Consider the following 71358-nt stretch of genomic DNA (forward strand, 5'->3'; position numbering starts at 1 on the left):
TATAGCTGAGAGTTTTAGAATGGATTAAATGGGTGAATTGGTAAGAAAACAGAAATAAAATTTCTGTGGCACATGGTAGGCTGCAAGGTGAATTAGAAAAGAATAGTCAATATTTGCCTGAAGTGCCATAAAACCACAATTTAAAATAGCACGAGCTGCAGCCCCTGGGGAGCTCCTGAGCTCCCTGCGCACCCCGCTGGCAGGCAGAGGGCCCCCAGCGGGCAGAGGGTCCCCAGGGCCCCCATAAAGATCTGCTACCTACAGCAACGCCCCGTTGTGCAGGTGGAGAGGGCCAGGGAAGGGCTGTGACACCTCTGTTTCTCCCTCCTTGGCTCTGTGCATAGTCTGCCTCCCGACTGCCACTGCTTTGCTTTTGTTACATGCTCCAGGTGGAAATAAAATATCTTGGTGTGAGCTAGAGAGACATTTCCTTTGATCAAACTTTGTCTCTGCCTCGTCTCACCCTTCCTCCCTGCCTGCTTTTCTTCATAGCATGTGTTAAGGAGAAAAAACAAAACCAAGGAACCTAATTTTGGTTTGACCCACACTGCTTGGCACTTTTTTTTTTTTTTTTTTTGCATGTGTACATATCAAAGGATAAAGAAAACAGGTTTTATCCAGGGCCTCTGAGGACACAAGCATCAGTGCCTGGAATCCGGGGGGAATTGCTGTTCCTGGCTCCCCACGAGCTCCCCAAGCCACGGTACCTGTGCCAGGGGAGCAGCAGCTGCCCGTGCCGCCCGCTCTGCAGGCTCGTACAGGGCAGCAGGTCCCAGCTGGCTCGCAGGGGCTGGGCAAGGTGTGCCCAGGCCACCTGTGGGATCATCATCCCCACTGGCTGCGTTTAGAGACAGCTTTCCTCCACGGCCTGGGGAGCCTCCCTTGAGGTACAGTGGGCTGCAGCCGCACCCCTGCCCTCTCACACTCATTTTGCACACACACGTGCCCTTTTTATAAAAGCAAAGCAAAACACGGAAGAGCAGTGACTTTGCTGTAGATTATCTGGTGAATTATATTTACACGGAGAGCTCAAGGACTGTGGGCAAAAGGCAATGTCTGGAGCACAGGGGTTCTGTGATGAAATTGGCAGATGGAAGAATTGTTATGCTGGGTTTATTTCTCAATCCTTTTAGTCAAAATATTAAGATAAAATTGCAATTATGATGTAAAAATGAAACTAAAACTTGTTTTAGAGTTGCTTAAGTTTAATTAAAAACAAGAGTTTAAAAGCCCTGGTTTTAAACATTTTCTTCCAGGAGGAATGTCAAGTGATAAATTTTTATTTTGTTTGGGTGGAACTTAAAGGAAGAAAGAAGGAAAAGGAAAATCCCATTTGAGATGTTTCAGTTCAGCATACGAACAAAGCCATTTTTTCCCTTTTCTGTTAATGTAGGCTCTCTTTACGGAGACACAGAACCTCAGAGGACGCTGGGCAAGACGCAGCCTGCCTCCAGCACAGCCCCAGCCCAGCCGGACCCACCGCAATCCTCCTGCTGCCAGCGACAGCCTCAAGGGCAGGACCAAGCCCAGGAAGCTCTGAACAGTTTACATGCAATTTGAACTTTAAAAAGTAAAGTAAAATGAAATAAAATATTACCTAAAAACTGAGCAGGGCAAGGAGAAGACCTCTCCCTGCCCTGGTCAGCTCCAGCAAGGTGAGACAGGAGGGGAGGAAACCTTTGACTGAACCAGGATGCGGGAATTTTCTTCCCTGCTATTGACAAAGGGACCTCCAAATTTTGTTCCTCTTTGTCCTTTATCTCCTCTGATGACTTAGCAGCAAATGCTGAAGATAAATTTCCATATTTTGTCTTTAAGTAAACATGGTTGAAAAAAAAAAAAAACAAAACAAACTAAACAACAACAAAACTACCATGTCCCAGAGTTTAACAAAGATTTCAGAATCCACATTAAACTTATGAAGAGGTGCTGCAAGCCTGCCAAACGTGGTATTTTCAACCAGCTTTGACTCTAGATGCTCCTTTCCAGTCCTCTCCTTGTGAGTGGGTCACCGATTAAGACAATCACATACTTCTCAAAAGCAGTCTAACGTGAGGCTCTTAAGATTTACTCCACAAAACATTTTCCAAAAATAATGGCCTAGAACTTTTTTGAATTGTGGAAGAAAAATGATTTGAACTTCTGTATGAAAGTAATAAAAAAAAATGTTTATAACAAATAATTGCTACTAATCCCACCTGAGTGACCGATGTCCAAGATTTTTCTGTAGTAAATAACTGATTTTTACCTGGACATAACATGAAATAATGCCTCAAAATTTGACTCAAAATGAATCAGACTGGAGCTTGGAACTCTGAGAAAGCTTCAGAGACCCAAGCTTGCACTTTTGTTACTTGAAATGGATGAGTCACATTAATATGAGTTAAGCACCCATGAAATTATGTTCTTGTTCACAACCCTGAGCTGGTGAACCAAAGCTAAGTTTAATGAAAAGTCACTGATAAACTAAAGTTGCCTTTTTTAAAATAGCATCCAGGCTTTTGCACGTTATCACCTACTGTTCCCTAAGTGCTCATGTGGGGAAGTGGTCTGTTGCCTATTTGCCATCTGTTTTCCTACTTGTAAGGAGTAGATTTATATCAGACAAGCATATATCTAGGTCCTTTGTGCAAAATAGTAATTATTGCTGTTAACGAGACAGAACATTTTGGGCATATAGTGCAGAACATAGTGGGCAAAAAAATCTTTATAGGAAAACAAGTTTTTCTTTTGTACCATTTGACTTCTCTTTTCCTAGAGCTCACACTCTATCTAAACTCTATACGAAGCTCATGTGTGTCCATACCCATATAAAAGAATTGTTTTTCAGTATGGCATTACTTAAACCAGCCACAGCAATCCGAAACGGACAAGCCATACCCAACACCAAACTCCTTTGCACATTCTCCAAGCATTCAAACCACGTTCACAAGAAGGTCAAGGGGCAAGATCTCCCCCGGCACCCTGGCAGTTGTGCCTCAGGGCTACCTCTACACCTCAGTGCCTAGCAGCGGGTCCCAGTCTACGTTTTCAAATACCCAGTGGCTTTGCTCAGAATTAATTCTTTAATTACTCCTGTGTCCCACAGGTGGGTGCTGTGCTCGGTGCAGCCAGTTGCGAGCTACAACACCCAAGGGCTGGCTGGAGGCAGGAGCAAAGTGTCTCACAGTTTTTATTAGCAGCTGAATTACCTGCTTTCATTTGGTGCTGGTATACAGTCATGCCATCAAACTGTTCCAGAGATACAGCTGTTGTTCTAAGAAATCCTTGCATTTCTTACTCCTTATCTTTCACTCGTGATTTGGAGATCTGCATGTACATCTGTCTCTGTGCCGACATCCCTTCCCAGGAGGTACATCTACTCCCGAGCTGACTAACACTACTTGATGTCACACTTTGTTGATTGACATGGAAATACAAGCAGAAGGAAAAATATTCATGTCTGCAGTGTCAAATGCAGCTGCTGAGTGACTTATTTTTAAGTGACAGTAATATTTTTAGCAGAAGCACCTATTTTTCTTTAGTTTCATGTTTGTTCACCTCCCCCCAAGTTAATCAGCAACATTTTTCCCCCTCACATACCTGTTACTGCCCTCACAGTAAAACACACCCAAACACTTCTGACAGCATCAGAGTAGAGGGATGGAAAGCAGAGTTACCGTGGTCAGAAGGACAACTAATTTAGTTCTGCTACAGATGCCCACCCCTTGACAGTAAAAATAAACAGGCCAATGCCAGCGAACAAACACCCTGCCTGTTGGAAGCCATTTCAGGTTTTCCATCAGCATTCAGTGCTGCTGAAAGCTGCTCCTGCTGAGCATCTCAGCCTTCCAGCTTCAGCTGGTGAAAGGAACTGTTTGCATCTTTTTCTTCCCCGTGAACTCTGCACAAACAGAAAACGCCCAGCTGACATCAGTTCTGATCTAGAGAAGGGAGTGCACCATGGGCTGCCAAGATCATTTCACCCCCACTCGTGATGCTCCTCCTAAGAGCCTGCTAGAGACACTGCACAGCAACGCCAAGCCCTACTACAAGGCCCCTGTACCAAAGCCTGCCTCATTTCCTGCCGTACACACCTCTCTAGTGCTGTAGATGGTGGCAATGGAGTGGAAACACAAAAGAGTAGCTCCTGTAGTTTCCTCCTCCCCAGCAAAATCCAGACTTCCCAACCAGACCACGGAGTCCCAGCTCTCCTGAGCTGCCAGCAGCACTGACTCTGCCCCAGGAGGGCAGGAGCCCAGCACCAGCTGCTCACACCAGGCACTCGTTGGGACGCCCTTACCACACTCACACCTTGCAGGACGGCTCCAATGCATCCCCAGCACTCCTCTCCTTCCCATCCTGCACACCTGTGATACTTCCCATTTGCTGGGCTCTTTGCTTCCTCACTACATTTTTACTTAATGAGTGATTACCGCGTCTCATCAGGGGCACCTGTGAGCAGCCAGCCTTTGGCTGCTGCTGAGCTTGAACGCATCCTAAGGAGAGTTAGGTGTAATGAGATTTCCAGTGCAAGCCTGGGAGCCAGCAAAGTGCAGAAATTTGGCAGCAGTGGTCTTGTCCTTCTTGTAGCTTCCTCTGACTTTGCTCTGGATGCAAACAATATGGAAGCAAACTTCCTATCCAACATAAAAAGCATTCCCAAGAAATAGTTGGGATAATTTGGCCTTACCTAGCATGCAAGAAGGAGTCGTGGTATTAGAAAATAATGAAATGGTGCATTGTGATTAACCAGTTTATTTTGCCAACAAAATCTCCATAAATCACCAAGGATATTTACTGCTATGGACCAAACACTCAGTGCTTGTCAGCTCCTGTCTCTGAACCAGTTCACAACCCAGGTATCACACCATGGCATGCATATCACTGCAATTCTCCAAAGTGACAAAGGCTGTGACTAAAAACTACTGTCCCTCTCATTGCACACCGTAACTCTACCAGCTACGTTTAGGGATTTTTTTCCTGTGTCCATGAAAATCTGAAATTTTGCCTTTGAGGCAAAGAAAAATCTGTGCTTTCATGGTTATACTGGATCTCTAGTATGCTTTCAAGATGCTCATGAGCTTCCTTCGCTGAAATTTATTTTCAGATAGAGTAAGAAAATGTCACATGCAAGAATGAACCCTGTATCTATAAAAAGCCAACATTATGGAAGCGACTGTTCCATTTTTAGAAGAAATGCTAGAGAAGACATCTTTAAGCCATAAAAATAAAAAATGGGTCAATTTAGTGCTCTGGTTTATGTAGGCTCATATATAAAAACTTGTAAGCCGTTAATATTCAAGCTTTATTTTCTATGACAGAATGGGACAAAAGGATTGCTTAATTAATTGCTGTGATGTACTGAAAGATGTCTTAATTTTAAAATATTTCACTTGTGTTAATGTTCGTAAGTTGCAGGATTAGCAGTAGTTTATAACTTCATTATTTTATGTGTCATGTACATGGTTACAAATTGTTGCCTTCAAATCAGAGAAAACAAAACTGAATATATCAGGCTTTACATAATTTTCCTCATTTCTAGAACTCAGATCCTTTTGTCTTGTTGTTCCTTAAGGAAAACGTTAACTTCACATTTTCTCTTCTCAATAGTTTCGGGTTTTTCCTGCAAAACAACAGCACAGCTCCTCTGCATGATGGGTGCCGCGTGCTGGAGGGACCCACACTTCTGTTACCTGCCCTGACACAGCCCTCGTTAGGAAAGCCAATTCAGGTTGGTGTTGTTGTTCCTTTCCCCGTCTCTTTGAGGGTGGGCTCTCTGTCTGTGGAGCCACCTGCACGGTGCAAGGCAGAGCACCATGCAAGTTACCACAGCATCAAACACGGGAAAACTTGAGCACAACACCACTGGGACGAGTGGTGCCCATGCCTGACCATGACCAAAGCAAATCCAGGCAGCTCTGCCACAACAGGGCTTTGCCATACCATAAAATCATGCCCTGAGTGTCCTGTGCCAGCCAGAAGCCCAGGAGGGGCTCTGGGCCAGGCTGTGGCAGGGCACAGGCAGGAGCCGTCTACCAGGCTGGTGTGGGGCTCAGGCAGGTTCAGCCTCTGCTTGGGCACAGGGGCTGCCCGCTTCTGTACCTTTGTGGGATCAATTTTATATCCCTTGCAACACCGATATAATGTGAAGCAAACAGAATGAGGCACAGGGTTACACCGAACAAACATTGCACAGCATCGGGGGGCTCGGAGTGGCAGCGCCCACCCCAGGAATTGGGGCCCGAGGCCATCGGTGCCCTTTCGGCAGCACCTGGCACAAACCCACAGGCCTGGCGCTACGGCTGCAGGAGTTTGCAGCCTTGCACGTATCTGTCAAGCTCCCTAAAGCTGGAGCCTATGTGACTTATTGAAATCAATCATTTCTAATGGAGGAAATATTACATTTACAGTTCCCCGTATAATCATGAATCTGCTTCTTATGAAATTACCTCATGATCTGATTTTGTTAAATTCACTTTGCCCTGCCTAAGCGGCACAAGCCCATTTGGAAAATGTTCAGTTATTCTGACGTGGTATCATAAACTTCCAGAGGTACATACACAGAAGAAGGAAAAAAATAGATTTTTATTATTTTTTTTTCCCATTTAGCATCTTGAAAAGCCCTTCCAAAGGGGGGAAAAAATAATCACATTGTTGTAAAGCTGCTCAGTAATGTTCAGAACAGCACATTAAATGTTCTCCACATGGTATTTAAGATACAACATTAATGACTTTGACTCCTTCGGTCAGTTCTGTGGTGCTGCAGCCATACGTTGCGGTGAACGTTGCTCTCTTTGATTGGGATGGAAATTCCTATTTGCATATTAATTACATTTACATTGGTTTCTCTGCTATCTGTCATTAAAATCTGAGAAGTCTGGAAACCTCTGTCTTGCTCAGGATTAGATGGAAATGGACACATGACCTTTAAATATCAGTATTCTTATATATAGGAAAAAAAAAATAATGTGTGCTGTGGGTGCCTGTGCTCCCAGTGAGCAGAGATCTCAGTCATGCATTGCACAACCTTGGACTCTGAGTCCCTTAAACAAAGCCTTTTTGTTCATATATATTTACATTAGGATCGCAGCCTCCATTACATGTTCAAACTTTCTGTTCCTATAGAGGCCGACTTCAACTCTAGCAGCAATAATAAAATAAATGCAGAGATTCTCTGACTGGAAATGTCCTACCCAAACATCTGATGTACTTTGGGGTCCCCTTCACATTAGGAAGATCCTAGGAAAGCCTTCCACACTACCTGCAGTTCATTATCGTGAACTGGAAAGATGCTGTTCCTCATTACCTTACCCAGTCATCATTAGAGATGCTCAAGCACAATGCCTGTGTAATCCCACAAAATAATACGTCACTTTTCTGAGGTATAATTCGAGCTGTTGTCCTTCTGAGAAGTTACTGACCGAGTGGCAGCTGGTGCTTCTTGCAGACAGCCTTGGCTCTGTCTGCACCACCGGGCAGTGTAATGTGTGCTGAAGGAAAAGGGTTGGTGCTGAAGGTCTGGCATTTGCGCTATCCGAGTTCTGGGGGAGCTTCAAACTGTAATGTTATGCTGCTGTGAGCACCAGTTAGGGGTTGGAGAACACCTTCAGATTTAGTTTTACCCAAAGAGGATCCAGACTGTGGATGCTGACACCGTACACAATGCAAAACGAAGTGCAAGTGGGTACCATCAGGAGGTTTGCCTTAGAAGAGTTGGTGTCATCCTAACTGGACACAGCTTTATCATAAACCATGGCTAGAGTTCATTTGCTATGGAGGCAACCAGACAATGAATCCGGTATGGAATGAACCAAACAATAGCTTTAATGTAAAATTACTTAAAACATGAAACCTAACAAAAGATTTCAAGTAAAGCTGTGGGTATTTTAGTGACAGAGTCCTATTAAAAGTGCAAATCTTAAACCTTCAGACAGCTCAGATGCTTTGCACAGTTCTCCCTCTGGGCATGTCCTGAGTCCCTGGAAGTCAGCTGGATTTCTGACACTGACTCAGTGCCATCAGAACCAGGCCTTCCGTGTGCAGTTTCTTTTTAATTAAGCACCATTAATGCAGAACTTGTTTCAGATTTACATCCCAGTAAAATACAGGAGGTGCCCTCCGGAGTTCCCTCGTGCTGTCCGCTGCCAGGGGACACACCTGTCATGCACCTAAGGGACACGCAAGACAAAACCGAGCAGTCAGCAAAAAGAGGAGAAGCCTTTTTGATATCAAAAGCCCATGTTGAATCAATGACAGCTGTACCAACGATTTGAAGTAGAGGAGCCAGGACTGCCACAGATGATGTCTGGTCTGAGCAGTGCTCGCTCCGCAGCAGCCTTGCACAGCCAACAGTTGCTCTGCAGCTAATGCCGGGTCCTGAGCCCAAAGAAGAATAAGGGCCCCATTTGCACGTGACCTTGTCAAGGTTAAATGACCTCAGCACGGGCAGAAGAGCTCAAAAAAGCAGCACAAGGTGTCCCTTTGGCCTAGAGAAGCCAACATGCCATGCCCGCAGCTCGCAGTGTGCTTCAGGAGATGAGTTGTGTCCTGCAGACATTTCCTCAAGCCCCCCTGTGCGGTGTCTCGCCGACACCAGGGTCCTGCCTCTTCGCCCAGGGTCACCACGGGCCTGCAGATCCCTCCTCATGTGCTCCTGGACACAACGAGCCGCAGATTTGTACAGAACTGACGAGTTTTTGAAAAGTGACAAGGATGGCATTCTCCCTGAGAATAACTTCTGCAGAACTGTATTAAATTCCTGAGATCTTGCAGATCTCAGGGTCTATTTGACTACAGAGGACCTGCCTGTAAGAGACAAAGGAAAACCAGGGAATTTTCTTTCCAGTTGAGACCCCGATAGAATTTGTGTAGAGTTTTACCACCAACAATAGCCAACGCTTGCTGCTCTAGGGACAAGTGAGCTCTCCTTTTCCCTTAGCATGAAGATCAGTGCTATTGGCTGGTTGTGAAGAGACAAAGACAGGATTAAAAGAATGAGTTAATTTCAAAGTCTGAAGTATCAGCTAATATTCAGCTGTGTTTACTATAACCTATGTAATTAGAAACGCTGTTACCTGTCTGAAGGCTGCCCAGCCCTGTCAGAGCCTCTCAGCCAGGGCAGCCAGGTGCAATCGCTGTGCTCAAATCCTACATCCCAGCCAAGTGATTTATGAAGAGTTTTTAGAACCTGTTTTTGCTTTATTGTTCCCTTTCAGCTGAACCTCTGATGCTGATTATACATGAAGAGCTGCACTGGGTAAGGTAAAAAGCTTAGAAGACAGTTTAAAAGAAAGCGTTATAAAAATGATCATTACTTAGAGGCCTTCACTTGCCAGCGTTCATTTTCTGACAGGGTTTTGAATTTGAGTCATCTGCAATAAAAAGTAATATTTCAGAGATGCATTTGGAAGAAAAGTGAAGCAGTTTTATTCTCCGTATAAATTGACAGCACAGTTGGAAACTGCTTGAAGCCTCACAAAGTAGGAGGTGTTGACAACCATCACTTGCAGGGCATATCAGAAGGAAAGGCTTTATAGGCACACACTTCCACAAATACAACCAAGACTAATGTTTTTCGAGGTAATCCATAGGCCTTAGGCACATTCTCGACAGTCACCTTAATTGGGTGCTATACTTTTTACCAGGACCCCATGACAAATGCACCTTCCTCTAGTCAAGGCGCTCGTACCCCTTGACCCGTTTAATTTGCCTCCTCCCCCAGCGCTGCAGAATCCAGACCTTCCACCCGTCTGATATTTCCAGGTGAAGAACAAGCCATTACCAGTCAGAAAGCTGACAAGAGCAGGCACAAAATAAACTCAAAGTCCACTGCAAAAGTACAGTATCAAGAAAGCTCCTATACCAAACATTTAATTTCTGAGCATACTTTAAATTTCAATTTAAACATTCAATTTCTGAGCATACTGAGCATACTGTGCACTTACATCTACAGAGAAGAGGGAATGCAGAACAGGCAGTTGGTTAAAAATACTGCACATCAGCTGAGGGCCGAGAGCCTAGACTGAAAGCAAGGAACAGCTCCTGCCAGCAAATTATTATTTTGTGGTGCACACTTCTCTGAAAGTATCACGGTGTGAGAAATAATGGGCAAAAGTCAATCTGACTTCAGTGTATTTGTTCTAAAATTTCTGCCTGCATTTTAAGCAGTTTTAGTAGAGGCATGGCTACATTGCTCAAAAGGAAAAGAAATCTTGGTGAGATGAATGATGCTTTTGATGAAAAAATGAATGTTTTGAAAAAAATGATGTTTTTTTAATGTTGCAAGGGAGCAAGCAGGTGAGGGAAAAAAAGTGCTTCATTTTTTAATTTAACAGGTTAAACAGTGCTGAATAGGAAGCAGTTCCCAAGATATGCAGTATATGCATTATGTACAGTTCAGAAAATAGGATATATCCAAATGAATTATTTAGTGAACGTGGAAAGCAGATTACTTTCTTACAGCAATTCATCACAACTTGTACCACCCTGAAATACCAACGTTCAGAGCTGCAGAGGAGGTTTACCTACAATTACAGGCCCTGGCGTTTCAACTCAATCACATATGATGGAGACTACGAAGATCCTGGTAAATAACTGTAGCAGGAAGGTACAGCCCACTTAACCAAGGAAATGCAGAGACATTATCCTCGATGGGTTTGCTAGCATCCTACGGCAAAGCTGTTACAAATCAGAGCTACGTTTATTAACCACAGCAAACAGAAACTAGGTATTAAGGGAGAAGGGGAGGAAAGGGGGGGGAGGGCAAAACCATAGGATGCAAAATATTACATTTGAAAATGGGCTATACAAACCCCATAGGTAGTAGATGCTTCACATATAACATATATGTATTTAACAGATACATAGAGAGGCATAAACATACACAGAACTAACCTTACAGGCACGCTCCATCATGACACACACTGCTTGTCTGCTTTACCTGCGGGCAGTACCATTCCTTGTGTGCAGCACACTTCATTTTAAAACCTGTAGGCTGTTCCTAGCAGACAGATTTAAAAGGATTTTTTACGATTCACGCTGCAAAAGGCTAAAAAAAAAATAATCCATCCCTGCTGCATAAGCTTATATTTTCCATCTGTGTCCTCTGAACAGCGGAATCAGATGAGAAATGATTCATCAATCAGTCCGGGGGAGCATTTAGAGGACAGGGAAGGGAAGAAAAAAAAAAAAAAAAGAAGGAAGAAGCAGAAGGACCAACCAGACAGTAAAATCTGCTCACCATGTACACACCCCCAGCGAAGAGTCAGCGCAGCGCAGCAGGGGAGGCCGCGGCTGGCGGCGGGTGCGTGCTGCGTGCCGGGCGATGCGCTGGGCGATGCAATGAGTGATGCGCTGGGTGATGTGCTGAGTGATGCGCTGGGTGATGTGCTGAGTGATGCGCTGGGTGATGCACTGATTGATGCGTTGGGCGATGTGCTGGGCGATGCGTTGGGCAATGTGCTGGGCGATGTGCTGGGCGATGTGCTGGGCGCTGCACTGGGCGCTGCGCTGCGCGGGATGAGCTCACCGCGCGGCACCGGCGGCAGCCCGCAGCCATTGCGGTGCCACTGCAGCGCGCAGCGCAGCGCGGGCACGTCACCGTCACCGCACCGGCTCCCCAGCAGCCAGCCCTCCCTTTTGGAAAGCCAAGCCGAGCGTGTTGGCACGGGCCCAGCTCCCCTCCGAGGTCCTCTCGCTCCGTGGCGCTGCTGCGAGGAATCGCGTCTGCAGCTGAGTTATTAGGGTTTGAATCCGGCACCGTCTGCATCTGAACTGAGCTCCTCCTGAAGCAGGAGCCGAGTTACTGAGAAGGGCAGAGGAGATCTGCAGGGTATGCGGGGCTAAAAATAGCGAGCAGGCTGCCTGCTCCCCCGCAGCACGGTGCTGCACCGCAACCCTCGCGCATGCAGGTGCGGGGCCAGGCAGCGGGGCCCCGATTTTGTCTGGGAACCATCACGGAGCAGGGCCGAGCTCTGGAGCCGTGGGGAAATGGCAGCACAGAGGAAAGGAGGCAGGTGGATTTGCAAGCTCTGGTAAAATCTGATGTGAGAAGTAAAGCCCTGCAGATGGGAAAGGCCACCTTGCTGCAGCCCTCCCAGCACCACAGAGCTGGGCAAACTGGGCTGCTCAGCCCCTGGGCAAATAAAACAGGCGTCTGCGTTTAGAGCTGAACTGCAACAGTTTGTGGGAGCCTGTGAGTAAAATGAGTAACACTGGGAGCAGTGCTCGTGATGGAAAGCAAGAGGCCATGTTAGTTTGCATCGCCCAAACAATCGGGTTTTGTTTTTCAGCTGACAAGTGCTAGGGAAAAGCATTCTTTTGGCAATTTCCATTTCCTCAGCTGTACCCACTACAGGCTTGTCCAAAGCACCCCACTGCATGCTGCTTCACCAAGCTGAACAAACACATCAATGATCTTTAAAAATCCAAAGTTAGCAAGTAAAAGAAGAGCTGAATGATTTGTTATGCTCCACTTTCTGATTCACTCTAGAAGTGGTCAGGGTTTCCAACATTTTAGAGCCTGAAAAGCAATCCAACAGTCTGGTTTTTGTTTTTAACTCTCTGGTTTCTGCCTCTTTCAGCCCTGAGAGCCCCTTGGCACGCACCTCTCAGGCAGGCTTTCTGCACTTCTGATGTTGAGCCCAGGTCAGTGTGCACCTGTTAGAAGTGAGAAAAGAGAAAGCAATTTCCAAGGCTTAGCAGAAGAACATGCAAGTATCTGAAACCAGTTCAGTCCTACATGCAGTCAGTGGGTTGTGCTTCCTGCACCTCTCCAGGGTGCCAAGGCAGCGGGTGACACTATGAGGAATGAACAATCCCAGTGACCAGATTTGGGTCACTGGGCCATCAGAAACTGCTGTGAGTAAGAAATGATGCATAGAAAAGGGAGAAGAATATGCAAGAAATAGTGTTGTATGCTCATAAATTAAAATTGAAGAAATCAAATCTTAGGAAAAAAAGTAACAAGATTGGCCCAAATAGAAGACTCAGGCTCTTCTGCACCCAAGTTTTGGTTTTATTCCACCTGTAAGGGTATCTCATTGCCCCTGTCCTCTACCCTGTATCACAAACACCTTTTAAAACCTAAGAAAATTGTGCAAAAGGGGACTTCTGTGTCCCAGCTGCACCCTGCAGGCTGTGCCCAGCACTTGGGCTTGAATTGTCTGCTCCCAAGCTAATCTAAACCAGTCTAAGGGGGTCGACATAAGACTCTCCCCATTTATATCACTCTAGAAAAATATTTGGTTAAATCGATATGATTATCGTGTACAGACCTAGCTCCTAATTCCTCTCCTTCCTGAGGCTGTATATGAAATCGGATCGTTAAGTTCACCACGTTGTGTTTGCTTTGGTTTTCAAATCCCAGACATAAAGAGGCCGTACCAAGAGGCTGTGTGCATACATTGGGTCTCCTCACACCAGCGGCCTGGATAAGCACAAACGGCTCCGCAATGAGGATCTCGGAACAGCTCGGTAGTTAATGATCAACGCCGCTCCAAGGGGCGTGCAGCATGAAATGCACGCCCGGATCTCACCTCCAGCGGCAGCCGAGCGGGTTAATGACTGAGCCACCGCGGGCAGGGAAGAAGAGGGAGGAAAAGGCACCATCCTTGGGGTGCAGGCGCCTTCGAGGAGTGGTGCTGGGTGCAGGCGGGGGCACCATGCGGGCAGCGGGCAGGCAGGGGACTGCGGAATGTGTGGGGTCCCCGTCTGCGGGGGCCTGGGCCTGGCCCCCACATCGGCCCTTAGCTGACAGCACGCCTCACGCCATAGCCCGTAGAAACTTGGTGGGTATTACCTTGGTTTATAGCAGTAAGAAACCAAGGCAACTCTAATCAGTCCATTTGTGTCCATTTTTGTAGTACTTTAAGGCAATAATCACTTTGGGTTTACAAACAGTTCTTGCGGAAGGCCTAAAATAACTGTCCCTCAAAACCGCTGTGAGCTGCAGGGTCGGTCCAAAAACACGGGCTTAAAGCTAAAGGCAAAGTTAAAGGTGTCTGGGCAGCACGTGGGACCTCACAGCTACCCGAAGTGCTGCGTTCCTGAGCCAGTGAAGGCGGTGGGCCGTGCCTCTGCGTTCGGAGGAAATGATCAATGCAGGATTGTTCTCTTGATGTGCAGCTAAACAACATTAAAGTGGGTTCCAACCTGAAAGAGGATCGCAGCTTAACAAATCGATAGCCTTTGAAAGATTTCGTCCTATATAATTTGCAATTTTCTGTGATCGCAGCAGAGTGCTTTTCTGGCAACAACCAAAAATCATTTACCATAAAGGTCTATAGGAAAACAAGCACACTCATCTGGCTGCTAATAAAAGATCCTAGAGGTCAGCTGCTGCAGCCACACTGTGATATTTGCTCGACCCCATTTCATACCAGCCTTAAAGCAGGAAAGACTTCTAGTAAATTGATTTCCTGAAGCGGAGGTCAACCAAGAGGAAACAGGACGAAGAGAAAGGGAGCCTCGGGGCTGCTTTGTGTGTGGGTACACGTCGGTGCTGGCTGTCAGTGCAGCCCCGAGCCGGGGAGCAAGGATGGGTGGTGGCAGCCAGTGTCCTGCCCCACATCATCATGGTGTCACCGGGCACCCAGGGCACCCGGGTACATCAGGATGGGGCGGACAGCAGAACCGGGGTGTCCCTGCTGTGCCCAGCACCTGGCAGGGTGCCTGGGGTGCCTATCCAGCATCCTGAGCACCACCACGGGGCTTTAGGCGCCGCTGACTTGCTGGAAGTGCTGATGTCGTTACAGCTGGCACACTTGGCATGACACCCATGGCACCAAAATTTTTCCCAAATCCTTTTCCCATCTACTTAGACCACCAAAGCCAGAGCTGACTCTGGCCCATGGTTGGCAGAATCAGTTTTCAAAGTCAGACAATTGTTGACAGGAAAAAATGTATCCTTCCCCAAAGGTTAATTTTAGTACTTCAGTGTTTACTGTGTAAATGATACCTTACCCACCAATTTATGACATTTCCTCTCTTAGTGTACTTTAATTTTATTTTAATTCAGACTGCTTCTCTGTGCCGAAGAGGACACCGATCCTGTACTGTAAACTCAGCAGTGTGCACCCGGAGGTTAAACCTAGCGACCCCTCCTTGGGAATCGTTTTGCGACGTTTTCCCAGTTCTGGCGTTGTTCCAGGTGGCATCGCTGTCCCCTCCACAAGGAGCTACGAGAAAAGCTGCTGCACACACCGCAGTGTCCCTAATAGTGTCCATAGCCATCTCTTAATGAAATCTGTCCGGGTGGCAGCAGGCAGAGCGCTGCCCCAGCCACTTTTCTCCTTCATCCTCCACGCTGGGCCGGCTGAGGGACCCAAAACAACGCCCTGGGCACCCGCTGCGGGGACACAGAGACGGACACAGAGACACACACAGAGACACACAGAGACACGGACACGGCTTCCCCAGCCGCTGCAGGCTTTTATTGAGCTCCGGCTCTGAGCCGTTCCCCCCCAGCTCCTGACGGGAGCAGCACCGAGCCCGGCCGGGCCCCGCCTGCCGGGGGCGGCCCGAGGAGGCCGGGCCGGCGGCTGCCGTCAGCGCCGTGCCCGCGGGCCGGGCAGAGCAGAGCAGAGCGGGGCCGCCATGTCCCGGCACAGCCCGCAGGAGGACAACCTGCAGGGTAAGGCCGGGGGCACCGGGCGGGCCTCCCCTTCCCCTCTCCCCTGCTCCCTTCCCCTTCTCCCTGCCCCCCGGGCCGCTGTTGCCCAGCCCCGGGCAGCGCTCCCAGCCCGGCACAAGGCGGCTGCCAGGCCCCGCAGGCCGTCCCCTTCGGCCTCCAGCTGTGTTGAACGGCAGGGATTGTTTATGCCGTGCCTGAAATGGAGGGTCCAAGGGCTGCAGGAGGCACCCTGTGCTGGGCAGCTCGCCCCCAGCTCCCCGAGGCTCTGGGTTGGCATTTCGTCGTGGGTATGGGCAGAGCCGTGGGTGTGCGTCCCGCTGTAAGGTCGGGCTGGGGGTCAGCAGCCCCTGCCCACCTGCCTTTTGTACAAAACCATCAGGTTTATTCCGCTTTCTGTTCCCAATTATGCTGAGCAGGTTCCTGGGTAGAGCTCCACTTCAGCAGCAATGGGAACGGCAACGGGAGCGGCTCCACGCCGACCAGCCACGAACAAGTGCCGGCCTCCATCTCCATCCACAACGGAGACATGGAGAAAATCCTGCTGGATGCCCAGCACGAGTCGGGACGGAGCAGCTCGAGAGAAAGTTCGCATTGTGACAGGTAAACACCACGCTTTGTTGGAAGCAATGTGAAACTCGTCTTCTTTATGCGCAGTGTTCCCACGGGTGTGCTGCTCGAGTACAGGCAACGGTCCTGTTCTGGTGAGGAAAGCCCTGTAGAGCAGGGTGCTGCTGTCATGCTGAAGGGTCAGACCCCGTGCAAGCAGTGCACTGCTGCCCAAACAGAAACCTCAGAGTGGGGTGGTAAAAAAACTGTGTTTTGTGATGGGTTCATTAATTAGGAGTTCTCAGGCAGTCTCTTTAAAATAAAGAAGTCCTATATCTAGTTTACAAAGTACAAAGATTTCTAGGAGTATAATAATAATAATAATAATAAAGAAATCTGAGGCACTTGGTCAGTTTTGTTATTTCATGTATTTGATTTTGCTGGGTTACAAAGTCTGCAGCCTAAAGTTTATTTAACTAAAAGGCCTTAAAATAGGCAGTAGGGTGCAGAACCTCCTAGTCTCATCTGGCTAGTTGAATTCAAACCAAAGTGTATGTCTAGGAATAGCTTGCTGCCTATCATTATTTAGTAAGCAACATGGGCCAAATCATACAGCCTTATGGGCGTGTCTCCACGCTGCTGAAAAACAACTCTGAGCAGCAGGCTCATTGTCAGATTGTTAGGAAATCAAAGATTAATTGAGTGAGGTGGCTGGATTATATCACCCATTGGCAGATTAATCTCTCAGGTTATGGTCAGGGCACCGTAGCTCTTCAGGACAGCTGTGCTTACAAGCTTCATTCACTAGCTTGTTAGTCATCCCATAAACAACGTCATAAAAAATTTAATGAACTATTTCGTATTTGTGTTTCTCTTTTATCAAGCCCTCCTCGTTCCCAGACACCTCAAGACAGTCATAGAGCTTTGGAAATAGAGAGTCACAGCAGTGGAGAAAAAAATAGCTTTCAGGTAAAAATCTCATTTTCCTTTGGAGGAAGGATTTGTTACTGCCACTGTTTGGAAACCAGTATTGGGAAATCAGCTGCTTCACCTCTTGTGCAGAGACTTCAGTAGCTCAGTATCTTAAAATAATCTTCTCAGAATCAGGCTTTTAGTAAGTACCTGATTTGCATTGATTTTTTTTTTTTTTTTTAAATATGTAACCTGAGAGTTTTTCAGAAGGATTAAGGTGCCTTACTCTCTAAAGACATCTGGGTTCTCAAACACTGCTAGGAATCCTGTTCCGGTGTTTGACTGCCCTCACAGTAAATATTTTTTTCCTGGTGTTTAGTCTGAGCCTCCCCTGGTGCAGCTTTGTGCCATTCCTGTCATTGGAGATCAGGGAGGGAGAGCAGTACCTGGCTCTGCACTTCCCCTCCTTGGGAAGTTGCAGAGAGCAAGGAGGTTGCCTCTTGGCCTCCTCTTCTCCAAGCTGGACAACCCAGGTGTTACCAACAGGTTTAATCAGTTCAAAATTACATAAAGTGTGTGTGGTCCCACAGCCTCTCGCTTTATCTGAAACTCTTCTCACCAGCTCTACAACTCCTACAGGAATCTAGCTCAATGGATTACCTGCTTGAGGTTAATGAATACGTTACCTTGAATTAATTGTTTTTATGTTACATTTCCAGAAAACCCTTCATATGTTTAAAGGTGATTACTTGGATTTTGAGATCAAATTGTTTTTTCATCAAAAGTTAGAAAAAACATCAGACATAGTTGCCTGGACAACTTTATTTCCATTCCACAGTTGTGTGTGTGTGTAGCTATTTAAACTCTATGATCAGATACTATTTTTATCACAATCTGTTGGCTCTATTCAATGCATGTGCAATAAGCAAGAAATTGTATTCTCATTCAGCATGTACACTGTAATTTACTGAGAACAAAGCCAGTTTTTTTTTTTCTTTTTCTTTTTTTTTTTTTTTTTTTTCTGCCCAGATGTGTGCAGATAAACCTGGGCTTACTTCACCTGTGTTCCTAATGCTGGCCCAAAAGCCAGGTAGCTTTACTAGACTGAATTAGTTTCACTTAGCTTGTATTAGCGTGAATAAGGATCTTCAGGTAAGTATGACATTCATCCAGTTTTGAATGCAGACAGATTTTAGCAGTTTATTCTGCCCAGTGTCATTCAGATGTGTGAATGTGGGTAACTTTCAGCCTTCATGTCAGGGTGCAATACAGGGCTTTGGCACTTTATTTCCAGGGCAGTCTTTACTTAAGCAAATATGAGGCAGGGATATGACCTTTTGCATTTGCATCCTGCTGTGAGGACAGATTCCCCTCCGTGCCCCTATCTAGGATCTAAATAGTTCAATACAAGTGATATGCGAAGGATAAAAGTGATATGCAAAGAGCTGAGAGATTTGAGCTGCAAGGGTGGTCTCGTGTATGGTTTTAGATGCAGAACAGAAGATTTGTTTTGCAGGACTTTCTACCCATTATAGTCATGTGTATGGTTTGATAATGGCTCTTTGTTTTAGTCTGAAGAAGACTTTCTGGAAAGGAGGAAAGAAGTAGAAAGGCTCCTGAAGAAAAATGCAGATTGGATATGGGATTGGTCCAGCAGGCCAGAGAACATCCCACCCAAGTGAGTGCTCTCAGTGGTTCTGGAGGAACTCTGGTACTGCTTCTGCCACAAGTACAAACATGTACACCTTCATGTTTTGGTTGTATTTTCTTCCTCAAAATTAGGGAATTCCTGTTCAAACATCCCAGGCGTACAGCCACTCTCAGCATGAGAAACACCAGTGTAATGAAGAAAGGGGGCATATTCTCAGCAGAATTTTTGAAGGTTTTCCTTCCATCTCTGCTTCTTTCTCATTTGCTTGCTATTGGACTAGGGTAAGTTTATTATTTTAAAAAAAGGCTTTTTTTTTTTTTTTTTTTTTTTTTACACATTTTTCTCTGAGTCCTAATTCTGACTCCCAGTTCCATCTTTGTTGTCCGTCTGTGGAGAAGAGTCTATTATTGCTCATCTCTTAGACAATTAGTTATTCGGGAAAGTTTCCTACTTGTTTGTGGTATTGCTGAATCTATCAAATTATTTTTTTTCTTACTAGCTGAGTATTTTTGAAAGAATTAAGGGACACTGCAATTGTGTGTGTGAAATCTTACTATACATACATAATACTCAATTCCATTGGAGGTAATTGGTCCATAATCTCAATGCTATTTGTGAAGGAAAAATGATTATTTAATATATTTTAAAATTCCACACCTCTGGGGACGGGATAGCAAACAAAGCAGGAGTTGTTTAAGCTTTTGTTTTAGTGTGTGTTTGTTTGTTTGTTTTCCAGATGATTAAGGGATTAGATGAGATTCTTTAAAAATAGCCACAGGACACAGACTAAAGGGAAGAGATTAAATGCCTTTTTGTCAGGAGCAGAGTTTGCCTTTACCTAGGCATGGCAGATTCCTGTATCAACAAAGAATGCTGGGACTCCAGGCACATCTGACCTCTGCTTTTTGAGTGCAATGTGCCACATGAGAGGGCTTAGGGGAGAGGTCAAACAAGTTCTGAGGTGACAGCTGTCCTCCAAGGAGCCTCCAATTACCTCCAGTCCTGTTCTTTTTCTTCTCAGTACCTTGTGTAAATCCTGAACCCTTATCAAAAATAAAAACTACAGAAGTTGAGAGTGGGGGGGAAGGAGAGGACTATGACAGCTCTAGTAACTAGAAGGACAGACTGTGGTCTCTGCAGTATGCATAACTTTAAAGATAATCTGGGCCTTCATCTGTCCTGTACAAAATTCACATCTCAGTCACATAATAGCGTAAAAATAACATGAAACTAGTACAACTCCTTCCAAAATTAAAATGAGTAACTGTGTGAGATGGAACAAAAGCATACTGAAATTTTCCTTCCAAAGTAATTGCAAGTTTTGCAATGTAAACGCTTTCCTGTTATTTCCACCGCTGCTGGAAATTACAACATTCCAGGTCAGTAAGGAGTGACAAAAAGTCACATCTTCATAAAGCGCTTAGTGTAATAATACGAAAATCATTAAACTCAAAATATTGATTTCTTTAAGCTGCAAAAAGTAAATGAATAAAAGACCTGATGTAGGGCAGCTGTAAGTGTTTACCAAGTTAGGAAATAGTGACTGGAGAAATGCTGAAGAGTATATGAAGATGACCATAACGTGAGCAGTTAACAAATGTCAGATGTATTTAATAAGTAGGAAAATTAAAGATAACAAAAGAAAAAAACATGATAAAAATATCCGACTTCTGAAAGCTCCTGAAGCAGCGTTCTTGTTAACCCTGTGCTTATCTCTGCCTCTTACATTCCTGAAACTGAACAGCTTACACAGAGACTTATTCAGACTTAGAATTTAGGGAGCGTTATTAGACATGGGTATGCAGAAAGGTACCAGCAACTGAAGACCGAGTTCTATAGTAGACACTTGATTTGCCCTCTTAATTAAAACTGGCACTACTGCCCCACTGTAATTTGTATACCTAGTAGTCTGATTTAAAAGAAAAAAAACCCTACATGCTGTACATTCCTCTTGAGCTGAAATCAAATGCTTACTGGCTGTGTGTTCTTGATCTCAGGATTTACATTGGAAGACGCCTTACGACCACAGCTTCAAGCAGTACGTTTTGAAGGCACCTGAAATGTGATTTCAAAGCAAAGGAAGTGTTCATCAGGGAATAGGGGAGGTGAACAGCAGAAACATCCACGCTAGCAATGACTACACGATCAGCGTGTCCTTGTTCTGTAAATGTTGTGGTCCTAGTTCAGTAAGAGTGGGAGGAGACACTAAAGCTGAAGTATCATACATAATATTCTGGAGCAATTCATAATGCATCCAAATCGTGCTCTAACATCTGCTGCATTGCTTTGTAGTGAAGTATCTTTGAAAACTAAAACAATTTGATGTTTAAAAACAAAATCTTAGCTTTAGTTGAGTATCTAGCTGAATCACCACTGCAATATTAAAGTGCTGTTTCTTTATATCTCATAGATGTGAATGGTTGTCACTGCTACTGTAATCATGACAATAAGGGATTAGCCCGAAACAATGTGTGGCCTTATGTATCATATACAGGAATTCAGAAAAAGCTTTTTACCTCACTTGAAGCTGTTCCTTCCTTCCTTAGATTTTGCTTAGCTCTCTTTCACTTTTGTGTGAGATGTGAAATGTGAGAGACTGTCAGCTGGAATAAATTAGTGTATTGGTAAAGCTTCCTTCAATATTTACTCATTCAGAGTGTGATACGCAAAAGGCTGAACTAAAATTTGGACCTTAGTGCCTAATAAATAGTTTCTTCTATAAAGGCATATATTTAACTCCCCAATTAATAGAAGTTCTTTTTGCTGTATCTTCTTGCAGCCTATTGCTTCTCAGTCTTTTTATCTGTAAAATAAATTTGCATCTTCTATTTGCTTTATCCCTGTATAGATTTAAAGAAAGGTTTGCTTGCTTATTTGTTTGTACTAATTGAATGCCTTTTCAGTAATTTTATCTTATTTAATGAGAATAAATGTTTGCCAAATTATGTTTTGTATATTTAAATAAAAAGGTTCCTCATAGATTGAGTTTTCTCATTTATTTTTCTCTAATTGTTTGAAGTGCTTGACAAGGCTCTGTCTTAAATGAGGCCATTTCATAATTTATTTGCATAACTGACAAATGGGTAAGGAGTTTCTACAGAAAATTTTGATTCTTAAATTTGAATAGGAGTAAGCTGTCATTAGAAGTCACTCAGAAAACAAACACTGAACTTGCAAGTATGGGTTCTGCTTTGTACTATCATCGTTTAAAAATAAATTTACTTTCTACTTTGTTTTTGCTCTTATTTAGCAGTGCTTTCTTTTGTGCTTGGAGTCCTGCTGCTGAGCACCTTGCAGCACGGTGCTGAGCCCATGTCCTGTCACCAAATGATGTCACTGGAGGTGTGGGACTAGCTTGCTGCTGTACAAACAAGCAGTGCCCTAATCCCATGGGCCCCAATCCAGGAGAGACACGTACTGCATTTTCCATGGAGTAATCCTGCTGAGGCCACTGGAAATTCTCACTTGCAGGAATTTAATCACATACCCCTTGTAGGACGGCCAGTATCTGGTGGTGGTGGTGGTTGGTTTTTAAGTGTCTGTGCAATAAAAAAAGGAATTATTACGTTTTTAATTTCTGAATGATATGCCTTGTGAAGTTGGAGCCTTTTAACTGATTACAGTTTGAGTTGAAGCTCAGTGTTCTTTCAAAATGGTTATAAAAACACTGATATTGGAATGATCATGAGATGAACTGCTTCTTCCCCCTTTGAAAAATACAAGACTTTTTAATACTATTATATCAGAATTTAAGTAGAAGTTTCATCATGAATACTTAGCACCTTACACCCATAAAGACATCTTTGAAATTACAGCAGGTGCATGGGGTGTCCTGCAAGCTCCAGCATCTGTACGCATTCACGTTTTATGTAAGCAGGGTTCTTACAATTTGTTATTCGTATTGAATAGTTCCTGTTTTCACTGAATGTGAAGATACGCTGCACTGGAAGCGCCGTGTTTACATTCTATGGCAACTACTGCTATTTTAAACAGCAAGATTTACAGAAACTGCACTAGAATAACACTTAAATACTCCTATTGTACATTGCAAAATGCAATGGTATGAAAGCACGCATTGTGAATAAGGGAACTAAGTATTGCTTCATTTTTCTTTTTTTAACCACAGAACCAAAGAAATCCTGTAGGGGCAGGAAAAGAACTGCCACCCTGCAAAGATATTGCAAAGTAGCCACATAAGTTGGTGTTCTTGCAGTAGTTGGAAATCTTTAATCTGCTGTTAGAACCTAAATGCTAAAAGCAAAGGTATCAGAGACCGAGTGGCAATGCAGTCCTTGCCTCTGCAAACAGCCGGGTGCACGCCTAGCTGCCCGTGCTTTTTTGTTACATTTTCATTTCTGATGTATTTTTTTTTTTCACAGTTTAAAGGAATAAAATGAGAAACTGTTTGGTGCCTTTCAACCATGCCACTCGCACGTGTATCTCTACCAGCACCTTGCGAGCGGTGCCTCGCCCCTCTTCCACAGCCTCTGAGCCAACGCTTTGTGCATTGCTGCGGCATGAGGCAGCCAAGCTTGGTGTTACAGCAGCGTTACAAACACGTGCTGGGTGTTACAAACACGTGCTCAGTGTTACAGCACTGTTACAAACAAGTGCTCGGTGTCACAGCGGCCCTGAGCGGGTCCTGGTTCCGTCAGCTCCCGCAGGTGGAATGGGGTAAACAAGCAGTGTTGAAGTACTGTGTGTTCAGCACCAGGGACTCGATTTTTCCAGACAGCCAGGACTACACTTGATTAACCGACCTGATTTCTGCCTCCAGGCAGGGACACGGCCGAGAAGAGCTGCTCCCCTCGGCCTCCTCTCCCCAGGGCTCTTTGCTGCACGGGGAAGTCCTTGCATGCCCATTTCTAGACGATGCCTCTGGACAGGGTACTAAACACAAACCTCTGGTTAAAAGTTGGATAGAAACAGTTTCTCTAACTCTTGAGCCTAGAGATAGAGCTTCCTAGAACAACAGGGTATTGCGAAAGCTCTTGTGATAAGACACATGCAGCCCTTAAGGCCTTCAAAGGTAAGGACAGGTGAAGCTATCCCCATCTCTGTTAAGCAATACGCTTTCCCTATTGAAGAAGAAATTAAATAAAAGTCTGTTCTTACCTTTTTTGCTTCCAAAGCTTCAAACCCCCGTACCACGTTGTTGTCTGACTGTGACATGGGGCCAAGGACCCCCAGCAGCTCCCGGGGCTCCTCCACAGGGATCCAGGTGGGTCGTGCACCAAGCGCAGCCCCAGGACTCCAGCAACAGCCTGCTTTGGACTAAAGGAACTATGAGGGACGCAAAATAAGGGGAAAGCAACCACAGGAGAAAGCCTCCCCTCTGCCCTTGAGGCTGGCAGCACAAGCCACAGCCCCCCCACAGCAGGGCTGAGGCATTCACTGGGCTGGAAGGGACCCAAAGGGGTCATCAAGCACAGCTCCTGGCTCCACGCAGGACCACCCTGCATCCACCACAATAATCCCACTGCTTGGGTCAGAGATCGCCTACGAGACACCCTATGTCAGGGAAATTAACTGTTCAGGGTATGTGCGCCAGCAATACAGTGCTCTTAAACCGGTAAGAGAAGTCAAAGGTGATTTTAAGCAAATATGTGAACAACCAGTAATTTACCAAACTGACAATAAATTAGTTTTTTAGGTAGAATTAGATGATAAAAAAATTAATGAATCATTAAAAGCTATTTAATTGAAATAGGTACAAGAAAATCATGTTTTATATAATAGATTTCATTATATCCTTTCTCTTTTTACTCATTTTCCACTTACATTTGCTGAAGCTGAAAAAATAGATAAAAATAGAGAGCACTAAGATATTCACTGAATACAAACAGACAGCTTTGGGTTAGAAGTTGGGTTAGAAGTATGACCATTCAAAAATGGAAATTCAAGTTTTCAGGTTAATTAGTTTGGCCAATTATCTCACAAAAGAAAGAAGTTGTGGAAGAAAAAGTTGTCAAAATACACAGAGCAAATCCAGGTAAACATTTAAAATTTATTAAACTTTTTGGTCAAAATAATTGAACAAGTATGTACAATCCCATTGTATTAGCTCTATTATGCATTTTAGGAACAAGGTCAAATCTAACACTTTAGTGACCCAGAAGTTCCACATTTCAAGATTTGCAAATAGTGTCACAACCAATATACAGTATAAGGGTTTGTTTGTTTTAATTTAAACTTTATTTGTAGAACCTCAAAGTTAGTTGTACTCACTAGCTTACTGTGAACAAGAGTGGCACTCTATGGACATTAATTGAGAGGGTAAGAACAGAGACATTTGACTGTTGCATATGCAGTTCTGATTCAGTAATCATAATACACCTTCATTTTAATAAAAACGGAGTGTAAACCACACTTCTGCATCTCCTTTCAGAAGCCCGAGGGATCTAATTCTTCAAAGAATTTCTAATTGGCAGGCACATTTTACAGAATGTAATGTTTAAATACCTGATGGTACTAAAATGTGCTGCATTAGCTTCAGGAAAAAATTCTCATTCATGCTAGCCTAGGGTGAAGAGAAGGTTGATGCATTTTAGGCCCCTTTGGAAAAAAAAAAGTACCTAAGGCTTAAAAAGAAAACAAAAACAAACAAAAAAAAACCAAACAGTTAGCAAGAACAGGGTTATAACAAATGCAGGTAACACCAGCTTGTAGCCTCAGTGTTTTCTGACATCTTGGTGTTAAAGTCAGAATGTGCTAAGTATTAAGCTGTGTCACTGCTTGGCATAATCAAGATACCTTTTTGCTTGAACGGCGATGTGAAATACAATACATTATGCCAGATATTTAAAATAAAAGTGTATCTTCTTGACAAGTACTAAAAAGGTTAAAAAAACATAATGCACATAAGGTATGTCTCTACCTAACGTTGAGAGGCATCAGATAAACTTTATTTATTTTTTATCTCCAAAGAAGAACATTTGTTACACATTTTGTTTTCCCTTCTGTGCAAGGTGGTCATTTTCTGTTAAGGCTGTGGACATCTCTATACCAACCTTTTCATTTCTCCTACTCGTTATACAAATGGCATCTTACAAGAAAAAAAAATTGTGCAACTTAAAACTAAACGACACTTTCATGGAAACTCTAAATTTAGAATCTGAATTACTACACAAAAAAGTTTGTATTAGTCTGCCAAAATTTAATAGTTTGGGACAAACACTGTCAAATCTGCCCACTTTGGGTTATTTTGCACAATCCCAGTACATGCAATAAAAAAATAAAAAAACTGAATACATACCATCAGATTTAAAAACACTTTTTATAGTTTGTTATTTTATTAAGTGGTTTACACCAGAAGGTGTGGTTATAGATACAGTTGGTGAGTAAATATTCATGGAAACCTGTCTATGAACCCAACTCAAGACCTACCTAAGTGCTCAAAGGTAAAAACACCTAAGCCTAGATACAGGCCAGAGGAGGAATGTTTACAGGCATTAAGCACAATATATGTTTTGAAAGGCCCAAATATTACAGCAGAGAAAGAGCGCAAGAGATAGAAATTACATTTTTATGACAATTTTTCTTCTTGGGTGTTAAATTTTTGGTCTATAAACTGGAAAGGAAGGCTCAGACTTAAATAAATACATTTGTTTTGAGTTTTGGCCTGATTGAGCACTGTCCATCAATTCTGCTTCTAGAGGGTTTTTCTCAGAAAATTGCAACTGACACTCCACACCCCCACTGAAGGCAGAACTACACCATGAACTCAAAAAAGGCCAGATTCTCTCCTTTATCTAAAGGGAAGTAAGTGCATCAATGTTCTTCACTGGTAGGACAACAAGGCCTTCTCTTTTACAGATAACAACTGAGCTTAACTATGCAAGAAGACAACTCTGTCCTCAAGTAAGTCATCTTTAGTTAATTTTGTCCTGGAATATATACAAATTATTGGTGGCAGCTACAGCAATGATGTTCTCCATGGGATGCCATGCTGTATGAAGAATCTTCTTGTTGAAGTCCAGACTGTCAACACTTATTTCATCTTTCTTTCTTTTACCACCTGTACACACTTTACGCGGTTTCAAGATGGCACGAGGTTTGCTACTTTCCCTGGACGCTTCTAGAGTGATGTCCCGCCGTGTGTTTCGGTCAAACATTCTAAAGAAGTTGTTGTAAGATCCAGTCATGATAGCGCTGTTGAGAAACAGAAAAAAGGAAATCTCAGTAGGCTTCCAGCAGTGGTATTCGATCCCTTTCCTCCATCTCTTACCCGCAAGGTGACTCAAATCAAATTCACAACCGGTATTTGGCACTACACTCTCTTCCTCTCTGATGCATGCTTGCTCAACTCTGTTGGGTATTTAGTGGTGCTTCCACTCTGTGAACTTCTCTTCCAGGTATTCTCCCAGGTATCCCTCCTGGGACCGGCTCTCAGCAGAGTCTTGGGCTTTGTTCATCTTAATGTGGGCAAAGCGGGCCTTCCTATTCCTACTCCATCCCTTCATCCCACTGCTCCAAACGTTATAGTGGAATCAAAGCAACTGTAAACTACTTCATTTCATCAGACTATGACAAACAGAAGTGCTTTCCTTTGCACATGCTGACCATGAACATGCCAATGGATTCATTACAAAAAATTGTTCTGTTGCAGCAAAAGAAACCCTTCACTTGAGTATCTGATATAGCCCTTCAGGAACAATTCAGGGTTTCCATAAAGTACTAAATTTGCATTTGAACAAGGCAGGAAAAAAAACTGCGTCTGAAAATACTTTCATGTACCTTGTTTCCAATGAACAGTTTTTTTGTTGTCTTCACGGCACTAAAGAATTAAAGACTAGGAGCAGAACGAGATACTATTAACACAACATACATCTCGCAGATTGTACGGGGGAATGCAGAGCCAAAGAAACTTTTCCAAGGGAGGTAAGCAACACATGTTCTTATTTTATGTCATAATCAGATGATGTTGTTTTGATTTTTGTTTTTTAGAGATTAACTGGAGTTACTTGAAAAAAGTTGAAATAAGTGTCAGTTTCCTTCCATTTTAATTTAGTGAAAAACATACACAGCTTCTTTTTATGCATTTTATAATGGATAATGGAAATATTGCTAAGAAGATTTTTTTTTTTGTACACTGATACAGTATAATTTTTCCCCCCAGTAACTCACAGCCACTTGCAACCTGGAGTTGACAGTAACCTGTTTTCTCTATTACTGTTTCTGCAGAAAATTAATTGTTAAGCAGCATCTAGCATTACATGCAACCTCGAATATCACTCCCATAGCAATGTGGGTAGATTTTACTTCCTCCCCTGACTCCTGGACACAGTTTGCCAGATTTGACTTCCTTGATCACTCAGCTCCTAAGTTATGTGGCAGATCTTTGGTCCTCCATTACTAGGCCAAAGCTTGTTTCACAGGATGATCCTGTTACTATCAGATCCAAACTGGTACCTATTCGTTTAACATCTTGAAAGCATTTGGTGGTGGACAAGTCATGGCTTTAGGTATTTCAGAAATAATAAAAATCCTACAAAAAAAATAAAGGATGAGCCGCATAGGCAAGCCAACAAAAAGCATCCAGATAGAAAATCCAGATTTGCCACTATCTTACCCAGGGGTTCTGAAAACATTTTAATATGTAGCTAGTGACAAGACACACGCACAAATTGTGCCAGTAGAGTAGCTTTGCTATTTGGTTATAATACTTCTGTAACTTGCAGGTGAGACAAGTATTTCCATGATTTACAACAGATACAAATCAGTATCTGTTTTAGCCTACAGAAAACAAAGATTTAGTGTGGAAAATACTGAGTGCATGCTCTTGTATACCCTTTGAAAACTAATCTGAGTAACCTTTCCATGGCTTGAAATGGCCAGTGTTGACTACATAAAGCTTCAACAAGAATCCAGATTAGAAACATACTGACAAAGACTTATTCTGCTCCTTCAACTGGAGGGTGGAAGATGAAGAATGGTTCTGTTTTACCCCAAAAAAGATTTCAAACATAAAAACCAAAAACAAATACCCACCACCACCAACACACCACGAAACACACCCCCTCCCCCAGATGATTTGAATTTAACTAATTACATCCTTAAAGCTAAATATCATGAGTTTTGGGACAAAATTAAATTCCTAAACTTGAGAGACAAACAAAGCAAAACAACTTACCTATCAGAACCGTTCCAGCAGCATTCAAATTTGTCAAAAATGCAGTCATTTTCATACAGGGAACAAAGCTTGCTTCGAAGATATTCATGAACCTTTTTGAAACATTTAAATTGATATTAGAGAGATTTAAAGAAAAAGAAGAAAAGAGGGTATTTAAGAGAACTTGAACTTCATACTTGATATGTCTCTACAGGCCTGTTTTCCATATTGAGATCCCAGACTTTAACAGAAAGGTAGTCTCTTGTCATCATGTATCGACCACTGTGACTGAATTTTACATCAGATATCGATGAGATTATTTCTGAAAAAAATGATCTGCTGCTAGGATCTTCAGGCTCTTCAAAAACTGTAGATAGAAGACAATTACCAATGAAACCAACATCAAATTCTACAGCTTCCAACATTCTCCAGTACTTTGACAATGTTAAGTTACTAGTTTCTTTAAAAAAAAAAAAGTTGCCATTAAATTATTAAAAATAGTCTGTGTTTAAACAATGTTACATTCTAGCAATTTTACAACCATCTCCAGCATTCTCAGCTGGAGCACAGCATCAGCAAACAATTCACAGGTCTTAAGGGATGAATCAGAGAAAAAAGTTTTTTAAAAAAAAAAACAGCATGTGTACAGTGAAAACATTACAACTGATCTACAAATTAAGTTGAACCACAGCAGGTGAAATTGTCAGCATCCAAAAAAAGATCTTAATGCACAACCCACATATTTTGAGACTACCGTATGACATACTTTTATTTAGATCTGAACAGAAGTTGTACAATGCAACCTCTTGAAAGGAAATATTAGCATCTACACTTGCCATGAAAAGTATGGTTTTAGAAAGCAGGAAGAAATATTGCTTAAATTGAAAGTCAATCTCTGGAGTCAGTATTTCATGACAAAAGCTATCCAGAATTACTTTTTTCATTTTTGAATAGACCCTTTTAACAGGATGGGTTTTAGTAATGAACAGTTAAAAAAAAAAATGCTAGTATGTGATTTAATGCAGTGCTAAGTCACACAGCTGAAATGCTTAGCACTCCACACTTCCCATTGCAGAAGTACTTCCCTTCTCCCAGGGAGAAATCCTGATCTTCACTATAGAAATCTTACCTGCAAGTATCAGTGTGGTAGGGTAACCCACAGGAATAGTAATGCCAATAAACCGTAGCTGTTACAGTAGCAAAAAGAAACAATAGGCTGCGTGCAAAGCACTGACAGTGTTCCCTTTGGTTTCAATAGAAAAGCTTTCCTCACCTACCTAAGTTTACATAGCTCAGCTGACCAAGAAGCATTCATCTTTCAGCCCTGGAAACTAACTTCAAACTCAGTGCACATTTTCAAGACTATATTCTATCTTAGGAGCTGCAAATGGTCACAAACTAAACCGATCAGCAGCAGCCGCAGCCCAGTTGCTAATGCACAAAGGTGAATAAACTGCCCTGAACTGGGATTTGATAAGCAGATACCTTTGAGAAGCACCAAGACTGAGTCTGGACAGAAGACAGGTCTCACTGGTGCCAAAAGCACTTGTTCCCATCAGTTTATGATGCATAAATGGGTAAACAGGAGCAGAGTCAGATCGTCAATTGTCTCATGCTACACTTCTGCTTGTTGATGGCCTAGAACAAGACAATTAAAATGTTCCATTCTACAAAACTACCACTCCTTACCTTGTATGCTCTTTACCAATAAGCAGAACTTGGCATATTTATTTATAAGCGAACACCTATGCGTTCTATCTTACATGAGAACAAAGCAAGACACCCAGAAACCACAGGTGCATCCTGACTTACATTTTGAATGCCTGTCACAGAGGGCTGAAGAGCGCATGTCACAGAGTCGAATAGTTCCTTTGCTACTGCTGTAGACAAACACGTTACAGTGATGAGGGTGGAACTCTGCAGCGGTGATCACTTCTGTCAGCTCCTCCATGTTAGCAGGCTTAATATCTACAATATCTGGGAAGGTTTTGGTAAAGGTGTGTAACACCTCACATTTGAATCATTGCTTTCAAGTAGCTATCTACAAAAACGTAGAAAATAGTGTAGGAAACCAGGCAAGATTTTAATTTCCACCATCAGCAATCTACACAAGTAAAGTGACCACAGAAGATTAAAAAAGAGCCATAACACCAGACCTTGTTGTTAAAAATCTACTTCAGGAGATGCTGGAGGTAACTGAAGACAAGTTGAAAGATGATACATATATAAAGAATCTGTTCCAAAACAAAAGCCCCTTCTATCCACAAAATCACAGAAAGAGGCAAGAATTAATTTGTATTTTTGCTATAAACTCTTATTTGCATAAAAAAAATGTTAAAAAGAAAAAAAGGGGGTAAAAGATTGTTCTTACAAAGAAGCTAGCCTCCAATCCCTCGCATCAGCACCTACCAAAGATGAAACTCAGAGATTAAGCTCCCAGATAGAAATCTCAGATTCCTCCCAAACTTCCTTTTTAACACTTCTTACCAAATCACAGAATTGAAGGGGTTGGAAGGGACCTCCAGAGATCATCAGGTCCAACCCCCCTGCCAAAGCAGGTTCCCTACAGCAGGCTGCCCAGGTGGGTGTCCAGATGGGCCTTTTCTGATACTTTTTGAATAGATAAATGCTGAATATAGTTTCCTTACTTATCTAAAGCTTTAGATAACTTGCATATATGATCCTTTTAATATGTATTTCTGCAACTTTTCTTTTACTGCAGACTTGCCTCAGGAGGACATACTATTACAATGCTGGACAGACAGGCTTGCAAAAAGATTTGTATTTTTTTCTACAGTTGACAATACCATTTGATATGGAAAAAAAAAAATTGTCTTCTCCAAGAGAAATGTTATTTTAGACAGTTAAGAGACCTTAAACTTTGAAAAGATCTACAGTAACACAGGATCTACTTTTCAAATCTTTCAACTTGTACTTAAAGTACAAACTCCACAACCAAAACAAGCCATCTACAACATTTCTACTGGTACTTTTTCACTGAAAGAATGCATGCACTCAGACTGAGCGAGAGCATCCTAATACACCTGCTTTCCCTGTATTAAGCCTCTAAATTTTTAAATCCTGTATTTTAATCCCTAGATTTGAACACCAATTCACAAAATTAAAGTGATTCTGTTAAACATACATAACTTGCGCGTACCCTAGTGTTCAAAGAGGACCAAAAAAAGGATACTAAAACTTCTATCTGTGATTTCTAAGTGCCATAGATTAATTCTTAGGTCATCTGCAGAAAGGTATGTTTCATGATCACTATTTACTGAAATAGAGTTTATGTGATAAGTATGTGCATTTGCAAATATCCTTCTGGGACTTGCTTCTACCATTAGGTCCATGGGTTTCAATATTGGCACCTGAAACATGAAAGAGAACGGTCAAGTTGGGCATAAAGCTGATTTCCGATTCAGAAGACATTAATTTCACCCCACCTATTTCTGTTTTGCCTTACTGACACCCTCCCAACAGTTTTCCAACAGGAATTAAAGTTTATTATCCCCCTCCCCCCATTAAGTTACGGAGCACAGCTGCAACCCCCGAGCTATGAGATCCACAGCAGCACACTTCATCTAATGGCAAACACTAAGAGAAAAATTTGGATTTTCTGTTTTCTAAAAATAGACCAAGTTCTGACTGCCTTGGAAATCCTCAGAGCAAGAGATGCAGTAAACCAGGCCTTGAACGGTGCCTTGGCAGACCACTTGCACAAAGCCTCGGTCGCTGCCTTCTTTAGAAGTTACCTGCCGAACAAGGAAGCTTCGTGCCTCACCCCCCAGAAAACAGTACATGTTTATCATGGTATTTCAAGATGATGTTAATTGGAAACAAGTGCTTAAAAACGACCTCTGTATCTTAGAGGGTGCTGGTGGAATTGTTAGGAAGTTTGCAAAGGACCTCCCCGATTTGTTCACTGAACAGTCGGGACGATTTCAGGGAGATGTAAATGCTCCATTTCCACAGCTCGCTGATAAGAGGGTGACAGCTTTACCCCAGCCAGGAGGATTAAGCTTCCTTCTTGCTCCTTCCCCAGCCTTGTCACTGACCAGCATGTCAAGAGTTTAATGCTGTCCATGGATGTTCCCATACTGTGCTGTTGAACTGTGTGTACCAGAACACTATCTTACATCACCTAACCACGAGAAGTTATGACGCTGTTCAGGGTAATTTGTCTTCCTGAACAAGAAACAAATTAATCTAAGAGCTCTGTAATTGTTTTCACCATGTTTGTATCTTAGTGTTTACAGTATAAAAGGTCATTATTAAAATTAATCTATTACTGCTTATTAGCCAATCTTCCTATCTGACCATGAGTGTTCCTAGCTCCAACAACTGTCAGTTGTGAAACTGAAGATGCATTAACGTGAGTCACCAGGCATGGTACTGGAAGTGACAAGGCCTCCACACACAGGGCTGCTTCTCCTAAAGTCTGCTTCGTTACAAACCACTGGGGTTCTACTTCTGTAAGGCAGTATGGAGACAGTGCCCATAAGAGGCCAAGCTACGTATGCTCTAGATCTCTAAAACTTGGTATTTTTAACATATGAGGGTAACTGTCAGTTTTTCCTCCCCCTTCTGCCAATCTTTTCTCACACTTAGTTCATTCCGTCACTCCTTGTACAATGATGTGCCTGGCAGGGTTTGCAGCTCAGCCCAACCTTCCTTTCCCAGAAGGCAGCAAAATTAGAAGACTAACTTCTAAGAAAGCAGTTCTTGCTTTTTGTTGCCCCCCCCAATTCAGCCTGATGATTCCTAAAAACCTTACAGTGTTTGACAAAGATGCCATCATGCTCATTGAGCGGTGCAGTGAGTATCGGCCAGTATCCAGCTGAACTGTTCTGGCCGTATTCTGGACTTTCCATGTTCCCTAATATGTTGTCTACTCCTACAGAATGGCAAGGTTGGAGAAGCCCAAATTTTATCCCCACCTACTTCCATTGTATGACTTGTGTCCCTGGTTTTAGGTATTGTATTTGGAGCACTCAGTCAGCTCTCGGCTCCTACACTAAGTAGAAAGCTCCCTCCCAGAAGCGGTAACCTTTCCCAGCACAAGGCATTACGCTGATGTATACCTAAAGCTTCGATACTCAATTGAAGCAAGGCAAGAGAAGAAAAAACAATCCAAACATCAGCAGCAACAACATCAACGAAACAAAACCACAAAACCACAACAGCATAGTTCCTGCAAGTGTCAGGAGTGACAACAGCTTTAGAAGGAGTGAGAGCTTTAGTTCAATTCCTATTTATAGCAACAGCAACAAAAATAAAATCCATCAAAAATCCCCTACCCCCAAATGACTGCTTTGGTTTTGTGCTCATGCTTTAAAAGGTTCCAAGTCTGCAGCACTAACCCTACCGTAACATCACTATGAAGATGGAGAAATAACAAGGTTCCACAAGTATATATACATCAGGTTTCCTGAATGCCCAGGGGCTGGCCTCTAACAAAAACACCTCTAAGACAATACTTAATTTTGATTGTTAAAAGTTTAAAATTTCCTATCCATTTAAAATATAAGGTGTTCCAAGAAAAAAAAACAAAAAAAAACAAACCAAAACAAACAACTATTGAGAAGTTAGTATCTTAGTTTTGAAATTTGTCTCAAGTTTTCCAAAGGAACCTTATTTTATGATTTTAGAAATATATCTATTTCTATATAAAACCAAGTGCCTTTTTTTAAAAAAATAAAAAGGCTATCAGTTACCCCGACCAAAGCACCATTTCTAATCTACACATTTCAGTTAACAACTCTGAACAAAGGTAAAGAAGAACATGCAAAAAGATATTTAAAGAGCAGAAACATACCCGTAGTGCTGTGATTCTGAAAGGATCCCTAAGTCTTCCATCTTCATCTTTTAAATTATAACCTTCGGCTCTTTTATCCCTTTCACTTATTTTCCATAATTTAATAGTTTTATCTAAAACCAACAAAAATTCACATCCTTGAGAATGAATTCAATTCAAAAATAAATTCCCCAACTGATGGGGTGAGCAGAGTGTGTTATTCGTCTATCCAGGTTTCTACTGCTTGCAACAGAAAGGATCCCACAACTACATAATATGAAATACAACCTTCCCTAGACAAACATGAAGAATTTTGCCTTCAGCTATATAGTTAAGCAGAATTATTACATTAAAAATAAATAGAAAATATGCACTTGGAGGGTGCGGGTGGGAAATGCATAAAAATATCATTTAAGGGAAGAAAAAATTAAGTAGATTTCATTTTTGTTGTAATATAACATTTACTTTGGATAAAACACAAATTTCTGTCTGACTGATAGAGCACAATGCCTACCATTCACCAAAATGTTCCTTTGCAAGGGAAGTTTCACATGCTGCTCACCAACATTCAGCAGCGAGCCCACTACTATCTAACTTATTTTAAATCGACAAATGCTAGGGAGAGAAAACAAAAACAACAAAAAGAGAAGAGCTTGAATTAAAGTAACTCCCTTAAGGGGAGAGCAGAGTCAGGCAGAGGCAGGAACTGAGGAGGTTTGCTGCACTGCTTTAGGATCCCACGTCCAAAGGCACGTACTTCCCAGCTCCTACCGGGGGCAGTTTGTCCAAATGCAGAAAGGGAGTACACAGAGTGAGAGCCTCAGCTAACTGGAAACAAACCTCTCCTCCTCGGACAACTACAGATATTTAATGTATGTAAGGTGACACACTTTAGAGACTGCCTTGAGTTTAGCTGGACTTTGAAATTAAATTCATCTGTTTTGATCCAAGTCCAGCAGCCAGAAGTCACTCCTGCTTCTGAAGTTTGGTTTAACAGAACACGCATCAGCACTTACAAAAGAGCATCTAGGAACAAGGTAAAAGGTGAACCAAGCTGCTAGGAACAAGCGCATCCCTCTGTCAAAGGCAAGTTTTTTTCATGCACAGTTCTGCATTTACAGTTACAACTTGCTCCAAGATGCATCACAATGAAACAGCGCTATAGTCCCAGCACCAACTGCTTCAGCAATACATGTAACTGCTAAGATGTTAAGGGGAGAAATTAAAGAAAATAATCTGAATGAAAAAATGGTACAAATATGCTCCTAGAGTGACTGTTGTCTTTTAATCCATAAGCTCTTCAAAGCACACACAGTGTTTTAGCATCAGAAGAGCACTGTAACCACAGAGTTTCAATTTCAAATGCTTTTATTCTAAATTCATCTGGGATCACAAAAAATTCAATTTCAAAATTGCGATGATCAAGTTAAGTTAATGTCAGCCTTGTGCTACAGTTCAGCACACTGGCAACACACTGACACTGAACGCATACTGAACAGCAGAGCACCGGGACATGTAAATTGAGGACGTGGCCAGCACACCCACAGAGCGTAGCTCTGTGACCATGCCCGTGCTGGTGCTACTTCGTTACTACTAAGCTCCTAAGTCAGTAATTTACAAGGTATTACAATCAAAACAGACACCGTGTAATTAAGGAAGAAACAAACAACCCCAAAACACTCCAGAAAAACCCCACAAGTGCATAATCGATGAGATAATATTCAAATGACATACAGGAAGGTCTTTTTTTGCAAAAATAAAATGTTCTTACCATTTGTAGACAGCAGGAAATGAGCAGCATTCTGTTGTGGTAACCACCTAATTTTATTTATTTTTTCCTCAATTTCTAGACTTTTCAAGTAGTCAAACTCAGGTTCATGACTCTGAAAGGTACTGTAAACATTATATTCTCCCCTAGAAAGAGGACGGCTTTTATTCTGCAAAGAAACATAATATTTCTTGAAGCTGATGTTACCTGGGTCATTAGAAATTGTACATACAAAGTAACACCTAGAAATGGTCAATTAGAAAGTAAACTTTTCACAATAGGTCTTGCTGAATTTGACACATTTCCCAGAGTTTAACATCAATACAATGTGTGCAGACTTCCTTTTCAAAAGTAACTCTTTGTATGCAACTATTTGTCTACTTGTATCAAAGCACTTCAAAGAGGGGAGCTGTCTGCAGAGGAGTTCCCGGGTTCATGTGGAAGAGCTCTGGGTTACTCTGCTGCCCCCCAGGACGTACAACCCAACCGGGGCAGAGAAATCAGCTATGTCCTAAATCCTAAACCACCAACTCCATGGGATCCATGGGATCAGTTTCTACACTTCACCTATCTCCTTTCCTTCCTTTCCAAAGCTCATTCCTCTGCTCATCACGATATGACATTATACAGGGTTTGCAGACTAGCAAGTAAGTGTTAAAGGACAGAGGACATGGTGCAATTGAATGTTTTATAAAACCACGAGGGCACAAAGTCATATCAGCATTAGATCTAGCTCCTTTCCTACTCATTTTAAACCATGCTGTATCCAGAATTGCCATCAAGGCTCATAATTAAGCTCTGACAACCTTATTCAATGTGAAAATCTGAAGGCTGGAATTACGATGTTTTCATCTCAGGCTTTCTGTAGTGTTTGTTGTAACACTCCAAAGACTATTACAAGTGCACTAAAAACTTGTTTTGCTCCTCACAGCACCAGAAGACAGCTTTGCGTTATTCTTATTTGGCTTTTGTGGCACCAAGGAACAGAGATCAAAGTTGCAAGTACCTGCGGACCTGCAGTATCACATTTGAAGAAAATGTTATTGGGCTCTTCAAATAATTTAATATTAGATAGTGACTCACGTTCGCAGACCAGCTCCGCTTGCAGAGCTGCAGTGCCCTGAACGCCTGCAAAAACAAACTCCCCAAAGCACAATCGGAAATCACACTTGAGAAGAAGCAAGTCGCTTATTGCCAAAGGCAGGCAAGAAAATCAGCTGCCCAGGAAAAGCCCATCTTGCACATTGATTGACAGTGCGTTACTGGGGAAAAAATAGTAGTGACTCACGTAATTAAAGCCTGCTATGCCAACCTGAGGCTGCACAGGCAACCTTTGTTCTGACACTTGTATTTCCATGCTTGACTTTGCAACTCTGATAAGGTTTTGCAGAGGTTTTTTTTTTTTTTTCCCTGCAATCTCTCAGAAGCATGGAATTTTAGTTAAGTCTGAGACTTTACATTACTTTGCTCTCTGTCACTTCACTTTTCATCATTTTAGATGGGATCCTCTCAACTACACTATTCTGTGTAGTTCTCTCCATTCCTTACCTAACCACCTATGTTTTGTGCAAGCTGTCTTGGCAGTGGTCTCACTCTTTACTCGTGTATTTGGTTGGAACAAACAGCTGCTTGGAACTGAAATAATGCCCTACGAGCTCAGGGCAGGGAGCCCAGCATTTCAGCCGGCCTTCCAAAAATAAAGCGTATGTAAAATTTTGTAACTATCCAAAGTTATAGCCCAAGAATTACACTGTTTAAAATAAGTGTAAGATTTTACCATGTTTCTAGCATTATGTACTTATTTTAGATTTCTCTTCCTCCTCTTCAGCAATTCCACAGTTTTGTAGATGACAAGAGAAAGGACTCTAATGCCCACCTCTTCCTTACAGTCCACACGTGCTCCCAGAAGACATTTGAATATTGCTGTGTGAGGAGCGTGACTTATTTTTTTTTAATACTACGAGGAAAAGACATGACAGCTGGGTTTTGAGTTACAGCACTGAGCACAAACAGCTGAGAGCCAACCAATAATAGCTCCACCCTGAACAAGCGTCAAGGAAGTCAGAGATCCTCAGCAGGTGGATCCTTTTGACCTTGGTCTCTGTGCCTTAGTTACGTCTACACAGCAGGCTAAATGATAAATGAGCAGTTGCTGTCTAGGTGTAGCTGTGTAACATTTCAGCAGCTTTTCCAGCAATGGCATTTTCATTTCACTGCCTCTCAAAATCCTCAGAGTAAAACTGATAAACCAGCTTTGGTGAGATGTTCTGTAAGTAGCGTCAGAGCGAGGATGAAATGCAAAATATTGGATGGCTAGTCCTTAACGAGCATCAGTCAAACCACACAGTGAAAGGGAGATTCTGCTGGGAAAAAAGCATAGCACCTACAGAGCAGTGCACTTCATGCACAAACAAGCTGAATCACAATTCCACAATCAATTTTGGTATTTCTAAACCAGGAAAAGGTTCAAATTCTCATCAGTTCTTCAAGGGGAAGGACATACATGCTCTTTGGTGCTGGGGGAGAAAAAGGAATTGTCATGTGGAATGTTGATGTAAAAGAAAACTCCACATTTCTCTCAGACACAAAAAGGCATGGAAACTGTTTTTCAGCAAAAGACTTGATCAGTAAATCAGCATTTAGTGTATTTTTTCCAATACTTTGGATGTAAAAGGCTTGGCAATGTGTCTGCATTACTGAACGGGCAGGATACAGCATAGCATCATCTCCCAACTGACAGCGTTGGGCAGAGCCATCTGAAAATCTGCTGAACTACCGGAGGGGGAAGTCTTCGTACCCTCTGAACCAAAACACCCAAGTGTTCCTGGAGATGAAGCTGTTACCACTGCTTTTGATTCATAGGATCCTAAAGCACATCAGATATTTAATTCTTCAAGTTTTGGACCGTCTTACTCTGTTGTCCGTTGCAGCTTAACATGTGTCCTCTTTTATAAATCAGTTCTTTTGCATTGTTTTCAAAAACATTAGAATGTGTCTTACATCCACCTAAGTGTAAAGTTTAGGAGAAACCTCAAAAGCAATTCTACACTTATGAGACTGAGCATAATAGGTACACATAACGAACCCACTGTATTTTGTGAGGGTTTTTTTGAAAGCTGTGAGGGGGTGAAACCACCACCAAGCTACATTACCAAATTCAGCACGAGGCAGATATTTATAAATACGGCTAACATCATCTTCTGAGAAAACCACCCAACCATTTAAACTTCACAGCACGAGCAGATGAAGTGAGACTGTGCAACACAAGAGCAGCGTAGTAACAGCACTTTTGTTTTTCAAGTCACTGACCTCTTGTTCCCTTTGAAATATAACCACTCTGCCACCTTTGTCTCCTGTTGCAAGAAGATCACCAGAGTAATTAAATTCAACTGTTGAAATAATATCAGCTGTAAACAGAACAGAAATAAAATAGCGCTGTAATGTGGAAAGCAAATCAAGATGTTTCAAGACTTGAACACAAAACAAAATTACAATTCACATTAATGCAACAGCCCAACTACTTGATTTACATCATTAACATCCAGAAATTAACTTGTTTCAAAGCCCATCAGAATTTATTTATTTCCGATTTAAACCATTCTGTGATTTCGCCATTTCTGAAGCTTGAAAGCCTTTGGTCACCAAGGAGAAGGCACGCTGCTTTAAGAACCAAGCTACGTACTCTACCTGCCACCAGCGACCACTGACCCACGCGGGCAGTAACGCCTGCCCAGCGCCTCCAGGAGCAGGAGCCGTGCCAGAAGCGCTTCGTTTGCAGCATCACCTTGGAGCAGCAGTGCAGCTCACACCCATCAGTGCGAGGTGCACGCCTGCCTTTCCCCTGAGCTAACTATTTAGGTAATTAGTTCAGGAAGCTGAACTGGCCAAATAAAAAGAAAAAAAAAAAAAAAAAGAATTTCTGCCAGTCGAGCTCCGTCAAGCACCTCCACGCAGAAGCATCAGCATCTCTACACCGAACGAGGCAAGGGTGGCGGCAGCTGAAGGACAGGAGAGCCAAGTAAGAGGCTGCAGGACCTCCCGTGCAGACTGACTTAAGCTCTCTTGGACTTACACCTTGAAAAAACAACCAGTATTTATTCACCACTACATGCCACAATCTGTGGAGGTGGTAATAAAGAAGTAATTGCCATTAACAATCTCTAAATAAGGGGGAGGATAGGTAAGGACCTACAGATCTGTCACAGACTTCAGGCATATGGTACAGCAACAAAACGCTACTCACCTTAAACAGGTCAGTGAACTTTTAACTGTACTGGTGCTTGTTAGCCATGTCAACTTTCATTACATTAGGCAGGTAGGAAAAAAAGATTTGAAGCATCTGATGTCAATTAGTCTCAGAGTTTGCAATTAGAGACTACCTGAAAACTACTTTCCTGGATTGATTTTGATGTGCCAACTTTAAGCTCCTTTGAATAATCCCCCCCCCCCCCCCTTTTATCAGGAAAATGATTAGGAAGTCTCATGAGTGATATCTTGAGAAAACTGATATTTCAGATTTTATTAAGAGATCCTCAGGACTCCTCCACCCTCCTGAGCAGCCCACCCCAGCGCTTGATCGCCCCCTCTGTGAAGAAATGCTGCCCACTGCCCAGTTGAAACCTCCCCTGGTGCACCTCGAGGCTGTCAAAGCTGTACCTGCACACTGGGCACAGCTGTGCCATTTTACACGCACTTCTCTTCATCACACCTCCGGGTTAAATGACAAGTTTCAGGAGTGACACAAAACCTGCCCATTCCCACCCAAGTGCCATCTCTGCTCCTCTCTTTGGAAGGTGAAGGAAAACTGTCTTCTGCCTTGAGAATGAAAACAAATTTAATCAAGGCCTCTCACAGCAACCTGCAGAGCACATGTATGTGGGAATTGTGCCACTGTTTGAAGGCCAACTTATTCTTCCTGCATGAAAATCGTGGGGAAAAACGTACAAGAACTGAAATTCAGCGTAAACAGAACCAGAACACACACACACAAACCCTTTGTGTATGTGCTTAATATCACTATCAGCCTTTATACCGATCCACGTTAATTATTCCCACAATTATACGTTTGTTTGGTACCCAATACATGTCTAAATTGAGCAAACATATGAATAAGTTATTACAAACGGTTGGCTGGCTGAGGGGTTTTCTAGTTACAATTACCAAATACCATCACATAAAGAATTTTGCACTGAAACCGACAATGCTAGTGTGCACTGAGCGAGCTGGAAACGTAATCTGAATTAAACTCTACTGCAAGACTGACAGCAGTGCTAGGATTAAGAGAAGTCCTACAGCCTAGGATCAATCAGTAATGCACAGGAAAAAAAAGCATTTCAAGAGGAAATAGACTAAGGAAAGCTAAGGAAAGATACGAACAGCTGAAATAAGCAATCCAAAGTAAAGGGATTTGATAGAATAAATTCAGGACATTTTCAGCACTCTACTTAACATTAGGGTAACCCTTGAATTACAAAGTTTTACCAGTAACAAAACGAATATTCCACTACCACAAAATCTTAAGAGTCATTCTAGCACAGGTCGTTTTTATCCTGAGAGCTGAGTAAGCTGTCCTACCAGAAACAAATCACTCCTTAACACAGGCAATTATTTCAACGTCAAGGAAAACACTTTCCTAGTTAGTTTCAGGAAATGATACTGATAACTTCTCCCAGGTACACAAAGTATCTACCCACATGATTTGCTCAAAATACCCTGTGCACCTTTTTTTGCTTTAATGGGCATGAAAAGTCAACAAAACTAGTCTGCCAGCTATTATTTACCAGCAGTGTTCCCTATCCAAGCATGATCTTCAGTTCCCTCACCTTAAGCCCTGTGGAAACACGCTAACACACAGACACTGCTGGAATTCCACATTGTTACATAAAAGGACAGGGAGAAGAGGGTAAACAAGATGTATAGATAAAATGACCGTGCCACTGTGAAATGTCTTCTTAATTAATTGGAAAATTCACACTAAAATTTCAAATCATCCTTGAAACGCTATGTTAGAATCTACTACAAATATGCCAGATGGAAATAGGTACGTGGACAGTGTGCTTCAGGAAAAAAATAGAAGATACTTGATGAAAGTTTGTAGGTTATCAAGAAAAACTGAATTTATGAAGAATTAACTTTCTGTTGCTTAAACAGCACTGTAATTTTTTTGAAGTATGAATCAAACCCACTTTTCCCTATAGGACTGTTTAACTGAAACATGTTTAACCCCAATCCCCAAATTCCATCAGGATTCTCAGCATTATTCCAAAGTGTATAGAAGAAAACAGTAACAAAACTACAGATAAACCACAAAATCCATTTGAAAGCGATCACTCTGTTCAGCTCAGTGATATTACCCACCTACATTTGCTTTGCATTTTGAAGACAGCTCAAAAATTTTAGATAAAACAAAGCAAGCCTTTGCAGGCTCTTAATCATCACATTAACTTTGAAGCTTCTGAAGGTTTTTTATTTTACATCGTACCTTTTTCTGTGCACAAGCACCAGCCTACTTCCTGGCAGAATATTTCAGCCTTTTCTTCCTACTACCAATGTAATTCACGATAAAACACACAAACGCTTCGGAAAGCACGGTACTGCCTCAGGTACAGCATCCTAACACACTCTTCTCCTACACAAGGCACCCTTGTGATTATATTTTGGAAGCAGAGGTGTGCCCGGCCTCCTTCCCTCCAGCTTTGCTCCCCGTGGCTGAGCCGCTCTGCTCTGCAAGCAGCCAGGGGAGCCTGACTCCTGTAAGGCAAGGAGAGCAGCAAGACCTGCGGATTTACAGTAAGATGCGTGTCTGGCAAGATTTCCTTACAGCCATGAAAAATTAATGTTTAGTTTCACTTTTGGAAAGAAGTTCTAACTTGGTTATGGCCTGCACGCAGAGCAGGAAACTCCCAGTTGTTTCCAAAGCTGGTGCATTAAAAGGCACGTTGGGTGAAAGGTGCTGGCAACCAGACTGATTCTGTCTACTCCTCAAATGTAAAAGCACTGAGTGCTTCCGTACGTAGGCAGTGACCTCCAAACATGCTGGAAGGCTAAAAACATCCATCTCTATAATAACGTGGTGGAAAGCATTCCCAGTGACTCAGGAGCCCGTCCTGTAAGCCTTAACACCAATTTCATAACTTCGTATTAAATGCTCTAGGTCATAAAAAGGCTGGGGTTGGAAGGGACCTTACAGATCTCCCAGTTCTGCCCCCTGCCATGGGCAGGGACACCTCCCCCTAGGTCAGGCTGCTCAGGGCCTCATCCAGCCTGGTCCTGAACACCTCCAGGGACGGGGAAGCCACAGCTTCTCTGGGCAGCCTGTGCCAGGGCCTCACCCCCCTCTGAGCAAAGAATTCCCTCCTAACCTCTAATCTAAATCTCCCTTCTTTTAGTTTAAACCCATTCCCCCTTGTCCTGTCATTACCTGATTGATCAAAGAGTCGTTCCCCACCTTTTTCATAAGCCCTCTTTAATTATTGAACAGCTGCAATGAGGTCTCCCTGGAGCCTTCTCCAGGCCGAACAGCCCCAGCTCTCTCAGCCTGTCTTCATAGGAGAGGTGCTCCAGCCCTCTGAGCATCCTCGTGGCCTCCTCTGGCCCCACTCTAACAGCCCCACAACCTCCTGGTGCTGGGGGCCCAGGGCGGGACCTCAGGAGGGCAGAGCAGCGGGGGACAATCCCCTCCCCTCCCCGCCCTGCTGCCTGTCAGCAGCACTGCTGGATATTGCCTTCCCCGTATCCCAGCCCCTGCCCTGAGCCCGGTGAAGCTCTCCAGTGTCAGCCCTGCGGTACCCTGGGCTGGCTGTGCCGGGGTGAAAGCGGGGATGACAGAGACCGGCTGGTGTTACAGCCCCGAGGACAGCACAGCAAGCTGGGGCCTCCGGGCTGATCCCACAAAGGGCTCCCGCTGGGTATTCCTGACACCGGTATCAACGCCTCGGCTCTCTGCTTAGGCATCTAAAATAGATGTCTAAAATTAGCTACCACAAACTCTTCCTTTCTAAGCTGGCCACTCCTGCTGAAGCCTGAAGAACCCCACAGAGCGCAGCTCTCCTGGCAGGCCGTACGGCTGCACGCTGCTTAGTGCCGGCTGCTGGACACGAGCAGCATCAGCTTCTCTCCTCCCTGAGAGCTATTCCAACACTTCTGGTGAAATCCCACTTAATGGACAAGGCAGCAGAACAGTCACCATTTTCAAATGTTACCTAAAAAGAAGGACACTTCACATTCTGAGGGACCTTGCCCATTACATTTTGGGCAATGTAAGGAAACAGCTGCACGCCTAGCTCAGGCACTACAGACACACATACTGGCCCACCTGCCTCCTGCCCCTCTCCCTGAAAACCATTTTAATATACAACACCTCAGTCCGAGGTCTGTCCTGGGGATCCAAACAAGCAGCAGTTTTTGAGGACCACGACGCTCTCTGGAAAGGCTCAAGCTTTGAGAGGAAGTGACTGGACCTGGCCCACAGCCAGAGAGCTGGCACAGCCCGTAAAGGAGATTAACAGAGCAAACTAAACATAGAAAGAACATTTCTGTGCTTGCAGTCAAGATCACACACCTTCCCCTACCCCGTACCCTGTGATTCTAGGGCACGTTTTGTTCCACAGCCGAAGGAAGGTCCCGGAGACACTGCACGATCACCTGCTGTTGGTGGCAGTGAAAGGGAGCACGTGGGGGGTAACTACAGGCTGCGTGCTCCGAAATCAACTTGGAAAGCAGAAGCTGGGACGTCCCTGTGATGCTGTGCTGAACTGTAAGACCTGCCAGCACAATGAGCAGAAACCTCCTCTGCAACAGGCGATGCCAACACACGGCCTCACGGCACAACTGCTGAGAAATGTGGCCAGGGCCCAGGCAGGAACAGCAAAGAGCCAACGCTGCAGAGCAAACACAGGAAGAATCAAACAGAATCACCAAAAGGTTCGGGTTGGCAGGGACCTTACAGCCCACCCGGTCACCCCCTGCCCCCAGGCTGCCCAAAGTCCCCAGCCCGACCTTGTGCACTGCCAGGGATGGGGCACCCACAGCTCCTGGGGCAGGGCCTCGCCACCCTCACGGGGAAGAATTTCTTTCCAACACCTAACCTAAACCTACCCTCTTTTAGTTTTAAACTGTTCCCCCTTGTCCTGTCCCCCTCTGCCCATGTGAAAAGCCTCTCTCCAGCTTTTTCAGAGGTCCCTTTTATGTACAGGAAGGCCACTACAAGGTCTCCTGGAGCCTTCTCCAGGCCAAACACCCCTGGCTCCCTCAGCCTGTCCCCACAGCAGAGGGGCTGCAGCCCTCCGAGCATCCTCATGTCCTCCTCTGCTCTGTGTCCTCCAACAGCTCCATGTCCTCCTGGGGCTGGGGGCCCGGAGCTGGATGGTGGGGCTCACGGGGCAGAGCAGAGGGGGACATCCCTATAGGCACACCTGCTTTGTTGCAGCCCAGGGTACAGCTGGCTTGCGGGGCTGCCAGCACGCACTGCTGGGTTATGTCGAGCTTTTTGTCCAGCAGAACCCCCAGCCCCTGTCTGCTGGGCTGCTCCCAATGAGAGAGAATGTCATGCAAGAACATAAAAAGAACCAGTAAGATTAGCAAAGGAAAAAATACACCCAGAAACACATTAGAGGGCAAAAAGTAATCAAAGAAAATGAATAAATTCGAAGCCTAATGCCTGTTAAACTGTTAATAAGTGATTAAAAAAAAAATGCATCCGAGCTGCAGAAGTGACAGATACACAGTGCCTCCTGAGTGCTTGTTACTTGATTTGCATTTACTGCAAGAGAACCCCCCGCTCGGTGTCACACAGTGTCTGTCTGCACCAGAAGGGCTCTGGGGTGGGACGCAGGGAGCTGCCCCACAGTTTAGCAGCTCCTCACCCCGGGTTCGCTGCAGCATCACAGCAGGCAAAGGCACAGAGCTGCCAGCGGGCCCTCCTCCCACTGCCTACTTGTTGGGGCAGGCAATGCCAGCACAAGTTCAGTTACCGCGGGACTCTGGTCACCAGATCTGGCACTCCCTGCCAGTCCTCAACAACTCCCCTCCTTCTCCTTCCTGCTCTTTTTGCTCATCTGCTTCTGGCCGAACGCAGATTCTGTGTACTGCACCTGCCACAACAGGCAATGGCAAGGATTAACACTACCTGCAGGTAGGATGGCCTAAGGCTGGCATGCTGTTACTGTAATGCCCAACATCTCCTAAAAGACTGAATTTCTTCCAGCTGTAAGTGCTGCCCATTTCAAGTATCCATCAGATCTAATGTGTTGGTTTTTCTCCTTTAATACTCGAACACCTTGCAAAATGGCTTGAATTGCCTTTACATACCCAGCAGAACTTAACTCAGTGCATAACAAGCCTGCTTTTTGCACTACTGGAAATCCCTGAATAGGTCAGAGGTCAGCCAAGGGCTCGGGGAGGGCACGCGAGGCGCTCAGCGGGCAGCGCAGCGCAGGGCACTCGGAGCAGCAGCAGCAGAGGCTGGCTGGAGCCAGCGCTGTGGCTGAAGGCAGTGCACAAACACGAGCCCTTCCCTCGAGCGGCTGCCAGCGCTGGGTCCTGCAGCCAGGCCTTGCTAAGGCCCCGGGCCCACGAGGGGCGAGCAAGCAGGTAGGAAAGCAGCAAGGCGAGCTGGCACCCTGCTCCCAAGGCCCGTGCCAAAGGCCAGGCTGCCCAGCACCCCCAAGCAGCACATTAAACTGATTTTAAAGTGACTAAACACCCCGCAGCTCAGCGAGGACAGTCAGTGCAACCCCCTTCGTTACACAAGTCTGCAGCTTCCCAGCGGAACCAAGCGCAGTGATGCTGCAGGTCCTTGGAGCCACACCGAACCCATCTCCACTGCGCTCACAGGGCACGCGGCTGCCCCGATGTGTTCATACAACACAAGGGCAAACAGTATCTTGTTCCCTTGTACATCTGGGCTTCCTCGCTGTGAGAAGCCACGATCTAACGATTATGGGAGCAGAGAAAGAACTAGAAGCTTCCAAAAGCTCACTAACACAGCATTTCTCGCTCACACCATCTTGTTGCATCCACGGTTACTCACACAGTAAGGCAGTGCAATTTACTGTCCAGTGGCATAACACACTGCTCCTACTGTTGGCTGATAGAAGTGGAATTCAAAAGAGTGCTTATTATTAAATCCCACTATCTGAGAAGACCATTTTTAGGGAACAGCTTGTTGTGAAATGAAGGGTGGAGATAAATTCTTGGTTGTGGGTTCCACGGAAGAACAGAAGTGGTCTACCTAAAATATTAAGACGACTTTCTCCAGCAGAAAGCCACTATATAACATGGGCTCTGGTCAAAACTGTTTGCAAAAATATTTATTTCTGCCCACAAAAACACCAGAGCACTTCCCAAAGCCGATGTAACATAATTGTGTGCATTATACAGAACACTCTGTACAGCGCACAACGCAGGAAAGATCAAGGAAACTATCAAAAACTTTGGTCCCTGCAACAAGTGGTGCCTCTTCAGCCTATTCCACTGTCCTTCTAGGAACAAAGATGTGGTGAAGCTGCGAAGGGATCAAGGCAAGAGCACACCACAGCGTGCCACCATAAAACAGCGATGGGTGCGGCAAGGGAAGGGGCCCGTGAAACCTTATGCTTATGGCAAAATCCTTTTTCAAGAAAGAACAATGAACCAAAAACCAATCAAACAAAAAAACAGACAAAACAAAAACAGCTTAAAAGCTGACTTTCTGCCCCTTCCCAGTAATAAGCAACATCTTCAGGTATAAGCAATTATTTAGGATGAAAGGGAACAATCCATGTGGCTTAATAACAACTCCCTCACATTGTTTTCCAGTTCTTACATAAAAGAAAATCTTGAAAGATAATAACCAGTTTTGTCATTTCTTCCATGCAATTGTAACCAGATGTCAACTAGCTGTAGCTCTTTTGGAATACCTTCATGTATATAGACACACATATATAATGGCACCATCATGCCAGAATCAGCTTTAAAAACAACAAAAATAAGCCAGTTCTACTCCTGAAGATTTTCAAGTCACTTATTTGTAAAGACAGCTAAACACACCATGTTTTTAAAGCACTTGTCTCCAGACCTGAGAAAAATTGCAGGATTATAGTCCAATATATTTTTACCAGATCGTGATTTTCTTCTCTGCTTGTATTCTGCATTCTCACACACTTGTGAAGTGGATTTACTTCTCCTTAGGCTTGTCACCGTGCTAAGTAACCACCTTGTTGAACTGATGATAACAAGGTATCCTTTAGTTTACCCCGCTATCAAACTTACTAACTGGAGAATTGAAAAAAGAAAACAGTATTTTTCTTTGATCTCTACATGCAGATAAAAAAAGTCTTTAACGAGCAGAGAATGCACTACAGCAGCACAAGTTATGTTTGTAAGCCAGTGACAACTCCTAACATCAATGACAACTTTTTTTTTTCCACCTGAAGAACAAGAGGAGTCCTGCTCCTGTGAAATACCTTGCAAGTTAATGAAAGGGAGCTTCTAAGGAACTCTCCTCACTTACAGCAGGTCACCGGGTATGCCATCTATTTGCAAGACCTGGCTTTATGCTCAGCTCCTCCAGAAAAACTTCAAATACAACACTTAGATGAAGTCTTCAGCTAATGAGGCTGTGAGAAGAAAGCAATACTCAGTGGAGTAGCCATACATTAAAGCTGCTTAAACCTGGAACAGGAATCTATGCCTTACCGATACTGAATTAAAACAGCATTTGCAGAAGGGAACAGTCCATCACAATTCAAAAATCCATACAGGCTGCTTTGAGGGGGGAGGGAGGAGTTAGAAGCAAAACCCAAAGAAATTCCAGCATCAGTAAGGGGAAACCCAGGATCTCCACAGCATACAGGTTCACGTTCTGACAACGATCAGACACGCCTCCCAAGCGTGTCCAACTGGTCACTAGCACAAGTCAATTAGGAAGATTTACAGTACCCCCTACATATATATATATAATTTATATGCACACTGCTAATTACATCCAGAAGCAGTCATGGATTGTATGCAGTGCATGTGTCCCAAAGGAATCTGGGACTATCTGTATATTATTTAAATAAGCTGTTTCACATTTTGCTAGAAAAAAAGAAAAAAGAAATCTAGTATTTTTTGAGCAAGCAAAACAAATTAAACACTGAAATCACAAAAACAATTAGGTCTTGGGTAGCACAGAAATACCCTGAAGCCTTTATTTAGAAAGCCAATTTCTACCAAAAAAGGTAATCCAAGAACAAAAAGTTTCACAGGCAATCAGTTTTCATAATCCCATGGGTTGTTTTTTTTTTTTTGGTAACAACCAACTTACAACACAAGTTTAGATTACGACTCCCCGCCCCCCCCCCCCCAAAAAAAAAGGTTAAACTTGTTGCCATCCTCAATACTATTTATTCAATTCAGTATCTGTTTTTAATCCAATCTTCCTCTTCCTCCTTCAATCCAACTAAACTTTCCTGCTTTAGACAAATAGATATTTCAAATCCTGGTGTATTTTCCTGATCTTATTATATGGCCAATCTGGCCATTACAACCACTGGTGTTCTGTTTATTTGAGCAGAGCACTGAGCAAGTTTCAGAGATCACTCACTGAAGAAACTGGTTCCGTACACAGAAAACAAAGAAAGAGAACGATTTTCTATATTAATGACTTCGAAAAAATCCTGTGAATAGAGATGACAGTTGCAAATCTAACTATGGCAAACGAAAATATTAGCAGGGTTGTGACAAAGCAGTACAGCTGAGAAAGCTGCCGAACACAAACCGTATCCTGGAACCGCAGTTCAAAAGGAAGGGGGATTCTGGTTACATTGCCTGACTAACAGGCACCTTAATTTCTACTGCTGAATGAACTGTCCCTAGGAACATTTAGCAAAAACGTCTGCATTTAATACAGCTGACAGCTACTTCATGTTATCATTTCAGATTTCTTTTACAGAGCTATTTCTTTTCACAAAATGGGGAAGAAAAAAAGCATTACAAGAAGGCAAGTTTTCCCAATCACAACAACGTAGATGGAACTCAGTGGCTGTACACAGTATTTGCAGCAAGGCTATCCCAGGTCAGCAGCAGCACAGCCACTACATTTAAATGTGGCTTGGGTAAAAATGTTAGAAAAATGGTGATGAATGAATATCTCCGTAACTGGGAACAAAAATTTAGCCATAGAATAGTATTCTTACTGCATACTGCAGAGTCAAATTCAGACAATTACTAGTAAATAAACCATTCACTCTGTACTCAAGTCTGATATCAAAGCAAAAACTAACAGGAAAAAAAAGGCAGAAATCAAAATATAGACAGAATCACAAAATCTGTAAGCAGTTCTCATACTCTAGTAGGAAAACAAAACTAGCACCAATTCAGTATAAAACAGGGGCTAAATGCTTACTTACATTGATTGCCCCATGAAAAAAAAAAAATTCCTTCCGTGTAACAGTGTCACACACAATCTGCAGTCCCCACTCCAGGAAGAGTTGTGTTAATAAGGTACACGTGGGCAATTCCAGGACAGAAGTGTTGGAGCACTATCACCCCTGCTTCCTCTCAGCATGGCTCAGAACAGAGAGCTTTCCCCTCTAACGAAGAGCTCGGCCTTGGTGATGCGGCTCATCAGTAATCTAAGTTCCTCCTTGAACAGCCCTGCTATGCACTTAAATAATTAAATGGCTTTAAGACATTCTGGTATTTCAAAAACTGAAAGCTTTCCAGCACTACACAAATTCTTGTTGCTCAGCTGCTGACAGGGAAGTAACGTGCTCACAGAAGCACATCTTACTCATGGAGAACTGCAGTTTAGTTCCACAGTGAGAGAAACTGAGAAAAAAAGACTATTTGGGAAATTCACGAAGGCTACTTAAATGTATTTTCAAAAGAATTCTGGGCACTTCAAAACAAGAGTGCGTGGCGCAAAACACACTTAGTAGAAAATAAAAGGAGGAAAACAACAGCCATGCCTGAGTACTAGGATCTTGAGTAGTTTTCATGTCTGTTCCTCCCAGAGCTCTTATTTTGAATGGAATGCCAAAACAAGTGGCATGAAAATGAAAACACCGTCAATGTTATTTCCCTGCAGCAGACAGTAAGAAAAAATATTTACTGCTTCCAGTAAAACTAAAATACACAGCCCATGAGGACCACACACTAGTCATTAGTTATTTCACTTAACGCCGCAGATACAGCACTTGTAATTAACGCAGTAAAAATCTTACTGAGCAGCACAGAATTATGTTCTGTGCTCATTCCACACCGCCCTTTCTAAGCAGTATCACAGAATAACCTGTGGAAGGGACCCACAAGGAGCATCGAGTCCAGCTCCTGGCTCCACACAGGCCTACCCAAAAATCAGAATTCAAGAGTCAGGATTCAGTATCTCCAGCCTGAACAGTTTGAACACGGAAGATTCAGAGAGAAAGGGTCTTCACTTCGCATTTAGGAACTTTGTGTCATTTCTACATGCTACAGAGAAACGCCCCCCAACCACTAAAGCCCTTTTTCTGTACTCAACCCCACACACGATGGGCTTGGCAAGTTTCAGAGATGGTGCAGAGGCGTGCCCATGCCCCCTAGCTCAGCATCCCTGCTCGTGGCCTCCCCACCAGGCCACGAAACCTGCCCCCAGCCCTCACCCCCCCCCCCCCCATGGCGCACCCCCGGCAGCGCCGCCCGCTCCCTGCGCCTCAGGAGCGAGACCCGCGGGGCCTGGCGCGCTGCGGGCTCCTCGGGCCCCGCTCCGTGCCCCAGGGCTCGGTCACGGCCCGGGGGGGGCCCTGCCGGGCCCGCTGCCCCCTCACCTTCCGCCACGTCCTCGTCGATGGCCCCCTTCACCTGCGAGAAGCACCACTGGAAGTCGTTACCGTTACCGCCGCCGCCTGCCACCCCTACGGGGAAAGAGACCGCGGTCAGGAAAGGAAGGGAAGGCAGAGAAGGGAAGGGAAGGGAAGGAGCCGGCCCTGCGCCCTGCCCCCAGCCCAGGCCGCGTCCCCTCAGCCCCCGGCTCCCCGCAGCGCCGCCTCCCGGCCCCGGCCCCGGCCCGGCTCGCTGGGCCCTGCCCGGCCTGCAGCGGCGGCGGCGGCTCCCGGGGAGGCCGTGCGGCTCCGAGCCTCGTCCCCCACCTGCCATGGCGCCCGGTGCCGGTGCGGCGGGGCCGGGGGAGCCGCGGGGGGAGGCGCCGGGCGGGAGCGGGACGGAGCCGGGGCGCCGAGCGGCCGCCGCGGGAGGCCCGGCGGGGAGGGGAGCGGAGGGGAGGGCCCGGGCCTTTCAAAATGGCGCCCATGGCCGGCCGGCCCGCCGCGTGACGTCACCGCGCGGCTCCCCGCCGGGAGGGAGGGGGCGGCTGGCGGGAAGGGGGGGGAAAGATGAGGGGATGAGGAGGATGAGGGGGATGAAGGCGGTGATGAGGAGGATGAGGAGGTCCCCGAGGTCCCCAAGGTCCCCGGCGGCTCTGCCGTGCCCGGGGCAGGTGCGAGGCCGCGGCCGCCGCTCGCCCCGTCAGGCAGCCACCGCAGTCCTGGCGGCAGCAAGAGTGGCGAAGTTCTGAAAGTAGCGTTTTTTTGGTACATCTAGGTTTTTTTTTTTTTTTGTTTTTTGTTTTTTTTTTTTTTTTCCCTGAGTCGTTAATCCAGATGCTTCCCCAGAGGATACACATAGTGAAAGCTCCAAAAGTGCGATGTTTATACCCGAATCCCAAAAAGTGAACACAAATAAATAAAATAATTTTTCCCCGTAACTCCTGTGTTGATGGATTTTTGACCCGTGAGCCCCTCGGAAGGTGAGGGGCCTCAAGCTTCGTTGATGGCAGCCCTGAGCAGAAGGGCTGGGGGTGCTGGTGGGGCTCAGCGTGAGCAGGCAGCGTGCTCGGAGCCCCAAGACCACCCCGAGACCACCTCGAGACCACCCCAAGAGCACCCCAACACCACCTCGAGAGCACCCCGAGAGCACCCGCAGCGTGGGCAGCACGGCGAGGGGCTCCGTGCCCCTCTGTCCACCCTCCTGGGGCGCCAGCTGCAGCTCTGTGCTCAGCTCCAGGGCCCCTAGCACCAACATAAAGGGGGCTGCAGGAAAGCTGGGGAGGGACTCTGTCAGAGGGGTGGTGAGAGGACAAGGGGGAATGGCTTTAAACTGAGAGAAGGGAGATTTAGATAAGATATAAGGAAGAAATTCTCCACTCAGAGGGTGGTGAGGGCCTGGCACAGGCTGCCCAGAGGAGCTGTGGGTGCCCCATCCCTGGCAGTGCCAGGCTGGGGGGCTTTGGGCAGCCTGGGCTGGTGGGAGGTGTCCCTGCCCATGGCAGGGGGTTGGAATTGGATGATCTTTAAGGTCCCTTCCAACCTAAACCAGCCTGTGATTCTGTGATTTAATGTCCTTCTAGGGAAAAGCTAAGTGCTTAGAAAGGTAACAGGCTGTTTTGGCATGTCTTTACTGGTAGACAGCCTAACTCATGGTGGTGGAAAGTACGCAGGAAGTGGGCGGTGAGCAGAGGTCTGGTGGGCTGTGGTCTTGAATGCAGATCACAAAAGAAGTAGGTGGTCTTGTGTAGCAAGAGCCTCATTAGTGATCAGCAGTGACGAATGAAGCGCTCTGCAGCTGGAGTTCCTCTTTGCAGCTGGAGTTCCTCTTTCACAGGACCTACACTCATCCAGAGGGGCTCCAGCATCTTTCTGCAAAGGCGCTTGGCTTCTGAAACCCGCCTGAGTTCAGTACGGTTCCAGTTAGAGAAGGTTTCTTTAGGCTTGCAGCCTCTCACTGATGTTACTTAGTTCCTCAGTTACAGAAATATATTTGAACAAAGTTATCTTTATTTAATTTCTAGGCATGGTACATGGTCCATTTACGGATTCATTACTTTGTTTGTGTTATTTATTCCTTATGCACTGTATTGAGAACTTAAGAATTTAAGTGAAATTAATTTCAGCTTGCTGTTCTGTGGGTGTCTTCTTTGTAGGTATGGGAAAGTAATCTTACAAGGCAACTGGATATTAGTTGCTTTTCATTTGTTATCACATCTCTGCTCCGGAAAGAACTTGTGGGGCAAGTTCTGTGATTACCAAAACTCTTACTTACCTGTTGAAAGTTGACCATTTTATTTTCTGATTGACTGGCGTGTTCAGACCATACTGATTTTCCAGTTATATACTTAAATAAAACTAATGTTTTATGTGTCATAATTTTGTGGATACCTTGAAACTTTTGTTTTAATAAAGGAATAGATCACTAGTGGATCCAAATGGTACTGATTTTATTTCTAAGAAACTCAATCTTGAAGTTTTTATAGTGCTTTTATCACTTTGTATTAGCAACAAACACATCTAAAAACAAATTTTAAATGTACATGTGCTATGAGTAGAATAACTGTAGCTCACATGCAGGCAGGGGCTCATGCCTTGAAATCTTATATCAGCCTGAAGTGAGCACTGGCTTCATTCTGTTATTGAACTGGTAGGGGAGCTTTTATGTCACATTGTTGGCCTCAGTCTGCTTACATCTTGACAGCAGCTACTTCTGTTGGATCACATCTATGACCTCAGAATCTAAGATTTTATTATTATTATTATTATTTTTAACAAGCAGTTAAGCAGTTTTAACAACTTAAAAATTAAAATAAAATTTCAACAAGAAACTACTTTTATTGGCCATTTTTGTGTACAGCAAATTGCCATTATAATTCCTTGTATGTATAATAATAAACTTTTAAAAATAAAACAGTTGGATATCACTCGTGTCTGTGTTTTGAATATCGCCAGCCATCCAGGGAGGGATGGAGGTAGGGGTGGGTGGAGGACAGGCACTGCGCAGTGTGGCCAAAGGCAGTCAATGCAGCTGCTGCAAGGAAAACCCAGGCTAGATACGAGGACCCAGCTCTTCACAGGAGGGTGCTCTAATGCTGGATGTGGTGCCCGGACAGGGTGAAAGTCCCATCCTTGGGGGAAGTCCTGTCTCAACTGCCCGAGGATGTGAGCAGCCTCATGCACTGTTTCAAAGTGACCCTGAGGAAAGCAGGAGCGTGGGCCAGCCCTGGGCCAGCTGCCCTCCGGGGGTCCCGCCTAGCCAAAGGGGCCAGGGTCCTCACTGTGCAGTCACTGTTAGTTCTCAGCTTAGTATTTTTGTGTCTGCCTGCTTTTTGTTTCTTTGCTTTCCACTAATGTGCTTTTGGGGTGAACTGTATGCCTTTAAATCCCATAAGCATAAATTAATGTGTGAAATTTGGGAGAGAATTCAAACGCTGGCATAGGTGCATTCTTTTGGAGGAATCCTGTTCATCAGAAAACAGAAATTAAAATAACCAATAATTAAGTCTATTGAAGTGGATGCATGTATTTGTTGATTTTGTAATGTCTGTGTTTTATGAGCAGGATTTTTTTAAAAAAATGTTAGATTTGTGTGAAGTTTTTTTTTTTTTTAAGTTTAATATGTATACGGAAAGCACCTGCTTTCCATTATATTCAAAGAATAGGTTAATTAAAGTCAAGGAACTAATTAGCTTTTATAAGCTTTCTGAAGTTTTGAACGTGAAATACAAAAGGATGTGTTGACAGAGGAAGATTCAGACAAATATGTTCTATTGCTTGTTTTGCAGTGAATAAACCTGCTTAAAGTTGTTGGGCACTTGTGTGGGATTTTCCTAGAACATTTCTGTTCAGTTGCTTCTTCTTGGGAGCTCACGGTGTCACCACCAAACACGTTTGTTTATCTCGTGCAGGGGAGGGCTGTGTACTGCAGCCGTCCAGAAGGAGGGGGTCCCAGTGGTTGTCACTTGTCACTTGCCTCCAGTTGCTGGGAAGCTGTTCCAGGAGCCCGGGGGGAGTGGTGTGGCGCAGGCTGCACGATGAGGGGTGCAACACTTCTGGGCACTTCTCAGAATTAAAGCACAGCGTGTTTGCCAGGGCTGTTTCTAGTTTAGTGGCTTACTGTTGTGTGTTCGAGTTGCATTTGGAAGAAAGTGACGCTGTGCTCTTGCCACACTTTGCAAGAAAAGCTCCTGACAGAGATGTTTCCAAATGTTCTCTCGAAATAGCATCCTGCCCAGCCAGCTGCCTCGTGCCCCCTGACATATGCTGTGTGAAGCGTTGTTGTTGCCAGCTCACCAGCAGTTGTTTCTCGGCGTGTTTCCCACTATCTGTTTATGATTAAATGAACCCCAGTTCTTGGCTGGCACTCTGATATTGGTCTTTGACAACTAGTGCCTGAAAACAAAGCATGTTCAAAGCGTATTTATATTTTTTTTTTAATGTAGTGCAAGCCACAGAAATAGCATTTACTGTAAGGAGAGAAACAACCGGTTGGCATAAGGAATCAGATTTCACTAATAGATACATATTACATGCTAATTGACATAAAAACCATCTGATTAGTTCTAGGTGAGAGGAGCAACAGATTTTCCCATGGGATTTTTGCCTCTCTTCCAAGCTCCAAAGAAAATCTGCGGTTTAGAAGCTGGAAAATTACCTTACAGCCAGGTCTTTAGTCTAATTACCTGTATTTCTTACCCTTTGTTTATCAATAAGGTGTATAGACGTATGCTGAATTTTAGCCGTGGGCTTTAGATTGCACTCTGTTTAAATGTGGCAGCTGCTGTCCTTGTTGCCTTTCCCTCCACCCCCAGACCCAAATGCCTGCCCTGAGACCTGTCCCGAGTTACAAACCCCTCTCAGGGAGGTGTCTGGTTCTCACACCACACTCCCTGCACCCAGCCCAGCGAAGCAGGCCCCTTCCCTCATGGGACAGAGTCTCCCATGAGTCTCATAGGACTCGTGGCTCAGCTGGTGTTTCTCTTGGCCTCCTGCGACGCCAGTCCCGCAGGCAGCGCCATTGCCTTTGCTGGCCGTGTCCCGTGCAGCAGGGCCGTGCCGTGCCGTGCTGTGCCGTGCCCTGACGCACTGAGGCCTGTCCCGCTGGCTTGCCCCGCCAGCAAGGGCAGCTCTTCCAGGAAGAAGCAGCACGGCCTCGTTTCTCAGCGCTGCCTTGGCCGCCGCCGCACATTTCCTTTATATATTATGGATAGCTTCTGTATGAGGGAACGGAAGGAGTGATGGCATGTGCTTTGCTCCCTGTTTACAGCTGCAGAGGCAAAACGTGCCCTGGTTAGTCACAGTTTCTCGCCCTGCTTGCCTTCCAGTACCGCTGACCTCGAGTGAACCTCAGGCTGTTTAGGGAGGAAGGAATGTGAGGAGCAGCACAGGGCCGCAGGTACCGCGCTGCAGCTGACTGCCAGGATGACCTTGGGAACTTCAGCTTCAGACAGCTAAACACAGCCATTTGTTTTTCCCACAAATAGAAACAAAAGAAACTCTCTGATAGCTGAATCACCTCCCGGCTGAAGAAAATGTCTGTTCTATTGTGCTTTTCATGCTCTGATCCAGTAATTGCTCTCTGGCATTGTAAGGAAAGAACTCGAGCTAAACAGAAACTTCAGGCAGCCTCTGAGCACAGTGTGAACCCTTCTGTACACAACACTTCTTCAGCAATGTCAAAAATGTTGCTGCTGGGAGAGGAGCCTGGTCACTTGGTAGCCCGGCTGAGGAGCCACGAGAGTTTCCCACTAAATGACACTGGTGCAGATTTGGAAGTGTTTCTGTAGGAGTGCTATTTTCCCTCTCTGCACGGAGCAGCTCCTGCCCGTAAACGTGCCCTGTGCCTGCCATTCCTTGTGGCGAGTGGTAGTCGTCTGCATCGCTGAGGACGGAGACTCTAAGCATAACCAAGTTAACAGGTTATTGCTATTGGAAGAAAAGCTATTAGGGTTTATTATACTGTAATTTATAATTGGATTTCTCCTGCTTCCTCACTTCTTTTCCATTTTGGCCTGCCTAATTGCATTTTATGTTTAGTCTCCAGGAGTTTGGTCCATTCTTATTGCCTTAATTCGGATATTGCTTGAGCTGTCTGAAGGATACCACCTTCTTCCTTATGTCGTCCTGTATCAGCATGCTAGTGGGCTTTGCTGGCTTTCTCCTGATTTTTTCCAAGCCTTTTTAAGTGATGGTATCCACAGGCTGTGAATGCTCTGGATGGAGTTAACAGCTTCCATGCCACCTGTAAGGATTTAGTTACCTCAGTTGCTTTACTGTCTACATCTGATGAGCGTCCTTGTTTCCTGTAGCCTGTATTTCTCAAGTTGATCACAGGTTTTAACATATTCTAAGTCTTTGCTCTTACAGGGAGGCTGAACAGTATTAGAGTTGCATGTAATTCTTTCAACTACAGCATTTGAAGTGAGATCTTGCATGTTACTCAGGAGCAAGCCAGGGTTCACATCTCGGTCTGTGCATTCTCTCTGTTCCATAAAACAGCAGTTGGTAGTCCCTAAAATCATGTTTGGAAATTATCCCCTAATTTGGTTTTGGCCCAGTCCATGTAGATGGGGACAAACATGAATGCCCTTACCCTCGCATTTCCTGCCCCTTTCCCCTCTCAGATACCCATCAGCGTGCCAACAGCTTGCCTGCCTGGCAGAGCAGCAGTAATTCTGAGCAGTGCCACAGCCTTCACGCTTTGGCCTGTACGTGCAGTCCATGTGGACTCACGGCTGACAGCAGGTTTTTTACTTAATTTTATCGTATGCTGTGGCACTACTGCCCCACCAGCATGGTCTGGCCTGTCTTTGCTGCATGTTTTTCCTCACGGCGTTGCAGAATTGCCAGTCTTTGATTATGCCTAAACAGTTTGAGCAGTTGTTTGAAGGCTGAATGACTCCAGGTCCCTGACCACTGCCAGCGGGTGTTAAAATGCAGCTTGTTGCCCCTGGCTGATGCTCTGCGGGGGGCCTTGCACCAACGCACCCACAGGAGCCTTGCTTTTCATCTTCTTTCCTCAAAAACTAAGTCCCTCCTCTGGGTCCTCTTTCCTGTGTCCTGTCGGTGGCACCATTTTGCAGAAACTATGGTTGATGGGAATGGGCAACAGCTGCTTGCTGTTCCACTTGGAGGGAGCTTTCTTCCTCAGCTGTGGATCTTTGGAAGTTTAGCAAAATATTCTTATAGCAACCCTGTGTGGTTTTGCGTCTGTTTGCCTTCTGTCTTCTGGCTGATGTGGCCCATGGAAACAATTTTAAAGCACAGAGAACATGAAGTATGGCTGCAGACTTGCTCTGCTTGAACATCACGAGGTCATAATCGCTTGGATGGGAGCCACGCCACATTTTTGGTTCTGAGTTCAGATAGTATGTTCTGTGAAGATGTAAATCTGTTTCTGCATTTCAGCTTTCCTCAGTCAAAGCAGAAAAGTGCCAGCAAATCCTAAATGTTGTTTCCTATGGGTGTTTTCCTCACTTTCAGCTAGTCCTCAAAGCCCTCAGAAGACCTTTGCTGCTTGCCCTTTCCACGCACAGTTGTCCTCGGTTCTCAGCACTGCTGGGGGCTATGTGGCTTATTTGCATAAAAGCAAGGAATTCGGTCTTGTTTCAAATCAGATTCACATCACTTAAGTTTATTAAGTGCCCTTCCAGTCGCTCAGCATTGCGCGGCCGCTGCACCTGGGGAGCTATCGGGAGGGACCTGGTGTGGCAGTGCAGTCTTTCAGTTTAAAATGTGAGCCAAATGTTCACAACCCTGTTAATGTAACGAAAAACAAATACACCTCTGTTTTGTCACTGGCTGTTTTCTGATTTAGTTCTCAGAGGATTAGAAGAACATTCAGTGATCTCTAACCGAAGTGGGCTCTGTTTTGGGGATAGCCAGTGCCACTCACTTGTGATGCACCACCCCCCTAGAAATGGCCCATTTTGATATTTTTAGACCTAGGCAGCTGGTTAAGTACGAACATCTTGCTAGAACGTTAATTTTCAACTTACTTTTGACAGGAACTTATTATTTGGTTTGAATGGAATTGCTCATCTCTCTGCTCCCAGATTAAAGCAGGAATTATCCTGATTTCGCAGCTCTGAGAAGACGGATGTCAGACACAGAAGTGAGTTAGTCATATCTGTGATAGTGAGATTTCTGTTCTGTGACACTCTGCTAAATGTCACAGTCGCATTCCCACCCAGCCGCAGCTGCTTCGTTCTGTGCCACTTCAATTAAAACTTCAGAATAATTCCAGACATCTCTGGGTTTGTCCAGCCTCGCCCAGGTTTTAATTGCAACTTGTGCATTTTCCAGTGGAGAAGAAAAGTTATAAACCTGTCACAACCAAGTTATGAGTCACTTCTTCAGCTAGGTGTGGCTACAGATACTCCACTCCTTGACTTTAAGGCTACGAAGCCATTACCCACCTTCTGACAGCATGGCAAATCGAGCCCGATAGGGGATTTGTTCAACTCTGAAGTATTTCTTCCTGCATAAAAATAATCCATGTGATTGACAGAGTGGGAGTTAGGAGAAAAAGAAACACTTCCATCTGAAGAAGATAATATTTGAATCCTGCTGTAAACACCTCAGTTAGGAGAACACCTATTTATTTGAACACAGGAATGTTCTGCAAAAATACATGTAGTTATTTAGAAGACCTATATGTGGTGATATACATAAACGTAGGAAATGACGTGTCTTCTTTTTTCCTGCTGCAGCTTTTCTATTTGAAGGGAAAGAGGACATTTTTGTTGTTCTTCTTCTTCTCCTTACCATTCTGATGGTAGGATTTCAGGAGGGGCAAAGCACCAAAGGGCTGTAGATAGCAAATTCATGTCTTAAAAATAAACAAGATTAACAAGCCCTTCTACTTTCATTGTTAGCTACAGTAGGAAATGCATGCTCTGGAAGCAGAGCACCCAGGGGGTGGTCAGCTCATCAGTCTTTGAATCAGGGACAGTGTGAAGTGAAACTCTCCAAGTATGACTCATTTATTTATTTATTTATTTATTTATTTATTTATTTATTTATTTATTAATTAAGAGAGTTGGGACTAAATGAAGTGTTGAAATCCTTTTGCAGCCAGACAAGTATGCTGCCTAATGTCTGTCCGACAGAATGATGTTAGGTTTGGTTGGCTTCCAGACTAATCATCCTTCTAAGATGTTTGATGTTTTGGTAAGCATTAAAGGTATACTGAAAATAACATGAGTGTTTAAGCCACGGTGACATAATGGAGCAAATTCAGTGTTGAAATATGTAGAACTAATGTATGCCAGAGCTACGTCTGGCTGGAAGACCCACAAGGAGTCTCTGAAATGCCAGCGGACAGCACTAACACCATGTACGTCTTACTATAGGCTCAACATGCTGAACTTTTAAATAATTCTAAAATTCTTCATTTTGAAGTCTGTTTGCCCTGTGCACATTTCAGCATCGGTGGTGTCCAAAGAGGACTAGATCCCACACCTGTGGAAGTGCCCTGTGTATTTTGGATTGCTTTTCTGCATGGTTGTGCAACCTCACAGCAGGAACATGCTTAGGGACAGGGACAGGGCTGCTGGCCAGGCAGGGCTTGTGAGGCAGAGTGTGGTCTCTGTTCAATGCGAGGAGGTGAAGGGAGCTTTTGTGAGCCAGCCTGCTGAGAAGGGAGCGAGTGTGCTGTCCCTTGGGGCTGCTGTGCCTGCGCAGCCCGCTGGGTGCCTGCTGAGGCTGCTGGAGCTCCGTGCTGCCCGGGGAGGCTTGGGCTGCAAATGGTCATAAGGTCCTCGTATTGCCCCCAATAGATCTGAGCTTTGCACATGTGCTGCAGGTCCTCCGCAATGGTAAAAGAAAAAAAAAAGTAAAGAAATGCTATTGCTTATTTATGGCTGTCATGATTTCCTCCACCACCCAGCCAAATTGTGGCTGCGTCCTCAGCATGGCACGAGCTGCTAAGCAGGGGTTTACACTGGGAGGGAGCCAGGGCACACAAAGGTCTGAGGGAAAGGGACATGGGCATGTGCTAAACATTTATTTCAATTATCGAACTGTTCTGTACTCTTACCACAAGCTCATAAAATTTCCTCTAATCAAAGCAAATCTGTTTTCTTCAGTGATTCGGGAGACGTAGGAAGCGTCAGGGAGAGCTCGGCTTGCTAGCAAGCTACCAGAGCAAAGTCTCTTTACGGGAGACTTTGTTTTGTTTCTTTTTTTGTAGGGAGTCGAGCTGCTTGGCATTCTGAGAGACAAAACTTACTTTGAGGCAGAGAGCCATGCGGTGCATGCAGAACAGGTGCTGAATGCGAGGAGAAGGTGCTCGTACGCGTGGCACATGGGGAAAGCCATGGCAACCAGGCAGCTTGCTGGAGCGCTCTGCTCTGCTCTGCCTGCGAAACCAAGAGCCAGGCACTGCTCCTGGGAGGGCAGCAAACTGGCACTGAAGGCTGCTGTCTCCCACCCTGTCTGTGGAAAGCTTCTTGTTGGTGAGCAACTGGGCAAGGCTGGTCTCTTCCTAAAGGTCCCTGCCTGAAAAGCGCCCAGCAGCTTTGGGGGGGGGGGTGTTGCTGCTGTCTCCTCTCTGTGTATCCCCCCCCCAGCCCCTGGCTGTTCTATGGAGCATCAGCAGAAGGTGTGGAGATGTGGAGGAGTGTGGGGGCAGCACGAGCAGCCTGAAGTGTGGGACATTCCAGGAGCCAGCAGGTACGGGGCAGGCAGCTGAGAAACCCAGCCACAGCGGGGGGGTCCCAATTAGCCCCGTGCCTGAAACGGCTGGAGTGAGATCTGGAAGGGCCAGCACACGGGGTGAGCTGGGGATTTGGGTGTAGCTTTGTGGGACTTCGCTGGTTTTGGGAGCTGAGGCGGCCTGGAGTTCGTGCTTGTCTGCTCAGTGCTGTGACTTTGCCCTTGTGCCTTACCCTGTTCTGCTACAGACACCGAGCCTTCATCCTATCTCAATTATTTTTATGGAGAGTTGTGTCTGTCCTTGTCTCCAGAATTTAGGCTGTGGTAACCATACCCAGACTGCCGTGTGAACTGCCAGTAAGGTGGATATATGCTGCGTCCTGGCACTGCGGTGTGATCGGACAGAAAGTGAGGCTGGCTGCTGGAAATTAGGCTGTGATGCTAATAGATTCCTCCTCTTTCTAAGCATTGTTCGGGTAGTTTGTATCACTTGAATGCTGTTTAATCTAATAAATTACGGACTGTGCATTCTAGAATGTTATCTTTCGCTGCCCAGTGGTGAGAACACTGCCAGCTGGACCCACTGTGCCAGTCCCAGATCGTGTATTTACCCTGATAAGGGAAATTCGGCTAACCACTGTGGTACAGAAAGCACAGGGTTTTATCTATCAGCTGTGGCTATAAAGTTTTAAATATTGATTGAGGTTATAAGTACTGTATTTTGATTTCCTTTCAACTAGTTAGTGGGCTGCAATTAAAATCTCATACAAATACACCATTTTGTATACATACAAACTCATACAAATACACTCCATCTGGCAGATTAAAAATCAGGAAGTGTTCAAAATAAGGCTTGCTTTTTCTTCCTTCCTTCCTTCTTTCTTTCTTTCTTTCTTTCTTTCTTTCTTTCTTTCTTTCTTTCTTTCTTTCTTTCTTTCTTTCTTTCTTTCTTTCTTTCTTTCTTTCTTTCTTTCTTTCTTTCTTTCTTTCTTTCTTTCTTTCTTTCTTTCTTTCTTTCTTTCTTTCTTTCTTTCTTTCTTTCTTTCTTTCTTTCTTTCTTTCTTTCTTTCTTTCTTTCTTTCTTTCTTTCTTTCTTTCTTTCTTTCTTTCTTTCTTTCTTTCTTTCTTTCTTTCTTTCTTTCTTTCTTTTTCTCTCCTTTTTGCTCTTCCTCTCTTCCTCTCTTGTTATACTTAATTTTTAATATATGTCACTGACTTTGCTCCTCTGCTGTGATCCCTGTAGCAACATGAGGCTATTTGACATAGCAAAGCATGCTGAGTCAGAGAATGTCATCCAGTCTTCTTTGGGATCACATGTGAGTGTAATTGTAAATGCTAAATAAGGTTCATTGACCCGTTTAGCACTCAGACTTGTAGATATACAAATATATATTCTTTAGTTAAAGTGTATATATATGTGTATATAGGTGTGCGTGTGACATAAGTGACACCGGCGCTAACCCATTCCATCTCATTTCTCCTTTCCGTACAAGAAGAAAGCTGTTTGTGGTGGTTGCAGCTCTGCTTTACTTTCTGCCTAGGGGTACCCAATACTCCTCACACCCTGGTGCTGCTTTCTGCGTGTAGCGGTGCTCTCTGCTGTCCCGGAGCTGTAACTGCAGCCGGGAGATGTGTCCTGCGGAGCTGCTGCTGGCTGCAGCCAGTGGCCCTGCCCAGAGAGCAGCACGGATTCAGCTCGTCCCCACGTCCCTCCTGGGGCACCGGGATGCTGTTCCCTTTGCGGCAGGGGCCGGTGGGAGGCTGAGCATATTTCCTAGGCTAGCAGTAGTTTGTGGGCAGTACAGAAGTGTGGGATTTTAATTGCTAAAGCAGTAGCACTTTGTGTACTGAACTAATCCAGTTTTCATAGCAAACTGCTTGTAGGTAAAGAAGGCCACATTGTCCATGGGAAGTGGAAAGTTTTTAAGGTCTAAAATTTGCTTCTTAAATTATTTCCTCTGGTTTGGGGGGCAGAGAGAAGGGACAGAATGAGGTTTTCCTGACAGACCCCTGTCCTGGGAAGTGCAGCAGTGGTCAGGCACCTGGACCCACGGTGTGGGAGCTGTTCCCTCCCCTGTCCTTTTCCCAGGAGACCTGGGGGGTAGGTGTGCATTCACAGGGCAGCGGTCTCTGTGCCGGCACCCGGTCTCTCTTGCGTTACAATTTGCTTTTATTTCAGCACGCTAATAAGTGTCAGGACACTGGGTTAGCTGGTGCCAGAGGAATTTAGCTCTAAAACCAGGGGCAGCCCCAGGGCAGGGGCGGGCAGGGGGCAGCTGCCCCGTGAGTCTGCGAACTGCAGATTTCCTTCTCTGTGTCAGCCTGAGATAAAAACCTGTTCCTGCCTGCTCTCCTCTGTAGGTGGCACCGTTTGGTAAGAACCAATGCTCAGATGGGGACGTTTTTTCCTGGTAAGCTTATGTCTTTCCCACAAAGCTGTTGCTGGGCACTAACAAAGCAGTTTCTTTTTGTTGTTTACACGTGATTATGCACAAGGTGACAATGTATGAGGAGCGGTCACTCGGCTTGTTGAGCCCAGATGTGAGGAGGCTGAGGGGAGACCTCATCATGGACCAGTGACAGGACCCGAGGGACCGGCATGGGGCTGGGACAGGGCAGGCTCAGGGAGGCTCAGGCTGTTTAGGGAAGGGTTCTGCACCCAGAGGTGGTCGGGCACTGGGACAGGCTCGCAGGGACGTGGTCATGGCACTGTTTTCCTAGTTGTCTTTGCTCTTGTCTGAAAGTAAAGAGTAAGAATAAAACACTTGCATCTGATAACTTGTAAATTCTGGGCGCTCAGGGTCTTTTTGCTTGCAGACAGTACTAGAAAACGATTGGAATAAGAAAGATCTTTTCAAACTTTTTTTCCACTTTCAATTTTCTTTCGTCTCCACCCTTAGCGTTCTCAATAAAAGCCCCGACTCCCCCCAGCCTGCCAGGAGCCAGGGGGCCGCTGAGCAGAGCCGGGGCTGCCGCTCAGCCCGGCGGCGGCCGCGCGGGGGCACGTTCGCTCCGCAGCAGCTCCGCGGGGCCGGGGCCGGGGCCGGGCGGGGGGCTCCGGGGGGCTCCGGGGGGGCTCCGGGGGGGCTCCGGGGGGGCCCCGGGGGTGCAGAGTTCCCGAGACCCGTCCTCACGGACCGGCCTCCCCGGGTCACGATTCTTCGTCTGTCTTTAAAGTGAAAAGCGTGTAAAAGACGGGGAGATGTCTCCGAATCCAGTTGCCCGCGGAGCCAGCGGGCAGAATGCTGAGCAGGGAAAGGCGTTTTGTATGGAAATGCCCCGCCAGCAGCTAAAGGTTAAGGACTCATGTCTGTGCGCCGCAAGAAGGAATGCGTAATTGCGACCTGCTAATTCAGAAAAATGGGTGATGGATTAGTAACTACGAGACCAAAAGGCATGACAGGGAAGACAGATAACATGGTTGGTGTAAATATGTGTATTTATTTATTTATTTCCCAGGACATCTGCCATTTGTATTCCTTTTTGCCTTCCTGATGCTTCTCGTGTTTCCCTTTTCCACTATGTGTGCTAATCGAGGGCAGCCCCTCACCAGGAGTTATCACATGCTCCGTCTGCAGCAGGGAGAGAGCTGGCGGCTACAGGGGCAGGCTCCAGGTTTCGGTGCCTGGGTGGCCGTAGCTCCTGTTGGATTTGTGCTGCATGCTACGATTTAGGGCCACTGAGATGACAAAGGGGCTGGAGCACCTCTGCTATGAGGAGAGGCTGGGAGAACAGGGCTGTGACATGGCCCTGGCAAAGGCTGCCCAGAGCTTGGGGGGGGCTCCTTGGGGATGTCCCAAAATCACCTGGACATGAGGCTGGGCACCCTGCTTGGGGGTTCTGCTGGGGCAGGGGGGGCTGGAGGCATCCCAAGGTTCCTGCCCACCTCTGCCTGTCTGGGATTCTGTGATTTAGGCAGGCCAGATAATGAAAACCTTTGTAGTGGCATTAGCCATTGGCACAACGTGAGTTTAGACAGCAAGTTGTGAAGTTCCCGGTTTTCAAACTGTAATTTGCAATATTTTTGAGTAATGATATTGAGCCAATTTTGAAGACTTTTTCTCTTACAGAGAAATTAAAATGGAGATTACCATAATATACTGAAATGCTGTCTAGAGAAGCTGCATTTCGAAGCATAAGCCTTCCCTGTGTAGATATGAAATTAAAGCAATAATAAAAGTGTTGAGATTCATTAAATTGATAACACTGCTTTCTCCCTCTGTCATCGCTATCTCAAATCATCTGTGTTTTTATCCTCCTACTCGTAACATGGAAAAACGCTTCTGATTCAAGCTGTCAGGGGGAATGAAGTCACGGATGAGCTGCTCGTCTAAGCACTGGGTGGAGCGGGGAACTGCACCAGGGTCTCCCAGCAGCTGGTGCTGGTGCTGGTTCTGTGCTGGCTGGGGCTGTGCTCCCACCTCACCCACACCGAACTGTGGCAGCGACCTCCCGGAGCAGTTCTCAGCTTCCCTTGCCCTGCCGACCGGTTGTGCCCACGCAAATCTTCCATCCCACGTGCTCAGAGCAGGGAGGAGAGCTAATCCTCTATATTCCCCCTCTTGATCTGCACCTGTGCATGCAGGCAGCAGCATCAAGCCTTCACCCAAGAAGGTCTTGCTGGCTGTTCTGCTAGACCTTGTGGAGATGGCTTAATTTTCATTCATCTCAGAATGGCAATTATCACGGGTTGGGAACAGGTCTGCTAGGACATCCCCTCCTTCTGCTTTAAACATTCTTTCCATTCCATGCAAAATAAAGTAAGTTCTTAACTAAACCTGTAAAATACATATAAAAATAACCCCTGGTCCCCAACTGTGTTTATCAAAATATAGTTTTCACTGGAAAACAAACTTTTATTTTTTATTTTTTAGGTGACATACCTTTATTTTAATATTTGCCAGAATTTCTGGAACATTACAGTTCTTGTAATCCCACAGTGCATTAGATTTTGCAGCTGACTTGGAGTTTGAGGAGAAAGATCTCAGTGGTTCCTGTTTGACTTCTGGAATATTTCTAGAGTAACACAGATATGTTTTCTGCTGCAACATGCAGCAATTCAGTGCCTTAATTCTTTATAGCTTTTTATTTTTTACTGGACACTGAATTATTTTTTCTTCTGTACAAATGGAAACTCCCCTCTTGTTAGTTCTCCTGTTACCACAAAGCCTGAGGGAGTAGGTCACTCTTACTGGCTTCATGCATTGTCTTTCATGGCTCTCCACCATATGCACAGGGTGGAGAAGCCTCACTGAATCCCCAAATACCGTTTTTTGGCACAGCCTGCTGCATTGCCAAGCAAGACACAAGCATGGCGTGGTCCTGTACCCACCGCAGGATAATATGAGATGTGGTTTTCCTGCATTGCCTTGGGAACGCTTGTCGTAATTTTCTCTTGTAGAACAATCTGTTTTCAGATTATTAAATTACGCATCCTAATAAGTTAAAACATTACTAAAAGTTAAATTATTAATAGTTAAAACATCATTAAAATGTTATATCTATGTTTAGCAACCAGTTTTGTGGCTGATACTCCGGGATGGAGATGCTGGCATCACAGTGTCTTGCTGCCATGATCCCTGGTGCCTCTCATCTCACGCTCAGAAACCTCCTTGGTAACACGTGGGAGCAGCAGGCACAGGCAACCACCGTCTGAGGGTGGCTGAGGGTGGGCTGGTGAATTTCTCAGTGTGCTTCATGTATTTATCTTTGTAGCTGAAAACAAGCAGCATTCCCAATCAGCAAACGTCTCAGGATGCTTGGGCACAAGGAGAGGAGGCATAGCACTACTATGGTCTCTTCTGTTTGAGCCCTGCACTGAGGAACATCTCACCTCTGTCTGCACGGCTAGCAGGCAGACAGCCCCGCTTCCATCTTGCACTGCACCAGCTCAGCATCGTTCTTCCAGGCGAGCTGGGCTAAATTGGGTGCTTACTCTTGAAATTAGGTATTGAATGGGAAGTGTCTGATCCTCAGAGATACCGAGGACTTGTTGCTCCTGGTGAAACTGAATGATGGGTTTAGCACTGGGCTTATTCTTAAATGAGACAGGGCCGTGCACTGGTGATTGTCCCCTCAACACTAAATATTGACCTCGTGAATCAATTGGCTGTGAGCATCTCATCCAAATGTGTTTGTCTGGTCAGCACTGAGACCCTGTGGAGCCTTCTTCGTGTGGTGAGTTAACTGCACCTGGAAACGTCCCTTTGTGTTACAGCTGCATCAAAAGGTCTGAGCACCGAGCACTGAGCAGCCGTGTGCCCAGGTTGTCCCGTCTGCCACCTCCCTCCTTAGGTGTCTTCTGTATCTCTTCGTGGGCCTCCATGCACTGCTCTGTAAAATAATTTGTTGTGCATAGCAGGCTATCTCAAGCCTTCCCTGCTGTTAGTGTCTTTTTACATAGAAACCTTTCAGAAGTACACATTTGCATTATTTTTTTTACCTCTGAGACTTTGAGCAATTGCGTGAAACTTGCCCAACTTCTCTCACAGCCGCGTTCAGAAGTTCCCACGTTCCCAGGAGCTGCTCACTGTGCAGCTTGCTCAGGGATGGCTTTATCCTGCACTGAAAACAAACACACAGAAAACAAGAAAGCATTTTACGTTCCACGACTTCTCCCTGGCTGTTCCTGAATTCCCTCAAGGAGCGCCTTGTTCTGCCTGGAGTTAGCATTGTGTTAATTCCCAGTTCAGTATTATTAAGGAGTTTGGCGAGCAGGGCTGGCTGGGATGCTTCCTGAGTTCTGACTTGCTCAGGAGATTTGCTCCTTGCTGGGGAAGGGCTGGGAGCTGTGGCTGACCCCTGGCCCTGAAGGGCAGTTTCTGTCCCTGTGCCCGCTCAAAAAGCAAAGTTTTGGGGCAGTTCTGCAGCACCGGGTCCTGTGGCTCCCCGTCACCTGCTCAGCAAGCACAGCTGGGGACAGACCACAGGTAGGGACAGACCCTCGAGGCGAGGTGTCACCGTGCCTCTTGCCTCACTGCAGCAACGCAGGGCCTCACTGCTCCATCCTGCATGGCCACTAAAGAGCCCTGCTCCAGCTGGGGTAACAACCTGCCAAGCAGCTGGGGTGTTTTTAATATTTGTTCATCACGCTGTAAAAAGCAATAAGAGGAACAACCCAATCGAGGAAAAAACATTTCCTTAAATTATTTTTCTCATTAGTTGTTTACAAAGATATTTCTTATTAAAAAGTGAAGTTTTAAAGCTTGACAAGCTGGTTTTAGCTTTTTAGAATGAAACAGCCAAGGAATGATTAGTCTCTCCCATGCATGTGTAATGAAATATTAATTTGATAAAAGCTTTAATATAGATTTTTGCAGCAGGTTTTTTCCTTCCAGCTTAACATTTTAGCACTGGAAAAGGTTCTCATCTGCCTCCATAGGAGCAGGCTAGAAACTGACTTTCTGCCACTGTGACTGTTTTCTGCCACTTCTTTGGTGTTTATTTATAGGTGGGATTAAGAACATAACAGGAGGGGAAATGTAAGAGGCAAACCAAAAGAGAGAGAATGGGGTGTTAGGTGTGGTACAGCAGAGGTGTCAGACCAAGATGTTGTACCCTGTGTTCTAGGTAGGAAATCCATAAATTCACTCCTGACTTTTTTTTTTTTTTTTTAATTATTATTTTTTTAATTTATTTTTTAACAGAGATGCAGAGAGAATCAGTCTTTCGGGCCATGTACAAGTACTGTTTTAACACTGGCATTATCACTTAAGCTCTTCTTTATCACTTAAGGTCATAAAGCATTAAGCAGTACTGGCCCTGAGTTAGCAAATCCCATACAGGTGTATTATATTAGTATTTTTTAAAGATATAGAAGCTATTTGGAAGGAAACATCGATTCTGTGTAAGAGTTTTCTCTTTACTCAGGTAAACCAGGGCTTTGTGTGGTGTCTGGCACCCTGGCAGCTGAAGGCAGAGCCCACCCTTTTGCTGTATCACAACTAATCATTAATTAGTATGCCTCTGAGGTGGATATGAAAATAACATCAGGCATTTAGATTTTCCCATAAATCTGAGAAAAGGTGGGGCCTCCAGCTGCGGGTTTTGTTGTCTGGTGCATGCGGTCGTAAACAACGTGCCAGGTACTGACTGATGCCTGGAAACTGAGCTGGAGGGGTCGTGGATGCTCTGCTTATTTTTAGTCTGCTGTGAGACTTTAGAAAGAAATCTCTCCAAAGGCTTTTTTTTTTTTTTTTTTTTAAGAAGCTTGTTTGTTTGCTGTTTTTCTGAAGTTCTTTTCTGTATTTGTGTTTAAAATACAGTTAACACAGTGCACAGGTGCAGACTGGGAGGAGAGGCATTACAGCTAGAGAGCTATCATTCAGCTAATGAGACTTTTCCTGCTCGGGAGCAGCACACTGGAGACCTATTATCAGAGAATTTTTTTTGGTATAGATGTTATAATGCTGGCTGTGAAAAGGAGAATTTCCTGTGCAGTTCTGTTAGCTAACAGAACTGCCAAATTACAGGTGTGCAGCACCTGAACAGGGGACACAGGATGGATGGTGATTTGGTGATAGACCTCCCATCTGGATTCC

At 44.7% G+C, this 71358-nt stretch overlaps 2 protein-coding genes across 3 annotated transcripts; one reads left to right on the forward strand and one right to left on the reverse strand.

Annotated features, from left to right (window-relative positions):
- The first annotated feature begins 15455 nt into the window (after positions 1 to 15455).
- On the forward strand, positions 15456 to 21701 carry BNIP3 (BCL2 interacting protein 3). The gene is made up of 6 exons (XM_082764796.1): positions 15456 to 15613; positions 16030 to 16213; positions 17044 to 17128; positions 18643 to 18749; positions 18854 to 19003; positions 20720 to 21701. Exons 1-6 carry the CDS (start codon positions 15577 to 15579, stop codon positions 20769 to 20771), a joined length of 615 nt encoding a protein of 204 aa, XP_082620922.1. The 5' UTR covers positions 15456 to 15576; the 3' UTR covers positions 20772 to 21701.
- A 3008-nt stretch (positions 21702 to 24709) lies between these two features.
- On the reverse strand, positions 24710 to 52645 carry PPP2R2D (protein phosphatase 2 regulatory subunit Bdelta). Of its 2 annotated transcripts, XM_082764836.1 has the most exons (10): positions 52487 to 52645; positions 52166 to 52252; positions 39708 to 39805; positions 36402 to 36567; positions 34652 to 34764; positions 32027 to 32204; positions 30646 to 30810; positions 29031 to 29200; positions 28855 to 28946; positions 24710 to 26873 (listed from the first exon to the last, which is right to left on the reverse strand). In XM_082764836.1, the coding sequence occupies exons 1-10, from the start codon at positions 52491 to 52493 to the stop codon at positions 26594 to 26596; spliced, it is 1356 nt and encodes a 451-aa protein (XP_082620962.1). In that variant the 5' UTR covers positions 52494 to 52645; the 3' UTR covers positions 24710 to 26593. The 2 variants fall into 2 exon arrangements, with proteins under 2 accessions (XP_082620962.1, XP_082620963.1); XM_082764837.1 differs by lacking the exons at positions 34652 to 34764; positions 36402 to 36567; positions 39708 to 39805; positions 52487 to 52645.
- Between the last annotated feature and the right edge of the window lie 18713 nt (positions 52646 to 71358).

The sequence above is a fragment of the Aythya marila genome (genome assembly GCF_965140915.1).
Source record: "Aythya marila genome assembly, chromosome: 7".
Lineage (NCBI taxonomy): Eukaryota > Metazoa > Chordata > Aves > Anseriformes > Anatidae > Aythya > Aythya marila.

Coding starts and splice junctions, on each gene's coding strand:
- BNIP3 (XM_082764796.1), top strand. CDS start 15,577: ATGTCCCGGCACAGCCCGCAGGAGGACAACCTGCAGG. Junction 15,614..16,029: donor GCAGGAGGACAACCTGCAGG/GTAAGGCCGGGG, acceptor TATGCTGAGCAG/GTTCCTGGGTAGAGCTCCAC. Junction 19,004..20,719: donor TTGCTTGCTATTGGACTAGG/GTAAGTTTATTA, acceptor TCTTGATCTCAG/GATTTACATTGGAAGACGCC.
- PPP2R2D (XM_082764836.1), bottom strand. Junction 36,568..39,707: donor TATTTCAAAGGGAACAAGAG/GTCAGTGACTTG, acceptor GTTTCTTTGCAG/AATAAAAGCCGTCCTCTTTC. Junction 32,205..34,651: donor TCAGAATCACAGCACTACGG/GTATGTTTCTGC, acceptor TTCATGTTTCAG/GTGCCAATATTGAAACCCAT.